Below are 72,089 nucleotides of genomic sequence, written 5' to 3'. Positions count from 1 at the left end.
CATTTTATCCATTTTTTGTGTTTTTATTATTATTTTCTACTCGTCCTTAGCACGATCGACCAACTAAATGAAAGGCCTTACATCCGATGGTCGCCTTTTTGGTATAATGGTCGGGGTCCCCACTTATCAAAGCTGCGGACGTCTTCGCAACAGTCAAGGACTTAAGCATCCCTGCCGCTTTCATCCACAACAGAAGTGGACAGCCTCTTGCACAAACCCAAGACAAGAGGACTTTAATTGACCAGCTTCAAACTGCTCAGCCTGGTCACCCGTTCTCCAGGTGAAAATCACTCTGCCCCTCCTCCCCCCAGCGGGAGAGTCCGTATTTCAGCTGAAAACGTATTTTAATTGAATTTTTTAATTGAACTGGAGCCCCCTTCCCATCGTGGTTACCACAGGTAGGAGTCGTCAGGAGAGGACTCAGATGGACCAGCCCCAATCCCTGAACAGGGACTGCGGATGCGTCAGCTTGAGTCCCTGGCCTGAGACATAGAGCGTTTGATCCTAGCAATACAGAATCCACCATTGATGACTATCTCAGAGAGGTAGAGCGCTGTCTGCTAGACTTATATAATCCCTCTGCTCAAGAAAAGTTGAGGCTTATCTGGAAAACCACGTCCAGAAGTGTCCATGTTTTCATAGAAAGCCTTCCTCCAGCTACACGTGACTGTTATTCAGCTCTTTGTCAGGCTTTAGGAGAAGAATATTCGGTGTTTACAGACCCAGCTTCTGTGACTCTTGGAGCTTTTGCAATTCAGCAAAAGATAACTGAAGCTCCAAAGGAGTACTACCGCCGTTTGTGGGCTGCTTACTTTCAGGGACGAAACGCTCCCGGCCTGGAGGAAGACCACACTGTTAAATCTTTGTTCCTCCACAACCTTCATGAAAGCGTGAGTTATGAGGTTACCATGCATTGTAGAACCAAGAGACTTACCATGCAGGAAATCAGGAAATACGCACAGGTTGCATGGGAAACACGTGTCCGGCCCAACAAAGGAGCCGACAGTGATAAAAGGGTTCTACAGATTCAGACCGAACCAGAAAAGAGTTTAGGTCTGGAGGGACAGGAGATGCCACCCTTCAAACCTAAAACTAGGTTTGGGTCCAAGAAGCAACATAGTTTTGAGCCACAACATCAGAAAGCTTCTCAGGATAGGAGAGGTCAGCATAACAGCATGGAAGGTGAGAGGTTTCAAAAGTGGCACAGGCCGGATCCAGCCCGATACAGTAAGCAAACTGACAGGTCGGAAAAGCACACATGACAACAAAGGCTGGAACCTGCGCATAGAGGAGTCAATGAGAAAGGAGATGGAGGAGACTTTTCGCAGGCTGCTAGCCGAAAAAGTGCGTCAGATCGCGCCACGGCCGTCCTCGCCACCATCCAATTCTGCCGACCCTCCTGGGAAACCAGGCCCAAATCCCCCGTCAGCATGACTAGGCATGGACCAGGCTCCCCTTGCTAACAGAGTTTATCTGATTAAGTGGGGGAATCAACCGAAAAATCACCAACAACCTTCTAAAATCCCATCAGCAGGTGATCAGAAAACCCCTTTTCTAAGGTTTTTAGGTGAGGTAAGCCATCGTGAAAACGCGCATCGCTTATACTGCTTGACAGTTATCGGAGGATGTGTAACTGCAAATGCTCTTTTAGACACAGGTTCCGAGATCAGTCTGATGTGCTCAGATTTATTTGATGAGGTGACCAGAGCTATGGTGTCTTTTGGGAAACCGTTCCAGGTGGAGACCTGTAACGTGGGCATCACCAGCTACACTCAGGACCAGTCATGCGTCACCAAACGGGCATGGTTAGACATCACTTTCCGTGACATGACCCTGGTGCACCCCATCTACATCTGTACTTTGGACACAGAACCTTTACTTGTGGGTCAGGATCTGTTGAACAGGTTAGCTCCACTCATTGACTGCCATCATGGTCATCTTTGGGCCCAAGTGGGGACCCCCAAGCCTCTTACTTCTGGAAGTGGACCGTCCATCCCTATCCACCAGGTGACCTGCTCAGAAGAGCCCAAAGAACTTTTAGCACCATTTCTGCCTTCAACAGAGCCAATTTCCAAATCCTCTGACACACCACCGCTTCTCAGCGATCAGAGAACTTCTCTCTGCAGCCATACATCTTTCCTCTGCTCACTTAAACAGTTGAACCCTATAACCCCAGAATGGCCAAAGGTGTGCACCTGGAAAGCACATTCATGCCAGACGTGCTGCTGGCTCTTTGATCGGAGAAATCTGCGATCAGCAGAGATCTGTACAGCTCTCTGTGCCACGAAAAGCCCAACCTGGCTGAAACAAAACACAGCCATTACTTGCTCTCAGCAGACTGGCCTCGCCGGCTTCTGAAAGCAACAGGGGTGTGCATACTTTATGCACAGTTTGGCACAAGACAGCTCTCTCATCCTTTCAGCATTGTGGAGAATTTACATCCTCCAGTGTTTGTTGGTGCGGATTTTCTGGTACGGCAGGGTGCACAGCTGGACACTTGTAACCAGGTCCTGTGGGCTCAGGCTCACGTGACCCAAAGTTCCTTCCTGGGCACCCCTAAAGTTATGCGATCAGGGCAACACATCCCACAGGCTTGCCAGGTGGCTAGCGAAACAAACATGCTAATACCACCACAGACTGCAGGTATACCTATCAGATTAGTCATCCTGAAAGGACAACAAATACAGAGCACACAGGTTTTCTTCCAACCACCCTCTTTCTTACAGGAATCCAACCTGGTCATCCGGGGCACACCCCTGTTTTAGCTGAACAACCGCTCAGCTTACCTTTTAGTGGAGAATCCAACCCACATGCCGATCCAAATTGTGGCGAAGAAACCTCTTGGGGTGCTCATCGAAAGCTCCTTCCAGGACTTTGAGCTGAGCATCCCCGTCATCGGAGACCTGCCCTTATCCTTGACCGGCAGACAGGACTCTCCAGACACCGTGTTTACCTTTCCTTCCAACATGATCCAAATCAGGCGACATGAAGCTCGGCCTTCTGGATCCCTTTGTGGTGCAACGCTTGAAGCTGAAGGAAATCTGTTGGTGTATGCGATAGCAACCCACCCAACAGAACCAGCACCAAATCAACCAGAGAACCGAGACTCACCCACTGAGCCCCACCCTGGTTTTTTAAGCAGAAGTCATGCAACAGCTGGAAAAAGCTGATGCACTGACCACTGAAACGGAGGAAACAGCACTTAAGGAGCTGTTTTATGAGTTTCAGCCCATTCAGCCCAAAGATTCAAACGAACTTGGGATCACACTGACACACATCCATGACTCACCAGTAGGAGGACACAGAAGCTGCACAGCTAATCTGAAAACTCTCCAACAGGTGGCGCACCGGCCTTCAATGGCTCAGGACACCCAGGAGTATGTACAAGGCTGCTTAACCTGCAGCCAGTTACAACCCACACAACCGCTAGACCGAGCCCTGCTTCAGCAAAGGGGGGGTTACATTTCTGTGGTCACATTTGCAGACTGACTGGATCGGTCCAGTCCCCAAATCGCCAAGAGGTAACAAATATCTTTTGACAATAACATGCAGCTTCACAGAATGGGTCAAATGTTTGCCGGCACCGAATGACACCGCTGTCACCACAGCAGTCCTGCTGCCAAATCACGTTTTCAGCCAGCGGGGCCTTCCCCTGTCCACCAACTTGGACAGAGGAACGCATTTCACGTCAAGCATCCCGACCACGCTTTTTGACATGTTGGGCATGGAAGTTAAATTCCACATCCCTTACTACCCACAGTCATCGGGACAGGTGGAGCGAATTCACTGCACCGTGGCCAGCATGTTAAAGGAACATGCCAGCAGCCATGGCAGGGACTGAGACATAAAGATTTCCCTGGTCCTAATCCTAATCCGCTCTACCTCACCATTCTCCACAGGGGTGACACTTTTTCAGATGATGACAGGGAGACAAATGACACTTCCCCTGAATCTCATCTACCAGCCCGAAGACGTCAGTGTGACAACCGTCTACATGGCACACCAGTGCGTCACTGATTTAAAAGACCATCCCCCGAACGACTTTCACGTGGGCTCAAAAGAACCTAGAAGCCAGCGTGCAAAGTCCAGAGTACAAATGGGTTCATGCGAACCAAATTAAACCGTCCACCAAACTCTCCTCACAGGGAACGGAGCCTAACTCCGCCCCCGCAGAAGAGAACAATGCATAGCATTAAATAGGACAGGTGCATGTTCAATCAGGACATTTTAAACATGCACTAATAAAACAAATGTCCATACATAACTTCATGTCTATAATTTCACACTGAGCAATAACACCATGCATTGCTTTGGAAACTCTCACAGAAGTGGTAAAGAATGACATGATGTATACTCAGGTTGTTAGAAAATTTAATGCAGGACCTCACTCGAGAGGTTAGTTCATTTATAAATAAACTTGCTAAAGGACGGATTCCTCTGTACCAGGTACCAGTAGATTTGGTTGAAAATGTTCTTAAATCTGCCTCTAGTGAAACCCTGCAATCACCACAAACACACCTGGCGTACAGCCTAGGTAGTGCAACTCCTATATTTGTAAATCTTGACGACTTGGAAATAGGATTTATGTTAAACCTTCCCATCATTGAAAGATCTAACGTGTATAGGCTTAAATCAGTATTGAATGTCGGTTTTTGGCTAGGTGAGACCCACGTACACCTACAAACCCCCTCAATGTTGGCCTATCATGATCCTGACCCCTAACTTTATTTAGTCCCTAATTTGGATTTGTGTACCAAAACCAAGGACATCCACTGGGTATGTCCAAGCAATCCATTTATCAGAGACGTTACCAATTACCTGTGTGGTCTAAGGAATGAATCCCCTGAACAAAACTGTTAGGCTAGAATGGCCCTCAAAGATGCAGGTGTGGAAACCAAAATTGAACGGGCAGGTAACCGCTGGCACAAGCACTCCTATCTTACGAGCAGCACGACACAGTTACTTAACTAAAACTGCCCAACCAAACCATTTTCTGTTCCCCACCTCAAGGTGCTGTAGTCCACATTGGAAATATGGTTCTGCATCACCTTGACATTGACAAATATGACTTGAAATAATAGATGTCTTTAAGGGATACAATTTCAGCATTGATGTCGGCATTAAAAGACAGTTTTTACTTGCAGGCACCCAGCTAATTAAATTCAGTCTCACTCCATCAGAGTTGAGCTCGGTCCCTCTGCTTCGCTTCCCCAGAGCTACAGAGTCGACCGACACTCACGTTATGACCATTATTGTGGTTCTCCTTGTATTTGGATGGGCCATCACTACTGCGATGGCGTATGCAGCATACAAGCAGATCAAGCAGTTGCAAACCAGGCTTGACACCCTCACCTTTGTCGCCCCCAGGTTCGTAACATCAGCTCTTCAAAGGCCACAAGCTTATTAGCAGACCTCTCAACTTTTATCAAAAGTTAGGAGTGAGATTATGCTAATTTGGGGGCGGGGCTTGTTTGGGGGCGGGGCTAACCGGACCCTGGAAGAGCCGGTGGAGTCAACTCCATCTCATTTTTATCCCACCAGACAATGAAGTAGACATGTATTACTTTTGTTAAAAAGAGAAAGAGACATATTAATACTTTATTGTTCAGTTAATGGATTAAAACATAAATAATACACAATTGTTCAAATAATACTGAATAAAATTAAGTAGATTTTAATTATTGACCGAATTATTATACTGTTACACATTCATCTATGGGTTGTTTATCATTGTAAATCTATAACCTGATTGGTGATTCAGGCTGAGTTTCATCAAGTCTTTATGGTCAACAGTTTCCTCTCAGCAGCAACACTGAAGCACACAGAGGTTCACGCTGCGTCTTTACGCACGATCCAGCTGCTGATGTCTCCCTCCTTTCAGCTCAATGCATTTCTAGACTGTTACAGTTTATAACATTCTCATCACCTTTCACAGTGACAGGTTTCTCAGTCAGTCGCCGCGCTGATCAGACAAATCTCTATTGCTCTCGTCAGTGTGCTCTGGGCGCACTGACGCCCAAAAAGCACCTGCTCCGAGGGAAAGGAGGGGAGGGAGAGGAGCAAGCGCGGAGGCACAGAAATACGGTGCGTGTAGTTAAAAAATGCAGAATTAATAAAAACTAAACTTATAAACAGACTAAGTGGCTTTTTAAACTGCATCTGGTTAGCAGAACTGTTTTATGATCCAGCGTGCAGCCATAACTGGTTCTGAATGAACCGGTCATCTCGCAGCAGCTCCACCCCCCGCCCCCTCCCCTCCTGTGTACGCGGTACAGGACCTTACCGGCTCACTTTCACCACTGTTAAGACTAAAATTATTCATAACTCTGATCACTCTTCCTGCTGCTCTGTTAACACGAACTGCAGCAGGAATTACTGATGGCCACAAGTTGTAAAAGAAGCCGAAACAGCTCAGCAGAAGGCGGAGTTTTTATCGTCCGCTACCCAGATGGGCTTTGTGATTTTTATGCGTGAGAAATTCCATGTTTGCGTGTGAAATGTCATGTGTTGCGTGTGAGCGTGTGAAGTCAGTGAAATGCGTGTGTCACACGGTCAATGCGTGAGAGTTGAGAGCTATGCTTATTAGACTACGAACCCCTGTCTCTTTCCATTCCCTTTTTCCTCTCTCCTTTCCTTGGTTCAAAGTTCAAACCCGATGACCAATGAATGTATCGACAATGGTTATGTTGAAGTTTTGCATTTACCTTTTTTATTACTTTATTGTTTGCCTTATTAGCCAGTAGAAATTACTAGCTATAGCTTAGTCCTGCCGAGGCTAGGTCACTGACCCAGGCACAATGAATGCTTTGTTTTTTCCTCCTCGTGGACGATGAACTGAACTGCATGAATCCCAAAGGACTACTAGAAAGACTATTAGGTTGTTCCACTCATGCACAATGGATTTTCGTCACGCCAGAATGGACTTGGTTGTAGCTTTAAAGACTGTGACAAGCATCCCACTCTTCAAAGCTAAAGAGGGGTATGTAATGCCAATTCAGAGACGTGACGTACTGCATTTCCCATGATGCAAGGTGGTCAAAATGGCCACTAACTCCCATCAGGCAACACGGCCAAATGGCCGCCGATCGAGATAAGGTTGCTATGGTAATGGCTATAAAACCCAGCCACAGACGGCAATCTTACTTCTTCTTGGCGTTCTGCCAGTCAGGGAAGGCACACAGCTGCTTTACTCCGTGGGTTCCCAACCCCCACGCCACGTGCTCGATAACTTTGCTGAACCGAAGATTACCGAAGCATAACGTTCCCTGTATTTTCTGATTCAGGAGGTCGACTTAAAAAGGTGCTTTTGAATTCCCTCTGAACAAAGACTGAGAGCCTTATCTCTAGGTGATCAAAAGAGGACCCCGCTTTTGTTTGGCCAAACAAAGCATCTAACGCCGAGAGAGACGAAGGAACTTCCCCTCCCGTGTCCCCCGCCGTCCGACGCACCGGTTTGCTGAGCTGGACCAGATCCGCGGACTCGGAGCGCTCCCGGACCCAGCCGGGACAACGTCAAGTAAACAGGTTTTCCCCCTTTTATTTCTTTTTCACCCACAGGGTGGTTTAGATGTGCCTGGGCAGGTGTTAGAATTTATGTTAATTGTGTTTACTCAAAGGTGGAGTGTTTTTAACTGTTGAATATCTTTCTGTTTGTATGTGCATGCATTTGAAGGTGGTTTTTGTTTGTGTTGATTTGTGGTTCATAAGGACTCCGCTTCTTCAACTCTTTTTTCATCTTCTTCCATCTTTTCCCCTCTCTCTTCGCTTCCTCCTTATCAGTTAAATCTCTTTGTTAACCTCAGTTTGCGGTCTCCTCTCGAATTTCTCATTCAGACAGCCTCTTAATCAAGGTACCATCCCACATTAGTGGAGGTGCTGATTACGTAGTTAGGACCTCCTCCTCACGCATCACGTAAGGTTGTAGGTGACGTGACGTCATAGCTGCCATCTTGGGAAGGTACGGTGCAGCTAAGCTGCAATTAGCTGTTGGAAAACACTGAAGGGTCTATCTGAAATCCCAAAGCTGTTTGGTCTGTCAATGCTGTTACGTCAGTGCAGACGTCTTAAATGTGATGTTTGAACAACTGTGAGTTGATATCAGAGTTGCATGGTTATTCAGAATTCAGAGCTACCCTCCTCTTGGAGTTAACATCTGATATTAACACAGAGACATTTTCTTTGGATTGGTTATAAGTTATAAGTTGAGTTATCAGTTGAGTTGTCACAGTGGCTGGATAAGTCTTATTGGTCAGAGTCCGATCAGATCATTTGTTCCAGCACAACTGAGTTCATAACAGCTAATTAATAAATACATTAGTAGTATAAATCATTACAATCTTCTAGCTCTGGCATCACCACCATTTGAACCATATTTGTCATAGCTAATTTTGAGTTTGAATTACTTATTATTTAAATTATAATACCAAATTCTAATTAATAATAATAATCATATTCAATCAGCTTCTGGCATAACATAAGAAACTCTAGAGCTTAGGTGGCTGGGGAGTGCTGGAGAGCTCAGCCGACGACTTCGGTGGAGTCTTCGGTGGCCAGTGGCCGGCACTGTGGCGTGCAAACCACCCACACAGTCAGGAACGGGACCCGGGGCGTCAGCCAGACCCTCGACGCCAGGCACAGAAGCAGGCCAGCTGGGGAACATGTCCTCTCTGTCCCTGTAGAAAAAGACCCAGAGCTAAGACTCATGGGTCCAGGCACAGAAACATGGAATTAGGACCAGGTTAGGAGGATACTCAGACGAAAGTGTTTGTCAGTCTAGTACCACGCTGGAAGCGCTAATGAACTGATGCCCTCCTCCTGGTTTCTGCTCCTTAAGAAGGGCTCTAATTAGCGGTGATGTGAAGCACCTGCCCGTCACGCCCTGCAGAGAAGGAGAGAGAGAACCCAGACCTGCACCTAGACCTGAGAGTATGACAATCTTGTCTGGCTGCACCTGCATAACTTTCCTGTGTGAAAGAAGCTCACATGAATACAGATTTATTGTTGTGTTCCAACATCCAAGGACACAGAGAGGAGTTGAGTTAGATATGAACTGGATCGTACCATTGGCTGCACTCCTCTGAAGATTTCTCCCACTTTCTTTGATAACACAGAATGTATAAACGTTTAGTGTGTTCTTATTCTCCTCGCTCTGTGTCCTGACTGATTGTCTCTGTCCCCCAACACAAACACTTTATGTCTTTGAATTAAACTTACAAACACAAAGATGCATCTTCTGTTTTCATGAGTGGTGTGCTCACCTAATTGATAATTATTAATATCTACTGCAATTTGGCGTTGTCGGCAGGATCTGATGTCCCAGGAGGACTGTGTGGTGAGAGATGAGGACGCTTGGCCACCCTGAAGACTTATTATCTTCAGCCTTCATTAAATATTTCTTATCCCACTTGTGGGAAATGTGAACTTTGAGGCTTCTTATTCCCACCCATTGCCATGGCGAATCACTTTATCTGTAGTCCATTGATGAGGGCTTCTTTCATAATGCTTGTGGGTTCAATTGAACACTGAGTTTAGTTACCTGGTTGATATCACCTGCTCTTAAAACTTAAAACACTGAGTATGACAGAGTAGCAGCTTTCTACTCAGGGTAGATCGGCCAATGGCGCTGAAATCGATAATTTCAGGGTTTGTATGAAGGGCCATGAAATGAGAGCCTGGACCAGACATCATGGGGACCCACCATCTCCCTCGAGCCCCTCGGAGAAGCCCTGATTAGCTAAATGCTAGGGCAGGGGTCTGCAACCTGTGGCTTTGGCTCTTAAAAACTTGGACCAGAAATGTGGTAATTTAAAGGTATTTTAAAATTGCTAGCTTTTGGATTTATTTAGTTCTGCAAAATATGCATAACATTTCCAGAAAGAAAGAAATTAATGGTGTATATAATATTTTACTATAGATAAATTAAGTATCTTTTTGTCAGTGTCAGGACTCAGCTAGCAGGGCTGTGCAGCTTGCTGCCAGTTCTGCTACCTCTGCTTCTCCACAGGTGTTCGTGGTTGGTCGGTGGGCGGAGTGCGCACACCTGTGGCTCATTCAGCAGCACCTGAGCTCCCTTCAAGAACAGCGCTCGAACAGCGAGAGGACGCCAGAGTGTTTTCGTTGCGGTATGCTTGACAGCCACGACCTCTAGCCAGCCCTTTTTCCACAACGTTAATTCTACGTTTTTTGTGTCTCTCAAGGTTCCCTTGTGTCCCAGCGAACCCCCTGTGACTCTCGAGCCCTCCTGGTTCCGTCAGACATACCTTCATTCTGATCGCAAGGCTCATCCAACTCTCTCTCCGGTTCCTCTCGCTGTTCTGGATCCCTGGGTTTCTCGGTGCTGCTCGGACCCCTTCGCCCCGCTCCCCGGCGGCCCGAACACCTGCTCAAGACAACCAAGCTGAGTCCTCCTCACCGCCTTCCCCGTTCGGTTATCCAATCCTCGTGGTAAGCTTACGTTCATAGCTTATTCTTTTACTTATTTCCATAACTAATCACGTCCCCTTACCCCCTTAGACTGATCCGGTCCCCTGGCCCTGGGGTAGTTCGAGCCATCGTCGTCCTCCTTCCCGCAGACTAGCGCTGCGGCCCCGTGTTTACCCGTGCTCAATAAATCCTTTAAGTCTGACCTGTGTTACCGAGTGTGTTTTCTGCATGTGGGCCCGACACCTCAAGGCAAACATGACAGTCAGTAGGTTGCAAACGTCTTGCTTTTTCATCATTTTGATGCCATTTGCTAGAAAAATCAAATTGATTTGTCCAATTGTCCAATTGAAGAAAATGCATTAAAACTAAATTAGGGCTGGGCAACGATTAAAATATTTAATCACGATTAATCGCATAATTTGCCTGATTAATCGTGATTAATCGCATTGTATTTACAAACTCCAAGAATGAATTGAAAAGTAGTGTAAAGAACACTTTTATTTTAATGTTCTGCTGCCATATGAACAAAAGTGTTGTAACATTTGTAGCACTTATCAGTAACACATATTTGTTACTAAAGTGTAAAGCTCAACTTAAACATGTAAAACAAAAAATAGCAATAATAATAAATTAAAGCTTATTGCCACTGACAGGGAATTCTCTTTATGAGTGTGACGGCCCTGCTGCGCGGTCCGGTGTGCTATGACTGTCGATTAATTCTATCAATTAAGGTCCTCTAAGTGGGAGGCGCTTCCATTATGCGGCCACCTGGATTGTACTTAAGGAGCGCCGTTCCATTCAGGAGGGGAGTCCCCTGGTCGAAGCAAGCGCGCTGCAGACAGCCATCCAGTCCAGACCAGGTTGGGGTCTGGGCTTCCTGGTGTGGAGGGACCAGGCGTGATCGCCCCATTCGAGCTGCCGTCTGATTCCGACGTCTAGACCAGTTTTTTGATTCTTTTAAATAAATGCCTTTTATAGGCTGAAAGCACTGCCTGTTTCCGTGTCCCCCAGTTTTTTTGTTGCGACCAGTCGAGCCGGGTCGTAACAAATGGGGGCTCGTCAAAAAACAAAAAAAACAAACAAACAAACAAAAAAAAAACTAAATTTATACAGTTTAGAGATTTGTTCGTTTGACTGCATGATGTTTTATTCATCTTGTTTCTATTTGTAGAAGCGAGCAGTGACATCACTGTTGTGGGTGTGGCACGGCTTTGTTAACTAGTTTGTTGTGGGCAGCTGTGGCAGGTTGGTGGAGTGATCCAATATACAGGTGAGTGAAGTGTTTTTTGGGGCTTGTGCATCAATGTGGGTTCTGTTTTAGTGATTGTGTCTCCTGCTAGGCTAAGTGGTGCTGTCGCTTTAGACTTCACCTGTTTGTTGTTTTGGTAGTGTCGTGGTGGTTTGCGGTTGGCGTTCACTGTGTAGGCAGTGATCTCGGGGGCAATCCGTGAGATTAATTTCTTACTGGTTTGGTGCTTAATAAACCCGCCGCCAATCCACGTGAAGAGCCAGGAATTAGTTAGGCAGGTGAGTCGTGACAGGCAGGTAAAGTATAGTGGGGACATGGTTGCTTTGGGCCCGTTGTGCACTTGTTTCAATTTACTTTCACTTTACACTGTTTTTGCCGTTTAACTTGGGTGTTTTTTCCTGTGACGCGTGATTACAGTTTTGCTTTAAAATGGAATTTGATCTGGATGGTTTTGTAGCTGAACCTTCTTTGGAGAAGTTTAGTGGTGCTACTAAAAACGATCTCATAGCTATTGCTGCTCAGTTTGAAGTACCTGTGGTTAAACAGGAGAGGAAGGAGATTATTAAAAGGCGACTGCATGCCGCATTAGTTGAGCAAAACATTTTACCACCTCCAGAACCAACCACCCAGGGTGAAGTTGGGACGTTTCACGCTGATGTGCGTAAAATGGAGTTGGAATTGGAGATGCGTCGTTTGGAGCTTCGAGAGAAAGAGCTGCAGCATCAAGTTGAGATGCGCAAATTGGAATTGGAGGCAGCTGCCAGACGCGACTCTGCTCGCGTTTCTGTTGATCAGGCCGGCAGTGCTACTGGGGCAGAATTTGACATAAACAAATGTATTCGCTTGATTCCACCGTTTAGTGAGTTGGATGTGGACAAATATTTCATCCTGTTTGAACGTGTGGCAAAGACGCTGAAGTGGCCTAAGGAGGTTTGGTCGCTGCTTCTGCAGTGCGTATTTACCGGTAAAGCGCAGGAAGCCTATGCCTCGCTGTCACCTGGTGACAGCTTAAATTATGATAAAGTAAAGAGTGCAGTGGAAAAAGCTTATGAACTCGTGCCTGAGGCATATAGACAAAAGTTTCGCCACTATAAAAAAGCCGACTATCAAAGTTACACTGAATTGGGCCGTGTTAAAACTGCTTTATTTGATCGGTGGTGCGCTGCACAAGATGTTAAAAACTTTGATCAGCTCCGCGACCTCATTTTGTTGGAGGAATTTAAAAATGGCTTACCGGAAAATATTGCAACCTACATTAATGAGCAGAAAGCTAAGAACGTGTCAGAGGCGGCAGTGTTGGCGGACGAGTACGTGCTGACTCATAAGGATTATTCGGGTCCTGTGGGTTTTAAACAGCGTTTTGGTCAAAATGTGAGCCGCAGTGATCGGGTTGGTGTCGCTAATCAACTGGAGGCAATACAATTTAAAAATCTGCTGGTTCGGGATGATGAGCGGGTTTGTCATTTCTGTCACAGACGCGGACATATTAAAGCAAATTGTCATCGGCTGAAAGTTGAAACGAAAAAGTTTCAAACTGCCCCGAAAGGAGTAGGTTTGGCTGCGCCGGTGCGGAGTTCTTTGGAGGACACGAAGGAAAATCGGTCTTCTGAAGTGGGTGTCTCATATCTGCCTTTCATTCGTGAGGGTTTTGTGTCATTGCCAAGTGGCGAGGAAAAGGTTCGAGTTAAGATCCTGAGAGATACGGGAGCGTTTGACTCTTTCATTAGAGCTGACGTGTTGCCGTTCTCGGCTGAGTCTGAGACAGGTGCCTGTGTCCCGATTCGGGGAATGGGATTAAATGTAATGTTTGTTCCGTTACATAAAGTGTCTCTAGAGTGCGAACTATTTACTGGAATCACACAATTAGCTGTGCGCCCTGCTTTGCCAATTGACGGCGTATCTGTGATTTTAGGAAACGGTTTAGCTGGAACGCATTTGTGGGCGGACACTGTGCCGTTAGGTGGGCTGGTTACATCGGACCCCATTCAGCGAGTCATTTCTCAGACTGAGAATAATGGAGAATTCGCAAATGTATTTACCGCATGCGCGGTTACCAGGGCCATGGTGCGCGCTCAGAGCGAGAAAGAGGACAAAGGTGCAAGGAAAATTAAATTGCCTTTGTCTAATTTTCCATTCTCTCTATCTCGCAGTGAGTTCGTCGCGGAGCAGCAAGCCGATGTTTCTTTGAAGAATCTTTTCGATCAGGTTCGCCCACTCAGTGAAATAACAGACTGTGCATGTGGATACTTCCTGCAGGACTCGTTGTTGGTGAGAAAATGGTTACCACATGTTGACATTGTGGGGGAACCGGTGTTTCAGATAGTGGTTCCCATTAAACTTCGCTCCGCAGTGTTAAAAGTTGCTCATGACGAGTCTGGCCATTCTGGTGTACGTAAGACGTATGACCGAGTTCTAAGACATTTTTTCTGGCCTCGTCTGAAAAAGGACGTTTCATCTTATGTTAAGGTGTGTCATGTCTGTCAGGTCATTTCCAAGCCCAATCAGGTTTTGAAACCGTTCCCTTTGAGCCCAATTATTGCCGCATCTGAGCCATTTGAGCATTTGATAATCGACTGCGTGGGTCCGTTACCCCGCTCAAAGGCTGGGTCATCATATCTGCTCACTGTGATGTGTCAAAGTACACGTTACCCAGCAGCTTATCCGTTACGTACAATAACAGCTAGGTCGGTGGTACGTGCACTCACTCAGTTTTTTTCGGTGTTTGGTATCCCTAAATTAATACAGTCTGACCAAGGCACTAATTTTTCATCACATTTGTTCAGTCAGGTTCTAAAACAGCTACGGGTGCGACACAATAAAGCAACAGCGTATCATCCGGAGAGTCAGGGGGCGTTAGAGCGTTTCCACCAGACTCTGAAGTCTCTCCTGCGCGCTTACTGTACAGAACTGGCGGGTGACTGGGAGGAAGGATTGCCTTGGCTGATGCTGGCTGCCAGGGAGGTAACCCAGGAAAGTACCGGGTTTAGCCCAAATGAACTAGTTTTTGCACACACTGTGAAGGGTCCGTTGGCTGTGGTGGCGGACGGGCTGAAAGAGCCTGTTCCACCGAAAAACTTGGTGGATTATGTTAATGGTTTTAGAAGGCGCTTGTATCGGGCAAGGGAACTTGTTAAAGAGAAGTTGACTGTGGCGCAGGAAAAAATGAAAAGTTTGTTTGATCGGCGTGCAGAGGTGCGTACATTTCTGCCGGGAGATCAAGTGTTGGCTTTGTGTCCAATTATGACTTCTCCTTTTCAGGCAAAATTCACTGGTCCATTTACAGTTCTGGAGCGGGTTTCCGATCAGAATTATTTAATCTCTATGCCAGAGCGGAGAAAGAAAACCCAGTTGTGTCATGTCAACATATTAAAACCATATTATGCTTGTGATGATTTATTTCAGTCACAGTGTAATGATGCCATGCCTGCATGTGCCGTAAACAACCTTGCTGGAAGGAGCGAGACTTTCGGCACCACGGACAGCGCACTGTCACTTGTGGGGGATGACAGTGACGTGGATGGGTTGGACAGCTCTCTGATTCATGGGCGTTTTAAGAACTCTGAAACTTTGGGCAAGTTGGACACGTTGTTGGCTCACTTACCTGCAGGTCGTGCTAAACAGTTAGCGGAATTGATACAGGATTTTCCATGTCTATTTTCAGACACACCTGGTCGCACACATTTGATCAAACACGATGTGGATGTGGGTGATGCTAAACCAATAAAGCAGCGGTTTTACAGGGTGAATCTGGAGAAGCGTAAGCACTTGGATGCAGAAGTAGATTACATGCTTCAAAATGGGATAGCAGAACCAAGTATGTCCAGTTGGGCATCGCCATGTATTCTAGTCCCCAAGTCTGATAACACTCTACGTTTCTGCTCAGACTTTCGCAAGCTTAACGCTGTTACAAAACCAGATTGTTTCCCTTTGCCGAGAATGGATGATTGCGTTGACCAGGTGGGTTCTGCTAACTTTGTCAGTAAATTTGACCTTTTAAAGGGTTACTGGCAGGTGCCATTGACAAAGCGCGCACGTGAAGTGTCAGCGTTTGTTACACCTACAGGCTTGTATTCCTACACGGTAATGCCGTTCGGTCTGAGAAATGCGCCGGCGACATTTCAAAGACTAATGAACAGAGTGGTTGGTGACATGACTGGTTGTGCGGTTTACTTGGACGACGTGGTGGTGTACTCTGACACGTGGGAAGAGCACGTGGAGCGCATCCGAGAGCTTTTCACTCGTTTGGCGGGGGCGAGGTTAACGGTCAACCTGGCCAAGTGCGAGTTTGGAAGGGCGACTGTTACCTATTTAGGTCGTGTGGTTGGCCAAGGTGAGGTCCGCCCTGTTGAAGCAAAGGTTCAGGCGGTAGAGCAGTTTCCTGTTCCAGCTACAAAGAAGGAGCTAATGCGTTTTCTTGGGCTGGTGGGATACTACAGATGTTTTTGTCGAAACTTCTCATCTGTGGTGGTGCCTCTGACAAATTTGCTGCGCAAAGATGTAAAGTTTGAGTGGTCCACCCTTTGTCAACAGGCTTTTGAGCAGGTGAAAAGGCTCCTCTGTGCTGCTCCTGTATTGGCTGCACCACGTCTTAAACATCCTTTCCAACTTTACGTGGATGCCAGTCATGTGGGTGCTGGAGCTGTCCTTACACAGACTGATGATCTGGGTATTGGTAGGCCGGTGAGTTACTTTTCGAAAAAATTCGATAAGCATCAGTTGAATTACTCAGTGATCGAGAAGGAGACGTTTGCTTTGATCTTAGCCTTAAAACATTTCGATGTTTATTTAAGTGGTGGCGCTAACATCATGGTTTTTACAGATCATAATCCGCTGACGTTCTTGTCTTCCCTTAAATGTCCAAATCAGCGTTTGATTCGCTGGTCATTGTTCCTGCAGTCTTACAATCTGGATATCCATTACATTAAAGGAAAAGACAACAGTCATAGCTGATGCGTTATCTCGCGCTCCACTTTTGTAGCACGTTTGGTTGTTTTTGTGCTTGTTTTTGTCCCTGTTTCCTTTCTATGTGCCTTAAAGAAGCTTCTGAGTGCACCAGTTGCTGGTCTAGAGAGTGAGCAGAGGAGGAAATCGGTACATTAAACCAATCCAGCTGAGTATAACGTGGGTAAGAGCAATATGTTAAAGGGTGGCTGTGTTTACTTTACACGTTTGAGTTTGGAGCAGGGTTCCATATAGAACCTGCTTTTTTATGGGCGGGGGTGTGACGGCCCTGCTGCGCGGTCCGGTGTGCTATGACTGTCGATTAATTCTATCAATTAAGGTCCTCTAAGTGGGAGGCGCTTCCATTATGCGGCCACCTGGATTGTACTTAAGGAGCGCCGTTCCATTCAGGAGGGGAGTCCCCTGGTCGAAGCAAGCGCGCTGCAGACAGCCATCCAGTCCAGACCAGGTTGGGGTCTGGGCTTCCTGGTGTGGAGGGACCAGGCGTGATCGCCCCATTCGAGCTGCCGTCTGATTCCGACGTCTAGACCAGTTTTTTGATTCTTTTAAATAAATGCCTTTTATAGGCTGAAAGCACTGCCTGTTTCCGTGTCCCCCAGTTTTTTTGTTGCGACCAGTCGAGCCGGGTCGTAACAATGAGGAAAAAATCTACCAAAAACAGGCAATTTCTGAGGTAACAGCAGGGAGCAGCATTACCATTTTATGTTCAATACCAAAGTTTAACTTGGCAGTGGTTACAACTAACTTGTTTCTGTCATATTCAATGCTGGAAGAACTTTAAACTGAAATGCTTGCTAACTCGATATGCTTGCGTTGCTTGCGTTTATTTGATGTTAACACGCGGGTTTTTGTTGTTGCTTTCTCGCGTGCATATAGTGAATGGCAGGGAAAAACAGGCAAAAACACATGGATACTTTGAAGCGAGAAGCGACTTCACCGACGGCGTCGATGCAGACCCCCCCCCCCCCGCTCCGCTCCGCACAAAACTTGTTCCGTTCGCCAACTCACCGCCTCGCCTAAGCAAATTCCTGCGGGAAACACCGCCTTCCGCATGTCGGCTTTGTTTTTTTCCGGCCAGCACCTTTCTTCCTCTTTGACTCCGAGGTTTGGCTGACAGCGAGGTTATTGGCGCATTATCACCACCTACTGTTCTGATTCAAACCCCTACACCGCAGCAACAGACCTTCACAAAATAAAAGCATGTGAGCAACATGCGTTAACGCGCGTTAAAGAAAATATCGCCGTTAATAGTCTAATGAGTTAACGCGAAATTAACGCGTTAACTTGCCCAGCCCTAACCTAAATATAAAAATAATGTTGGTTAAATAATAAAAACATGATCTTTAATTTAAAAAAACAAAAACAAATCTCCTGTAGTATACTATAAAAACAAGTTCTTGTTTCAAAGAGATGGTTAACTTTTGTGGCTCTAAACAAAATATGTTTAGCTGGACCGAGGGCAAAAACAGCTCTGCGGGTTGTAAAGGTTGCTGACCCCTGTGCTAGGGTATTATTCATTATAGAGTTACTGAGAAAACAGCAAAAATATTTATAATGTGAGACATTTTTAACCAGATATATAGTACAAAATAAAAATTACTAAACTAGAAATGGGCATTTGTATAAATTTTGATTAATTTATATATCAATGCATTCATTTTAAGGAATTTTTATTTTTTGCTGTAAAAAATCATGTCAAATTAAATATATTAAACACAGACATAAATCAAGCAGAAAAACACGAACCATAATGGATCGTGTATTTATACATCTTTGTTCTGCATGTAATCATAAATTAATTAATTTCTGATTGCTTGAGAAGTTTCCAGTATTGCATGCATTGCTGTAGATTTTAAAACAGTTTATCTGAAATCACCTGAAACCAACCAGAACAGGGTGTGTCACAGGTTACATTGTTGAAAGGACTTGCTGTGAAGAATTGTAGCAGGATCTCACTTTTTAGTTTTAGTTTTGCTTTTCCCCTTTCTTGTTTAGAACAGGTTTTACAGCAGGAAGAGGATAACAGGGATTTTTTGTCTTTATTACTTTTACATCTCTCACGATCTTCAACCATCTTTAGGGGGAGCAGTCAAACTCAAAAACTTCCTGGATTTCCTGTATTTCTAGTTCAGTTGAAGTTTGACATTCTCCCCATGTGAACATTCCACTTCCTCCTAGCCTGTACAGGATTTTTTTTTCAGATTGTTTTCTTGCATTGGTTAGTTTTATCTATAATCAATTGTAGCTCATTTAAGGCAGGTTTGGGACTCGCATAAAGTTCTTCCCAGAAATCAGACCGCAGCTTTCATGGATTTCACTGTAATGCTGTAAAACTTTGAAAGGTATTGTGGGAAATAATAACTGATTCTTCAGTTACTTATTGAATAAAAAGAAACTGTGATTTCATCAAGCTCCAGCACTTTTTTGAGAACCATAACAGAGACAAAGTAATCACGCCCCTGGCTAGGCCACAGCAGCCCTTCTGCCTGCTCTCAGCCTTGGTCTCCTCTGAATCTGTGTCTACCTCCTCCTCACACTCTGCTATATCGGCTGACCAGGGCAGATGTAGCAAAACATCTCAAATCTGTAATGAATTATGAGGAGATGAACCTGGTATTCAGCCAGACACTAAAATAATACTTGATGGGATTTATTAAGGAGATGATGGGTCGGGAAGGCAGACAAAAAAACAATCCAAAAAGGTGTACAGAGCAAACATCCAGGTGACAACAAAAACTGGGACAGACTCAAAAAACAGAGGAACTGGTCAGGTAATCAGAATACATACAAATGCTGAAGGGCTCTTACCAATGAAACGTGTGTGAGAAGTTCCAGCCACAAACAGAAAACTGAGGAGGGTTTAAATAGACAGGTGGACAGGTGAAACCAAGTGACTTCTAATTAACTAGGAACAGGTGAGAGTGATCAAGGAAGGGGAAGTGACAGAGAGGCTGATGGGACAGAAACTAAGATGAACAACTACAGAGCAAAAATAACCATAAAGAGAAAACCCAAGATAGAAAACAAGGCTAAGACTGAACAGAACACAAGCTTTAATCAAATCTAATAAAGAAAACCAGATAACTAAAACAGTTAAGGCTAAACATGAATCCAATACAAAACTAGAAACAGAAATAAAACCCAAGGCAGGAAAGTTAACTTAACCAAAACAACAACATGAACCAGAACAGAACATTACAAAATCCAAACATTGATAGTTTCAACCGGGGGAGAGTAAAGCCGTCTTCTCCCTGAGTGCAGCAGCTTAGATGTTTCTGAAGGAGATAGGTCTGGCATGATTTTAGGACCTCAAGCTTTAATGTTTCCTTTCACAATGGGCCATTAGAAATCCTTCAGCTGACTCGTCACTTACAATATTGGTGTGTATGGCCTTGATGCCACGCATCTGGGGTCCGTTCTTCGTACGTTGCTTAAAACATCCAAGATCAAATGACACATCCAAGATGACTTCATCCGGCTAATCCTGATCCGGCTAAGTGGGTTCTTCGAACACACCTGTTGTTTATGATTAGTATGGCTGGATTGAGTTATCTGAGACAACTGCGCGTTCATGCGTTTGTTTAAAAGGGGAAATGTGTCGATAGTAGAAACATTGATCAGCAACGCTGCTATTGGCTGTTCAGCATGGCCAAAGAACACCCACAGTTTTTCTCCCAAACAGAACAAGAGCTTGGAAGGTTATGCCGAATTTGAGTCATTAATTAAAACACCTCAAAATCTGTTAAAGCCAGGAGAGAGAGCTGGCAAAAAGCAGCAGACAAATTAATGCGTAAATACTGTCCATGGTAGATGTTTCTATCACATTCTACAGCATGAATTTTTGCATTTTAATAATTTGATATTATTTGTTCTTTTATATCGGAGCCTCCACGGGACCCACTAGAACACGGGGACAAGTAAAAGTGAAATACAAGAATATTCTACAAAATGGTAGCCTTTAATTATTACACTTTATTTTAAAAAGCCACTTGTTATGTCAAGAGATCCAAATTTCAGTGTCATTCCTTAGACACGGGAAGTAAAGGACACGTGCAAACTGGGAATTTTAACAAAAAAAAAATCTTTATCCATAAAAAATGAAAATCTTCCTTTTCCAAGTCATCCACAGTTTACATATAAAACTGTATTGCTCCGTGTCTAGATAATCCATCCATAGTTTTTTCTAATACAATATACGGCTCGACAGGAAGCAAACCTTTCAAAGTAAAACTAAACTTCACTATAAAATGGCCCGAACAACTCTTCTTACTGAATATGATAAAAATAAAAAGCAAACTATCATACAACTTAAATATTTTAGATTTATGGCTCTAACATCACGTTTTCCTCTTTAAAAGCCACTGGTAAATGATGTGTTTGTCTGTTTATAACAGCCACCAAGAAAAATCTCTCTACAATTACACTGTCGCGCTGCGCTAAAGGATCCTGTCTATTGCGCAATACGCGATTAATTCGAAAAACTCTGCAAATTATTCTTGCACCTTCCGCAACAGGTTGCTGTTGTAAAAATGGACATAGCTACGGCAGACTTCCCTATCTCCTCCGCTTATACAGCCGTGATCTAATCTTGTTTACATGAAATAAGCCTGCTCTCGAGCAGGTTTAAGCTGGCGCACATGTTGCTATGACAACAAGTGCAGGATGTCTTTCGAAGAACCAAACGATCCAAGATTATGCCAAATCGTCAACAATGAAATCCTGCTAACTGAGTTAGCGACGTACGAAGAACGGACCCCAGAAACCAATCCACCATATCTTGAGTCATACTTTTTTCCTCATTTGGGCTGCATCCAAATGCGTCTTTTAGGTCAGGACTTTTCAGCCAAAGCAGAAGTGATCAGAGCTGTCTGAATAGTGCAGTCAGTGAGGAAGGAGCCAGGAGAAGGAGCCTGTATGCTTCCTCTTGTACCTACTTTACCCTAGGAACCTCATGTGGTGGTTGCTTAGTGGTTGAAAACGTGGTCAGTAATGATCATCACACCAAGAATCAGGATCTGCTGAGTTTTATTCCTAGAATATTTCCTTGCTTATTTGACAAAAGTCAGGGTTTCCGCAGGTTTGGAGAGAATCTCTGATGTGTTTCTGTTCCTTGTTTCTCCCTTCTGTCCTAGTGGGGACATGTTTAGCTCAATGGTGTCAGGTTCACAACACCAGAGAACAAAAGAAAGGTAAAAAGCAAAATTCCAAAAATTATAACAGAAACTAACAATTGCACAAGATACTAGTATACAACAGGAGGAGGCCACCAACACCAATGTTGAAGACAAGTGGAATAAAAACCTCTCTGCCATGTCGCTGACGTTGCCAGAGATGGATGTACTGGGTAAAGGTCTGAATTTTGTCATTTCTCCACACGAAATACCCACTGTGGAACTCATAACTGCCACTGAATCCGTATTTGGGAACAACGATCTGAAGGAAACCGAGACAGAACAACTCCGGATGAAAATAACAGCTACCCTCTCCAACGCCAAACCACCTCCTTCTAACCTAAGACCAAAGGAAAGCCATAACATCTCTTAGCCAGGACCAAAGTATCACCATCTTAGCAGCTGATAAAGGAACATACACCATGGTCCTCAACACTTCTGATTACCAGGACAAAATGCACAAGGAAGGAACACCAGTCAGACCCATCGTCAGCAGCATTTACTCAATGACTTACAACATTGCTCAACATCTGGCTGGTATCTCAGCCCCTCTGGTGGGAAACACTTTACATCACATAGAGAACTCCACAGATTGTGCAAACAAAGTCAAACATCTAAAGTTGGCGCCAGGAGAAACGCTTGCATCTTTTGATGTCCCCTCACTTTTCGCATGCATACCCTCATCAGATGTGATAGAAACAGTCAGGAAACATCTTTAACAAGATGATAACCTGAACAACAGGACTAATTTTACTCCGGACCAGATCTGTACCTTACTGGAGCATCGTCTTTCCACAACCTACTACAAGTTCGGTGATCACTTTTACAGCCAGAAGCACGTTGTGCTGTGGGATCTCCAGTGTCACAGATTGTGACCAATCTTTACATGGAGGAAATGGAAAAGAGAGACTTGGACTCTTTCAGAGGAACACCACCAGGCCACTGGTTCAAATATGTGAACAACACTTGGGTCAAAGTCCAGGCAAAAGAAGTTGAAGCTTTCACCAGGTCCATCAACTGAGCGGACAACATCAGGTTTACCAGAGAGGATGTCAACAACAACAAGCTGCATTTTCTGAACTGCTTAGTGGTTAGTGTCTGGGTGACGGTGGAACAGAGGTTAAGGAGTTCATCCTGCAATTGGTGGGTTGCTGGCTTGATCCCCCACTCTGGCTGTCTCTGTTGTTTTGTCCTTGGGCAAGACACTTCAGCCTCATTGTCTGCTGGTCAGAGGGCCTGGTGGCGCCGGTTTATGGCAGATTCACTTCTGTCAGTCTCCTCTGAGGCAGCTGTAGCTACTAACATAGCTCACCACCGTCAGGGTGTGAATGGGTGAATGACTAAAATGTAGTTTGAAGAGCTTCGGAGGTCATCAAGACTAGTTAAAGACTAGTGGTAGGAAAATCAAACAATAACTGACTTCCCAGACTTATTGAATAAGGAAACGGTTAAGTGGTCAAGTTCCAGCACTTAATTGAAAAACAGAGCAGCGATTACATAGATGGAATTGCTGTCTCTGACTCTCTCCTCACTAATACCTGACCGCAGCCTTGCCGTGAGATAAAACAAAGACAGTCATATCCTATTCATTATCCCGCACAGTTGTTGATTCAAGATCAGGACTTGTTCTTAGGGCCCCCAAGAGGCTCGGGCCAGCACTGCTGACCACTGCTGACCAGATGAGAGTCCTGAACTCTCATCTGAACAGCCAAGCTGTTGAGGATAGATTCTTGGAAACTTACAATTTCTGGTCCTCATTTTCACCAACAGAGAGTTTCAATTCAAAAACATTTTTGAATTTTGTTTTATTTCTATAGCACCAATTTACTACACACAAGTCATCTCAAGGCTCCATCCTGAATAAATCTCCATACTTGTCTTCTTTTCCTTTCTTCTTTCTCTTCTGAAAAAACTGCACAAGCAAACCTGACTTGCAAATATGTTGCTCATCAGGAAAGCTTGATACTGTCAGTAGAACTCAACAAAACACTTTACCTGTTGAAAAGCTGCCGGTGGTTGTTGGGAGTGTCCAAATAAGGCGTTTAAAAATGTAATGTATGTGGAAAAAATGAAACCTTGCTTCTCAAACACTGTAAGTGCATCAATTTGTATTGTTAAGGGCCTTCCAGACGGGACGTGGTGTAGTGCTACTCTTGCTCAGGGCTTCAGCACCAAAGTTGAACATAGTTGAACTTTGTTTGGTGTTCGCAAAGCCGTGTGCTGCTCTGCTCTTGTGCCTTTCCACCGTTGTGCATGCCATTGAAAATAATGGGTTTCAGGGAAGGTCCATTCCCAGAACCGTGCATCCATCTACTCCCCTTTTTCTGTTTTTGGAGTCCTGCACACTTATTTCCTTCTTCCTGAAACCTCCCTTTTATCAGTGAGATTATTGGAAAAGCTGTGTTTCAACAATTAAACACCTTCTTATCAATGACCAGCCACTTTGATATTTTCCCGTCAGGCTTCCGTGCTCACCACAGTACAGAGAACGTCCTTTGCAATGTGTTCCTTAATTTCCTACAAATACCTGTGTGTTTATAGTTGTGCCAAATGTTGAACAAACTGCAGTTTCACTCGAGGGGTGTTTTGCCAACTGGGGGGAACTACTTGAATCTGCAAGAAAAATAAAGATTGTATCCAGGAAAAGATTCTTATTTATATAAATATATGGTTTCATTTCCTGATGCCTGTTGCTTATCTCAGTTAAGATCAATGTAAGCATTATAAGTAGAGGGTTTCTGTGAAATCACATAACCTGAGACATTTAGTTAAATGATTTGTCTGAAACCCAGCAGGATAAACTGGTTTTAGCAGCTTCTTCAACAGCATATAAGCGTGAAAACCATCTTCCTGCTCAACTCTACAGAGCTTCAAGAAACCAAGAGGAGGAGGTAGGAGAAATTTTATTGTCTACTGCATAATATTCAAACAGCTGGAATAAAAAAATATATATTTAAAAGAAAATAAGTGAAAATAGAAACACCCAGGCTGACAGAAGTTAAATTCAATTTTACTTATATAGCACCGAGTCATGATACGTATCATCACAAGGTACTTTCCAAAGTCAAATTCAATCAGATTATACAGATCAGTCAAAATGTTTCTTAAGTGACACCGTCAACAAAAGCCTCAATTTATGAATAGGAAGAAAAAACATTGCTGCTATATGCTAGTTAGATTGATAAAATTGTATTCTATATTTAAGAAAGGCGGAGAGGATATTTAAACTAATACATTTTACCAACTGAATATTTTTATTGGGGCTGTTTATTATCAGAGCTGAATATTTGATACTAACCTGTAGAGTTAAACTTTTTCTGTATACTTAATATTAGTGTGTACAAGAGTCGTTTACATTTTAAAAGTTTGTAAATTTAGTTCAAGTAAACTTTAGCATGCCATATGTCAGCTTTATTAATATTAAACACAATTTCCAACAACTAAATTGTGGTTATTCAAAAATCTGAGTGGCTAGTAACTTTGGCAAACCACTAGTCACAGTGGCTGGTAAGCAACAAAGTTCATATCAAGGCCTTAGAAATGGGATCAGATGTAAATATTGATATTTGGTACCCAGATTTTCTGAAGCTTATTCTAGAAACTAAAAGTTCTTCATCTAACAGAAACATGTAAAATCGATTTAGTAAAAACTTAATTAAAAATCCACATCTAAAACTAGTGTAGAATAATCAAATATTTGGTTGCATTTGAAGTTTGAATTTGAGTAAGTAGACGTTTTAGGAATAATTGATCTTGTAAGTGTCTTTGGTTCCAAGTGATTCATAGTTTCTAAAGTTTTTTTTTCCTGGTGATCACAGATATCTAATTCTGGCACAATCATGGCACCGTGAGTATATCTGGACCAAAGCAAATTATTAAGTGATCCTAAAGTGTTGTTCATTGATTCTGTATATCTGTCAGAACATTATCGATCATTTCTAACCTGTTTGTTGTGGCAAAAACGAGGATGAAATACCAAAAAAAAATCAAGTGATATTTAAGCCTTTTATTCATCCTGTATCTATGGAGAGAACACACACAGAAAGTTTTGACTCCTTTAAGCTTGCTCACACATATATCCATACAAGGTCACAAAATAGAAGATGGGCTTCTTTTCCCTAAAGTCGCTTTTAAATATCAAGAGTCGCAGGTTGCGTTTCTTTTGGTCTTAGAATAGAATATAACTATATTGTCATTGCACTGTCACAAGTACAAAGCAACAAAATGTGTTCTCTGCTTTTAACCCATCCCCTTGGGGAGCAGTGGGCTGCCAATGTGCGGCGCCCGGGGAGCAATGTGGGGTTAAGGGTCTTGTTCAGGGACCCAGAGTGCAGGCGCTGGGGATTGAACCGGGTATTTGCATCCTTCTCTGAGTGCAAGCACACTGCTCTAACCACTCAGCCACGACTCCCAAGACTCTTGTTTCTGAAAGTGAATTGCTTATTTGTGCTCTAAAATAAGCAACGATGAGCAGGAGTTATAGAGAGCCCTGCTTATGCTACAGACACTTTAAGTATAGCCAGCTAAAATATCCCCCCGCCTTATTACGCTGCAGCACATCCTCCTCTAGACTGACATAGGAACATAAAGGCAGAGAGAGCAACTATGTCTGTATTTTCTGCAGTTTATGGCTGCAATGACCGGTGAAAACTGCTGAAAGTAGATTAGGCGGCGCAGATCACTATTTTAAGCAGAGATTGGTTCTGAAGATGAGTTTTTACACGCTGATAACATTCCAAAAACCAACCCATAAACCTTACTTTGCTTATACTAATGCTTATTAAATTGTTGTCTCTGTATTTGACAAACTAAGGCTAAATCACATATGAAAGTACCCTGGTTACACAAATATATTTATATATTAATTAGTATAATTTATTGCATATTAAAATACCAAATAGGCTTTTACATTTTCAGAAGTAAAAGATAAAATATGCGATTAATTTGTGATTGATCTCGAGTCAAACATCATGTGATTAATCACAATAAAAAATGTCATTGTTTGACAGCCTAACTATTAACTAAATCACAATAAACGCAATTGTTATCAACAGTTAATCTAAAGAGAATTGATCGAGCACTAGCCTTTGCAAATCACTTCCATATAAAATAAACATAAATTTGTCTATTCATCTATGTGAAAGTTTATTAAACCAAATAACTTCCTGATATAACTAAACTACGCAAGCCAACAAATTTTTCAGCAAACTAGACCATACCTAACTAATAAAGAAAACGTTAATGATAAAAGGCAAATACAAATTAAATCATTTAACTAAGGAACAACTAAAAAATGATCAATTTTAATCAATTTTAGAAAATGAAGGAAACGATCAAAGCTTTGGATCAGTTCCATCATGGCGACATTTGAATAGTAATAATGTATGAATCACGGACAGCAGTTTGTGTAGATTTTCAAAAGATTTAGATAAATTTCAAGCGTAGGAAGCATGAAAAGAATATTCACATAATAATTATGCAGTAGATGTTAGAACCAGCAGTCGTTAGCATGCAGCGGGGGAGTCATAGCAACAAATGCAGGCTTGGTTCCTGGCTAACTGTTTGAATGGTCATAAAACTACCACATGTTAAACAGCAGGGGGGAAATTGCGAAACAAAGGAAGGATCATAAATTAGCAGGCTCGAGATTCAACTGCCGGATAATTTCAAATTAACTGTTGTCTCTGCATTTGGGGCCAGTGTGGCCAGATGTCGCTGTGGATGTCGCATGCCCACTACGCTCTCAGTAGACATAGTGGGGCACAAATCGTAGATGAAGGTAACTCACTAAAGACAATGGGGATACTAACAGATTACTTTCCAAACATGTGGGAACAGCTTGACTGTTAAAGAGCAAACAAAATGTGCTATGTCCTCATGGATATTTATATAAACTAAATGTAATGTAAAACTACAAGTAAAGACTCATATTGTTAATTTATTAAACAGAAAAGATTCACAAAAATCCTTTAATAATCTAGCAAGGCCAAGCAACACTAGATCATTATTTGCTTTTATTTTCCATTATTATGTTAAATTTTGTTAAAATTTTCACACATTTTATTCCAATTATTTTCCAATGTTTTAATCACGTAAAGCACTTTGCATTGACTTGTACTGAAATGTGCTGCACAGATAAATTAGCCTAGCCTAGATTGAAGCAGAACGTAAAGATAACGTGTGTATATCCAGTATTCTAATTGGACAGTCTGAGCTTGACCATAGGCCCCACAGCTGTCTAATCAAAGCGTGTTGGGCATGCTCACTGCGATCTCAGATGTTCATTATTTAAACAAATGTTGTGGGGCTGTATAGCTCCATAGTGATCTGGTGGAGCCGGGCCCCACTGGCCGCAATTGCACAGACGCCACAGACTCCATTGAGGAATTTTGGGGCAACAACAGAGAAAGTGTTTTTACCTCCTTGCACTCTTTGTTTTTTGAATTGTAACGTACGGGAATAAGGACCCAATATGCACACAAACAGGTATGAGCCTTTAAGTGTTTTTATTTACTCGAGCTCTGAGCGTGTCGAGGAAAACGCGCAGGCAGCGCGGCACAGGGAGCGCACAGAAGGCAGCTCAGGTTGTAACTACAGGTTAGTGATCGGAAAAAAAGGAAAAAAAACTGGCAAGGAGAGAGAAGGAAGATCACTAACCTGGTAGAGGGATTCAGAGTTCGGGACCGGTTCAGGTCCGGGGCGGAGGTCCGACGGCGGACAGTGATTGTGAGGCCATTAAGCGGCAGGCAAACAGGGGCAATCCAGCAGGGAAATCCAGGTCCGTTCCAAGGTCTGTTAACTGGTGGGCAGAGATGCAAAAGGGGTCAGGCAGATTCGAAGACTTAATCAGAGCGGGGGTCCGGTACACAAGCAGGCTATCCAGGGCAGAGACAGAATCGGCGGTCAGAAGGCTGATCAGGTCGGGCACACAGGCGGGCGAACAGGAACAATTCAGGGGTCTGGCGGGCTCGGTAAACGGTGGCGGGCTCAGATCGAATAACAGCAAGACTGGCAGGTTTCAGGAAGGCTGGAAAGTAACAAGGGTTGGCTTGAGACGATCTGGCACTGGGGGCTGATCTGGACTGGGTATATATAGAGGTGAGACAGGTGGGACCAGTGAGGACTAATTGCAGAAATGAGGAGTGGAGCAGGTGTGCTGAATTGTGTATCAGCTCCAGTGCCAGGATCGTTACATGAATGACTAAAAACTGATCTGTAGACCTGAGCAAACGAGGGAGCGTGCAGATAAAGCAGGTCTGACACGTACAGAAAAGCAAGACCATGAAGATATTTAAAAACAAATTAAAGAATTTTAAAATCAAGCCGAATGTGAACCAGTAGCCAATAAACTGCTGCTAAAACTGGAGAAATGTCTCATTCTCTGGTAGCAGTTAAAAGTAGTGCAGCAGCATTTGGACCAGCTGCAGTCAAGCCTCTACAGTTTTGTTAAGCCCAAAGTAAAGTGGAGTGCAGTAATCTAGGCACGTTGTAATTAAAGCATACATACAAATATTTATTCAGCTGTCTCAGTATGAAAAAGCTGGACAGGACCACAGATTTTAACTGAGCATCAGACTTAAGATTGTAAGATAAAGTCTTACACTCAGGTCAGTAGCTGTCAGTGTCAGATCCTGACTTTAAGAACCAGGTTAACACTGATGTTAGAGGCAAGGCAAATTTATTTCTATAGCACAGTTTAGTACAGAGACAATGCAAAGTGCTTTTCATGATTAAAATTAAGGAAAATAAAACAGAATAAAAGCAAGTAGGAATAAAATGTAGAAACAAAATAGAACATTAAAATCAATTGGACTAAAAAGAACAACAAAAAAAGTTGAACTAATAATGTTTGAGTAAAACAGTTTAACTAGAACAGTCGAAGGCAATCCTGAATAAATGTGTTTTTAATCTCTATTTAAAGGAACTCAGACTTTCAGCACCTGTACAGTTTTCTGGGAGTTTGTTCCAGATCAGTGGAGCATAGGAACTAAATGCTGCTTCTTCATGTCTGGTTCTGGTTCTGCAGAGCAGGCTGGAGCCAGAAGACCTGAGTGGTCTGGAGGGTTGATGCCCTGATAACAAGTCTGTGATGTATTTAGGTGCTAATTCAGGGATTTATAGACTAACAGAAGGATTTTAAAGTCTATTCTCTGAGATCCAGGGAACCATGGAAGGACTTCAGAACCAGGTCCATGTTCTCTACGTTCTTAGTCTTAGTGGAAGGACTTCAGAACCGGGTCCATGTTCTCTACGTTCTTAGTCTTAGTGGAAAGACTTCAGAGCCGGGTCCATGTTCTCTACGTTCTTCAGAACCGGGTCCATGTTCGCTACGTTCTTAGTCTTAGTGGAAGGACTTCAGAACCGGGTCCATGTTCTCTACGTTCTTAGTCTTAGTGGAAAGACTTCAGAACCGGGTCCACGTTCTCTACGTTCTTAGTCTCAGTGGAAGGACTTCAGAACCGAGTCCATGTTCTCTACGTTCTTAGTCTTAGTGAGGACTTCAGAACCGGGTCCATGTTCTCTACGTTCTTAGTCTTAGTGAGGACTTCAGAACCCAGTTCATGTTCTCTACGTTCTTAGTCTTAGTGAGGACTTCAGAACCGGGTCCATGTTCTCTACGTTCTTAGTCTTAGTGGAAGGACTTCAGAACCGGGTCCATGTTCTCTACATTCCTAGTCTTAGTGGAAGGACTTCAGAACTGGGTCCATGTTCTCTACTATATACTAAGAACATGGTTAGGTGATAAACCAGGCTTAGTTAACCTACAGGAAGTGGTAAACCTGCTAATAGATACACCTGCAGGTAGGGGCGATGTGGCACAGAGGTTAGGGAGTTTGTCTTGCAATTGGCGGGTTGCCGGTTTGATCCCCTGCTCTGACTGTCTCTGCCGTTGTGTCCTTGGGCAAGACACCTGCATTGCCTGCTGATGGTGGTCGGAGGTCCCGTTGGCACCAATGTATGGCAGCCTCGCATCTGTCAGTCTGCCCCAGGGCACCTGTAGCTACTAACATAGCTCACCACTGTCAGGGTGTGAATTGGTGAATGACTGACTGTAGTGTAAAGCGCTTTGGAGGTCGTTAAGACTAGTTAAAAGCGCTGTACAAGTACAAGCCATTTACCATGTTTTAGTTAAGAAAATTAGGACTCCCGGCTCTACTATTAGATGCTCTACCTGTACCACAAGGTTATTAGGCACCTGCCATAGCATTTGCAATGAGGAGGCAGTGCTGTGCCTCCTCATTGCAATGCATGGAGGCAGTGCATGTAGGCACCTATTACTATTCACCTCTAAACGGATTATTTGTTGTTCTTAATTTTTCTTCTGTCACGATTAATGCGGTCCGAACCGTAGCGTGCACCCCCACAATATAGGTATCAAAACGGCGGCTCGATTACGAGATGTGTGCTACTACTTTTATTGGGGTTTCGAGTTACCATGGCAACGCAATTAGCACCCCAAAAAACCCATGGGAATGAATGGAGTCGGGTAGAAAGAAAGCCCAAAAAAAGCCTCCAAATGACCATTTTCAACGCTGTACTGTGTCGTCATGCTTTCACCTACGAACACCGTTTAACTTCCAGTTTGTAGATATATCTGTGAACTACTCAGAAGTGAAAACGGGATGTGGATATCTTTTATCGTCTCTTCACAGTTACTCCTCAAAGTTCATGTCCAAAAATCAGCGAAATCATCGTTTATAATGAAAGTCAATGACGGAATTCTTCAACTGCCAGAATGGCCCACTGTAGCTTTTTTAAAGATTTCAAAACTCTGAAAAACTTGAGCTTACTCGCTCAATTTTCACTCTACGTAGACAAATTATCCATCAAAACGTAGGTATTTTTGTCAGGATTGGGGAAATGTAACCTTCATTGGTGTGGCATTTATAGATTTTTCGCAAATCACCTGAGACCGACATTCATTTCCTATGGAACGGTTTTGAAAAATGACGTCTGAAAGTCCAAAACATCACATGTTTTTGCATCGTCGCTACTCCTAAACCCTTTTATGTACAGGCATGAGACTTTCACACATGAATGTCCCGACCCTTCTGGCACTCACAAAAAAGGAATTTTGTGGATAACTGTTACGTTTTTTCCGCAGGAACAATTTGTTTGGGAGTAGCAAATGTGCAAAATTCTAAAAGCGCTTTGGAGCTGCATTTTCCCACATCATCCACTTTTTTACATCGTTGCTGTGCCTACACCAATTCTTGTACAAACATAAAAATGAGCACCATAGTCCTCAAAAGCATGCTGATACTCACGGTGAAAGAATTATTTTGATATCTCTTATACCTTTTGAGCTACAGCGATTTGTTCGGGACCGTTTTAAGAGGATTTCTGAAATTCCATAAAAATCCCCTTTATATCATAATTTTTTACGCCTTTATTAAACTTTTTCCAGCAAAAAACGATAGCTTGTCTTCTTTCCCTATCCGTTACGAACTAAACTCAGAAGAAATTACGTCTCTACCATTTACGGATAAGGAGATATGGAGCGTTGTTCGAGGCAAAGTTCTCCATTATAATCCAATAGGCAGACTCGGACACAAAGTGTCTGCACTTCGGTAGACTGGCCGCTGCAGCTGTGTCAGTGAGTTTCCATGACGACGGAACTCTGAGGGCCAGAGGGAGAGGCTCCATTGAGATAGAATGGCAACTTTCGACGCTCACTGCAGTTGCTGTGATTAATGTAGAAATCTGAAATTCGCACAGTCACTTCCTCTTAACATTTTAAAATTTTCAAGTGACTTTCAGTCATGTGTGACTTTTCTGGCCCATTTTGGATTTCACATGCTTTCCTCTTGGGCCTTTGCTTCCAACAGGACCTGGCATGATGCCCAGACACGACCCAATTGGCCAATACAGCACCACCCACCTGTGGGAAATGGCGTTACTGACCATTTTGGTCAAATGTTGAGTTCTGGGCACAGATGTGGTGAGGCTGAGTTGCTAAAGGAGGCCAATCTGACTCATGAACTTTGGTCACGTTTGGTGACATTATGTATTGGCACCCCTTTTTGAGGCACTTCCCAGTACAGGATTTGGACCAAACTGACAGAGTATAATCACCCGGTGATACTGAACACAACCATGCTAGCGGCTAATGGTTAGCATGTTGCTAACCGGAAGTAACTCTAGGAAGCCCATTGACTTAACATGGCACCTTTCAAAGGCCGCTGCGAGGGCTGTGGAGACCATAGGAACCTGAAATTTGCAGTGTTACTTCCTGTTAGTATTTTTGATGGTACGGTAAGCCCCAAGAGGCAGGCGCCTTGCTAAATTTCTTCCGAAATTTTTCTACTTTTAACCTGCTTTACTACTGAACCAGCTTCTTATCCTGTTGGTGGTGATCAGGGGCAATTCTAGGATCTGACCTTTAGGGGTGCTCAGCCCCCAGTGTTGACTGTGATTCATAGCATGAACAACAGGCTTTCCGTTTTTAGTCCAGATGTAAGATTCTTGGAGTTGACACACTTTTGAGCTAAAGCTCGTCAAACAAGCAACAATATGGGCTCATCCAAAAGCAGTGACAAACAGATTGAAATGTTTTCACTCGATAAAACCTTGTGCATTTGTAAAACCTACATGAAGGCAATAGTTAGTTTAGCTATATTGATAAAAGTGAGGAATCATTTCCCTAAAGACACAAAAGTAGGGTTATGGAACTATATATATATATATATATATATATATATATATATATATATATATATATATATATATATATATATACATATATATATATGGGCAAGTTAACGCGTTAATTTCACTTTAATTCATTAGACTATTAACGGTGATATTTAACAGTATAAATCACCTATAACAGTAGGTGGCGATAATGCGGCAATAACCTCGCTGACAGCCCAGCCTCGGATTCAAAGAGGAAGAAAGGTGCTGGCCGGAAAAAAACAAAGCTGACATGCGGAAGGCGGTGTTTCCCGCAGGAATTTGCTTAGGCGAGGCGGTGAGTTGGCGAACGGAACAAGTTTGGTGCGGAGCGGAGCGGGGTCTGCATCGACGCTGTCAGTGAAGTTGCTTCTCATTTCAAAGTATCCATGTGTTTTTGCCTGTTTTTCCCCTGCCATTAACTATATGCACGCGAGAAAGCAACAACAAAAAACCGCATGTTAACGTCAAATAAACATGCACGCATATCGAGTTAGCAAGCATTTCAGTTTAAAGTTCTTCCAGCAACGAATATGACAGAAACAAGTTAGTTGTAACCACTGCCAAGTTAAACTTCGGTATTGAACATAAAATGGTAATGCTGCTCCCTGCTGTTACCTCAGAAATTGCCTGTTTTTGGTAGATTTTTTTCCCATAAAGAGAATTCCCTGTCAGTGGCAATAACCTTTAATTTATTATTATTGCTATTTTTTGTTTTACATGTTTAAGTTGAGCTTTACACTAAATATGTGTTACTGATAAGTGCTACAAATGTTACAACACTTTTGTTCATATGGCAGCAGAACATTAAAATAAAAGTGCTCTTTACACTACTTTTGAATTCATTCTTGGAGTTTGTAAATACAATGCGATTAATCATGATTAATCAGGCAAAATATGCGATTAATCGCGATTAAATATTTTAATCATTGCCCAGCCCTAATATATATATATATATATATACATATATATATATATATATATATATATATATATATATATATATATATATATATATATATATATATATATATATGCCATTAGATATGCAGTCTGACATAAGACGTAAGCCTGCCATATATTATGGTGGTCTCATGACCAGTCCATGTCTTCTGTCAAGCAAATTGCTAATAAGTTAATCAATCCCTACACATTTTCTTTATGAATTTGCTTACTGAACAGCCTCCCTACTGAAGCTGCTACCCCTGCGACCCGACCTCAAATAAGCGAAGACAATGGACGGACGGAAAGTTCAGATTTAACTTTTCAGACAGGCATTCTGAATCCACGACTGCATCTACTGAGCTCATGTTTAGAAACAATTCATTAGAACAGCTGAAGCTCTTCTGACACAGATGCCACATGTGCAGAAAAGAATATAGCTGCAGATGTGAAATGTTCCAATAGAAATAGATCCAAATGGCAAGAATAGCTTGTTTTAGAAACTAAAAATATCTGTGGTCCCATCATGGTCTGATTGTGAAACAAAGATGCAAGGGCGTAGGTTTGATTTGAACTTTGGTAGGGACACCTACAAACAAACCTTCCCTGGTCTGACGTCATTGGTCCTACGCAATATGCATGATCCTATTTTTTTGTTCTTGATTTGAGCGTCAGGACACGTTTCGTCTGTCTAAAGAGAAAATCAGCATTTCCTGAATGTTGAATTTGGACTTTTTTCCATTTGAACTACCAGCAACAGAAACAGACGGTAAATGTGGGCCTATTAAACCAAATATAGTCAAAATATGTCTGTTGTCTAGATTTATCCTGTATTTTCTTTTGAAGATATAGAAATGTACAGAGATAAACCCCACCCTTATTCTATTTATCTAAGATATTCTGTCTGCATCATAAAACACAGCAAAATCATACATTGAAGGGACTGCAAATAAATGTATTGTATTTACTCTGCACTGGAAGTAGAACTCTAACTGACACTGACACCATTTCAAATATTAAATTCAAACTTCAACAAATGTACTACTGGGTTGTAGTTGCTCTGTGTAGCCCATTTTATGTAATTTACCTTAGCATTCCAAACACATTTCTTACATCATATACCTGAAGTGTAGATAACAGCTTCTCCTTACCTACATCTTCTTAGACAACTAATTATTTCCCTAACAATAGTGAGTTATCAATGTTTAAATGTGCAGTAAACCTTTATACATAAGCAGCATGGAGGACCCAATACTGTACTTTGAGTAAGATGGGTGACACCAAAACTAAATTGTAACCTGAGTGGTTGTCCATTTCATCATTCAAATGAGATTATATTAATGTACTATTGGTATATACTAGTATGACTATTAAAGAATAGCAGATTAAACTTTAAGATATGTAAAGGCCTATATTAAATCAATTTTGTGATCACATCAACAGAAATAAATAATTTCTTACTATTTGGTGTACCAAGTAACCCTCGTAATGATGAAATATGTTGTGAATAAATCCCTGGTGATGAGAATGTCTAGCTCTGCCCCTGGTTTGTACTAATTTACTAATGGACAGTGTGGAAATCTATGTATAATAAAACCAATGTAAATAGTGTTCCTCTGTTTTATTTGTCTTTATCCTAATTCTAGAAGTAGAAATAGTCAAATAAATTGCAGTATTATGTTGTGGAACCCTAATCATACTATTATAACTAAGCAAAAGTCTAAACAAAAAATAGCAGTTGTTTAGTCAGCATCTAGTGTTCTTATACTGTATATTACTCGAGGGATAACGTTTCACAAGTAAGATGAAAATATATAAGAGAGATCCGCGACCAGGAAGGTCGCGGGGGCGGGGCGCCCCAGGGCCCATGGCCGGGACCACTTCAGCGGGGCTAGCTGCCGGCGGAGCCCACGGGCTCGTCCCCGCGGCTCTTGGGGGCATCGGCATTACGGTGGCTGGGGGATTTCCTCGGGGTCGTCTCTACTCTTTCCTTGGGGGGGGGTTGCAGATATCCTGTGTCGGCCCCTCCTGGGCGCCCTGCTTTAGGGACCCCTTTGGGAGTCCGGGATTATGGGTCCCCTGACTCCTGCCTCTGTGCTCAGGGAAGGCGGGCCTTTGGTTCTCCACAACCACTATCAAGCTATTTCCTTCTGGATAATTTTCACCTAAACTAGTGCACTCTCACATCTCCCACAGGTGCTGGGTCCCAGGTATTAAATGTTCACTTATATACAGTAAGCTTATAATTTATTTATTTATTTATGTTCTTTCACTTTCTTTTTTTCAGGTATCACATTACACATGTCAGCTTACATAATAATATATATGATTTAGCAATGGCATCTAGGTGTTATTCGATTGTATCTGTTGCTTTATGTCTGTTGGTTGTGCTGTTCTTTTTGCATCTCTCTTTCCAGGTGATGGAGCAGACGGAGAAGGTTTTATCATTCTCTCCCTTTTATCTCTTCTTTCTTTCACCTCTACTCTTTTTTTTCTCTCTCTCGCTTCTTGTTCTTCCTTTACTCTCCCATTGTAATGTCCATATAATTTGAAATTCTCCTTGCAGGAATCATAATAAAGCTATTTACAAGCATAAATCAAGTGGAAAAAAAAAATAAATAAAATAAAAAAAAAATATATATATATATATATATATATATATAATTAATATTTTTGATTAGAATGTGATTTTTCTAATATTAGGTAGAGAGATTCAGGTCTACACATCCAAGTCTTTGTGACTTAGACTCTCCAAAATTGCATCTGCTCCGTGAAGGAATCAGAGCTTTGTTAGACAGTAGTGAATAAACAGCATATATACTGTGTATGTATATATATTAGTGCTGTCAGTTAAACGCGTTATTAACGTTGTTAACGCAAACTTATTTTAACGCGACAATTTTTTTGTCGCCGTTAATCGCGCGTCGCGTCAAAACACACACACCGTTCCCTAATGTTTTTCACCCCGCCACGCTCTCCGGACTGTGTTTCTTTTACCCTCGGCGCTTTCCGTAGTTTCAAGAGTGCTAGAAAACTGTAGCAGAACAGACCCGCGCTGCGCTCACTGTTGCCAACAGTGAGCGCGAAGTTTCTTTTACCCTCGGACACATGCGACTTTGGGCTTCTTTTTTCTAAAAGTGCTTCTAAATTTTATGAGTCACGGGTTGCGTTTTTTTTTTTGGGGCACGTTTCTGAAAGTAAAATTGTTTATTTGGGCTCTAAAATAAGTGACGAAACAGCGGTTATTATGAGACCTGCCTGCACTGCCCACACTTTGTATCCAGCTGAAATATCCCTCCGCCATAGGAGCCGACGGTAGTAAAGGCAGACAGAGCAACTCTGCACGTATTTTCTGCAGTTTACGGAGCAATAACCGGTGATAACTGCTGAAAGTAGATTACATGGTGCAGATCACCATTTTATCAGACATTGGTTCTGAAGATGAGCTTTTACACGTTGTTAAAATTGCAGAAACCCAACCCATAAACCGTACTTTAATGCTTATTAATTTGTTGTCTCTGTATTTGACAAACTAAGGCTGAATTACGTTGCCAAACGAAGGACCTGGAGTTACTAAACAGTTGCTAAACAGTCTCTTTCAGGGTACTAAGCTCCTGCCCAGTTGCAAGCAAAGTGTAAGACTGGAATGACCTGGAAATTTAAAATCTTTTTCCAGGCTTAAACTCTATGAATATGGATATAAACAGCAAGCAAAAATATTGTTGTTGGTGTGAAAGCTCAGAATTAGATGTGTGAGAGAGAGAGAGTGAAGAAATGAACAAAACTTATGACTTTATTGAAATGTACAATTTTTATTAATTTATATGTTTATGCATAATACCATGTCTAGCTTTGTTTAAGAGGCAAAAAAATATATCGGCATGAAAACAGGTATTTATTTACACATTTGTTTACACACTGTATAAACATCAGGGCGTCATGATTAGTCATTTAGCCATTATAGTCCAGAGTTTAACATTTGGCACCAGGATGTTTTCATTCCAATTCTGAAAAGTGCTTGAAAAATAACATAAAAATATGTTTTGTACAAGCATGTATTTTATTAGTGTCATTTATTGCAAAATTGCACATTAAAATGCCCAAACAGGCTATTACACTTTCAGAAATAAATGGATAAAAAATGCGATTAATCTCGAGTTAACTATCGACATTATGCGATTAATCGCGATTAAAATTTTTAATCGTTTGACAGCACTAATATATATATATATATATATATATATATATATATATATATATATATATAGAGAGAGAGAGAGAGAGAGAGAGAGAGAGAGAGAGAGAGAGAGAGAGAGAGAGAGAGAGAACCTATACCGCGGTTCACCTTTCACTGTCTCCCTGCTTCACGGATTTGCATTGATGAGCCGTTCATTACAGTTCTCAAACGTAATCCATGGTGGGATGTCGGTTTTTAAGAATCTTTTTGCCCAGAAGAAAAAAAGAGCGACAACAACCACTGACAACTATGTTCTTCTCCAGCAAAAAAACACACATGCACCGCGGGCTTCAGAAGAAAAAATACTACAAAGCGGAGTCAGGATGCAGCGGGTCAGTCAGAAGAGCAGTGACATACACGTGAGTCACTATTTGTTCTACTGCACTGTGTATTTCTTTCATAATCATTTTTAATTTTTTCCCATTCTAATCCAGACTCGGGTCGCTGATCTCCACAATTTGAAGCCTTTAGTTCATATTGATGATTAAAATCATTATTTTACAGCACAGTAGTTGTTTGTAAAAAAAACACAACAACAAAAAAAATATTTATTTGTTATTAGTTAAACAAATGCTTGGGCCTGTAAAAAGTTCTGTTTTCACAGAAGTTTTGTTCTTTGGTTTCAATGTAATACAGTACATGTACAAATGTGTTTGTTTATGTAGTAATAGAAAAACTTATAAAAATGTATCAGTGGCTGTGAAACATACATATATCCTGTCAGAATATTCTATTACTATTAACCCCACTGAGATTATTTAAACACACTGGAGCATTTGTTATAGTAGCTACAGTTTTAAGCAAAAAAAAAAACCTGTGAAAATTGATTTGATATTCAACGCGTTATAGTTGTTAAAATTTATTCGGCACCTGGTCAACACATTACACTGAGCTGAGCTGTCAACCTCCCCAAGATGGCGGCCCTAAATCCCGTCAGCGGCCATAGACGAAAGCAGTCAATGCGGGGTCTACTCTTATATTATGTCTATGGTGTCCACCTTGTCAATCAAAGGCCAGGCGCGTTAGTGATTGGCTGCGAGGAGCGCCAGGCCACACCCCGCTTGCACACAGCAGCATTGAAATGACACCATTGGAACGCTAAGCGCTTGAAATGGAGGCGCTCCAGGACAAACCTTTGCATGTACGCACGTCTGGCAGAGCCAAAAACCGACACGCAGGAATACTCTGAATTAATAATTTTTCAGGGGTGAATCAGTAGGTGAGGTCAAAACACTTGCGTGCGTGAGTGTCTCTCTCGCTCTCTTTCTCTCTCTCTCTCTCTCTCTCTCTCTCTCTCTCTCTCTCGCTTGCTTTTTTTGTAAGGAGTAATTAAAGCAAACATTGAAAATGTATCGGAGTAAAAGTATGCAATTAAGTTTGGAAGTATAGTGAAGTAAAAGTAAAAGTTATCAAAAAAATGTATACTCGAGAAAAGTATAAAGTACTACAAAATATACTTAAGTACAGTAGTGAAGTATTTTTACTCCGTTACTATACAACACTGCTCTCGACTGTGGCAAATAAGGCACGAGCATTATTAATGTTCTTGTTGATGATGTCAGAGAAGAAAGACTCTTGCATTTTTCAGTTCTAAGTTATAATAATAATACAAAATAATTAAACTTTATTGATCTCACAATGGAGAAATTCACTTCTGCATCTTATCCCATCCCCTAGGGGAGCAGTGGGCTGCCACTGTGCGGTGCAATCAGGGGTTAAGGGTCTTGCTCAGGGACCCAGAAAGGCAGCTTGTGGGAGTTGAACTCAGAACCTCTGGGACCGAAGCTCTATGCTCTAACCACTAGGCCACCACTCCCCTTTATATCTGTAAAGTCTCTCTTTATAGATGTCGTAGTGAACCTGCAGTCTGTTCTTTCTCCACCTGCGTTCAGCTTTCCGACATTCCCTTTTTTCACTTCTAGCTGATGGAGCATTTCTCCAAGGAGATTTTTTTCTTCCCGGAAACAACTTTCACTTTAACTGGAGCAATGCTGTCAATGATGTCTGAGACTTTAGAATGAAAGTTATCTACTAGCTCATCTACTGAGTTGCAGCCCAAGGTTGAAGTAGCAGAGTAAGCTTGAATAAAAGTTTCTGTGGCATTGTCCTTAAAGGTGCGTTTTCTTACGATGTCCCTTTGGCTAAATGAGTCACTGGTAATGATGCATTCAAAGGTAACGGAGAAGTGATCAGATAAGGCAACATCCGTTACATTGACCTGTGAAATGTTTAGACCTTTAGTGATGATCAGGTCTAAAATATGTCTCTGTTTGTGTGTTGGCTGTTTAACATGTTGAGTTAAACCATAGTTTCTAAGTGTGTCACACAGTTCTTTGCTCTCTGTCTTCAGGGTTGTCAACGTGAAAGTTGAAGTCTCCAACAATAATTAAAAAGTCATAATCAACACATATCACAGACAGCAGGTCACTAAAATCATTAAAAAAGTTTGATGTGGACTTAGGAGGCCTGTAAACATTCAGAAACTTAGTTCTTACCGGGCTCTTTACCTGGAGAGCCAAATGTTCAAAAGAGTCGAATTTTCCCAAAAACACCTTTTTACACTTTAGTGAATCATTAAACAATGTTGCTACTCCTCCACCTTTCCTTTGCTGTCTGCTCTCACAAAGGAAATTGTAGTTTGGAGGAATCGACTCCATCAGTATAGCTGCTTCACTAAATTCATGTAGCCATGTTTCTGTTAAAAACATTATATCAAGATTATTATCAATAATGAAGTCATTAATTAAAAGGTATTTTCCTGACAGAGATCTGATGTTTAGTAAACCGAGTTTATATGACTTAGTGGTTGATGATTTCTCTGTGACAGGTTTCATCTGACATTTTATGACTTTGAAGTTTTTGTTCCTGTTTGTTATCCTTTTCTTTTTTTATTAATTATGCCACGTATCATCACAGATATTCCATATTCAAGCGGATGCTGGAAACTGTCATCAATGTGGCCAAACATTACCTCAGTCTCTTTTTTGTTCTGTAAGTTTGTACACATCCATGACTTCTGAAATGCATTTGAGAGGTTAATTTGCAGAACAACTTTTCCTTTTTAGTGTCATAATAGTCAGACTGTCTTCTGATGATCCAGAAGATTCTCAGCCGTGCTTGTGGCTGTAAGTGATATTATATAGAGAAAAGGTTGATCCATATTTCGTCGTTGTTTAAATTTAAAGAGTTTCACATGAATAGAGAAGGTACTTTCTCCTTCCCCTTTGCCTGTATCTTTTTCATATTGATTAAGTCAAATTCCACCTTTCGGTAAGATAGAAAATAGGCGCAAATATTTCCAACTGTAGTGAGCCACATGGCGTGTTGAATAAATAGTGCAACAACATTATTGTGTAGGCTTAAAACTTAAATTAATGTTTTTAGTCCTTTTTTATAAGTCTCAACTGTCTGTGTTTCTCTCAGATAGTCAGGGAGGGCATTCAAAGTCTGTGGAGCGGCTGATCAAAAGGCAGATCACCCATGGTGTTCAGCTTTGTTCTGAAAGGAGGTTTGGGTTTTCTTTGAGGACAGATCATGGTGTAGTGAGGGGGGAGCAGTTCTCTTAGGTAGGGTGGACCGTTTCCATAGATGCATTGGTGGGTGAGAATGGAGACTTGTGTTCAATCCTAGCAGAAACAGGAAGCCAGTGTAGTCAATGGAGAATGGGAGTGATATGGTCGTAGTTTCTCATCAGGATCCGTGCTGCACTGTTCTAAACATATTAAGTATATCTACCTGTGGTCAAAACATTCCTGACCACAGATAGATATACTGGTTATGGAGGATGATAGGACTGGATGTTTCATCAATAGAGCACCACCTAGTAGCTTTCACAACACAAACATGTAATAAACTGCATTTTATGTAACATTTTACTTGAATAAATAATATTTTATTCCATTATTCTATTATGTAAAATTGTAAAGTAGTTTGATTTTATTTAATGAATAAAAGTTTGTTATTTTCTACAGGAGGGGAGGTAACTCATCTAATTTTAAAGCCTTGATGTCAGACAACAGTCCGATCCATCAAGGACCTCCTGCAGTCTACCAGCTGAAGCCAAAGAAAGAGATGATAGGAACTCTGACCAGAGTGACGGTTGGTGAAAAAGATCAAACGAAGCTGAATAAAACCATCTTACTGGTTGGTGAAACAGGGACAGGAAAGTCCACTCTGACCAATGCTCTGTTCAACTACGCTGTGGGAGTGAAGTTTAAGGATGAAGTCTGGTTTCAGATTGTAGAAGATGAGAAAAGAAGTGAGACAGAAAGTCAGACATCAGATGTGATCGTGTACGAGATCTTTGGGTTTGAAGATCAAACTCTGCCGTTCTCTCTGACCATCATCGACACACCTGGATATGGAGACACCAGAGGTAAAGAAAAAGATGAGGTGGTCAGTCAAAGATTGCGTCAATTGTTTCAATCAGAAGATGGAGTTCATGAACTTCATGCAGTCGGTCTGGTGATGAAAGCGACTGATAACCGTCTGAGTGACCGTCTGAAGTATATCTATGATTCAGTGATGTCTCTGTTTGGAAAAGACCTGGAGAGAAACATTGTCGCTCTGGTCACACACTCTGATGGAGGAACACCTGAAAATGTTCTTCAGGCTCTGAATGCAGCAGATATTAAATGTTCCAAAGATGAGAATGATCAGCCTGTTCACTTCCTGTTTAATAACCAACAGAAAAAACAGAGAAACACGTCAAAGCGAGATCAGCTCGCTCTGAAGTTGTCCTGGGACTTTACAAATGAAGAAATGGATCGTTTGAGAGACATCCTGAAAAAGATGAAACCTCAGCCACTGAAGGAAACTGTGAAGGTTATGAAAAAACGGGAACAACTAATCGCCTGCATCGAGAACGTGCAGGAAAAAATCAAGGAGACTGAGCTGAAAAAGAAAAAACTTACAGAGTTTACAAAACAGTATGAGGAAAATGAAGAAAAGATGAAGAATAACGAGAATTTCTCCTATTATGAAACTGTGACCTACAAAGACAAAAAAAAAGTCAAGAGTGGATGGCATGGGATCTATAACGAAGGAACCGTCATCTGTAATAACTGTGAGGAGAACTGTCATGTTGGATGCACAAACGCCTGGACTGTAGCAGATTGTAAGGTCTTCCAATGGTGTTCCTGCACAGTTTGTACCAACAAGTGCACTTTATCTGCTCATTCTAAAGTAGACTGGAAATATGTGACAAAGACCAAAATGGTTCTGAAGACCAAGGAGGACATGAAGGCAAGATATAATATGTATAAAGAACAGTGTGAGGAAAAATCAGGTCCTTTGGATGTCCTTAAATCTGAAATGACCAGACTGACAACAGAGCTGTCGATGCTACTGGATGAGGCCTGGGGTTTCATTGTCGAACTGGAGCAGATCGCCTTGAAAGCTGACTCAATGATCCCTATTGACGACCTGAGCCTCCTGATTGAGAAGATGAATGAAAAGGGTGATAAAGAAAAGGTCAAAACCCTGGAGAGGCTCAATATCAGAAGAAAATTAGAGACGACGACAATAGCAGAAAGTCAGGAAAATGTTTATGGAATGTTAAAGGAAAAAGGTGTTTGATTCAAATCTGTTCATCTGAGTGAAGCATGATATTTGGTTCATAACCAGTTAGCACTCAGAGTGCTAACTGGTTATGAAAGTGAGATGATGATACTGAGAATACTTTTAAGCAATATATTCTGTCATTATTGATTTATTGCTAAACTAAAAGACAGAAAGGGAAAGTTTTTCAAAACCTTTTTCTCTTTTTTCACGTTTTAATACCAAAGGCAGTTGTAATCTAGGACTCAACACCTCCACCCAGTGACCAAATTACGCTCCTGTAGTGTATATAAAGGCTCCATCTGAATAATCTTATAGAGCAAGGACTCTTTATATAGTGCACATTGACATGGGATGGGGGAAGGTGGAATCGAACCCACAATCTTCCAATTTAAAGACAACTACTCAAGCCATTGTGTTAAATAGTGCTAGAAGAGCCTCTCATTGACAATTTTAACCAATTTTACAAAGTCAAATTTAAAATTTGTGCTATGTATATGGCTTAATCTGATAGTTCAGTGCTTCCAACCATGCCAGATGCCATTCATAAAACAAGCTTGGACCCATTTGGACCATGGCTCTTCTAGAACTTGGAAGTCAAACTATCCTAAAAACAGTCGGTTGGTAACAACATGGAGATAAAAGGTAATAAAGGCTCATTTATATAAAACTTTGACTTCTTTTATATTTACTTTCTTTTTATTGGGAACCAACAAACTTATATTTAGCTTTGACTTAATGTAACTTTAAGATTTACTAACATACAGGAAAATAACTGCTTTTCTTATATTTGAGATTTTAAAACATATTTCCAATACATTATTTTAATGAATCCTTTACATAGATTTTGTTTGTAGTACATTTTTCTGAATTTAGACACAATTTGAAATCTTCTGTGAATTTAACACTTTTTCACAACCAGCGTTTTTAAAAATGTCCCAAAATAAAAAAAATTGGTAACCAAGTTAACATCAATCATGGATCATTGAATCATGAATTCTGTATGTTTGTTTAAAATATTTGAGGAGCTGGAAATGCTTGGACCATTTTTTGTTATTTAATGTTTCAAATTTCATTACATAGGATCATTTTAACAATGTTTAATATATATCAATGAACAAAGGGAAGTACTCAGAGTTGTTTTTTTACCCTATTTTGGATTAAAGTACTCACAGAAAAAGGTTTATATTTTTCTTATATTTTCCTTAATATATTAATTCTTTTGTTTATATTTACCAGTGTAAACATTTTATTTTTATAAAATCAGTGGGAAGCAGAGTTTGGGGCTGAATGATTAGTTGGTGAAAATCTGATTTAATTGCAGACAAATCTTCTTGTGATTTTATGTATTTTTTTCTCAATTCTAAAATCAAAGTGGTGATCTCTAAAACTATCCCAACAGTTATTTTTAATATAATAATCATGATTAATGCTAATTTTGAAGATGTTTTTAATTATCGCAAAACAATTGAGTCAATGCAGTAAAGTGCCTTGAGATGACATGTTCTGAAGTGGTACAACATAAATAAAGTTAATTCAATCCAAATATTGTGTTGATGATTTTGATGCTGGGGGACCTGACAACTAGAAATGGCTGAGCTGACAAAATATATAGGAGGGGAGACAGGAGGAGGTAAAGCAAGTTACACAGGGGATGTGGGGCGACTGTGGCTTGATGTGTTGAGTAGTCGTCTGGCAATCAAAGGGTTGTGTGTTTGATTCCAGCAAGGCACTTAACCCCAAATTGCCTACTGGTGCATGGGTCTCGGTGTATGGGGAGTGTTGGCCTAGTGGTTAGAGCAGGGCGCTTGCAGTCAGAGAAGGATGCAAGTACCTGGTTTGATCCCCAGCGCCTGCACTCTGGGTCCCTGAGCAAGACCCTTAACCACAGACTGCTCCCCAAGGGTGATGGGTTAAAAGCAGAGAACAAATTTTGCTGTATGTTTCGATGACAATAAAGATGATATTACTACTATTACTATTAGAAGCAGCATTTAGTTCCTATGCTCCACTTATTCAATTCAATTTTATTTATATAGCGCCAGTTCATGAAACATGTCTTCTCAAGGCACTTTACAAAGTCAAAATCAATCAGATTTTAGAGACTGGGTGATAGAATTATTCTTACTATGTCTACATATTTTATGTTATTTACTATTTTCATTGCATTTATCATATATATTTACTCTTTACTACTAAGAAGTTTTAAGGTTTAGATCTCTCTCTTATGGTTGCAGAAGGCCTGCAGAAAGCAGAGAAATATGTTGTGACTATGATAAGTGTTTTTATCAACTCTATTCAGCCATCTGGAGTGCTGCACTGTGTGAACTGCTTGGTTTTATCTCGAAGGTCACAGTTATTTTGCTTATCCCTACCCCTTAGCTTGACAATGGAACCAGGGATTCCTTTTCCTAATAAATAGAGAGGAGGCGACGGATTTGCTTCAGATCGGATTTGGAGATCTGTATTAAGCATCTCCGTTTGATCTCCTTGCAAGATTATTTGAAAACCAACTTCATTGTTGTCTCTCCTTCTTGTGTTGTTAATCAATGTTTTAGGTGTTTGAACCTGACACTGGGTCAGATTATACATATTGGTCAAAGATTTCCAATATAAGAGAACCAGTTGATTGCATCAAAGTCTTGATAAGATAAGATAGTCTTTGTTGATCTAACATTGGAGAAATTCACTTGTCACATTGGCTCAATAGTCAGTCAATAGTCAGGAGTGGGAAAGGGTGCATCAATTATATACAGTGAATCAAAAAGAAAATGAGAAAAACATAAGAATATAAAAATAAATACAAAAGAAGTCGATGTCGGAGTAAGCAGATGATGTCATGTGTACTTTCTGGTTACATACACATATATATATATATATATATGTACACACATACACAATATATAAATATATATATAAATATATATATATATATATATATATATATATATATATATATATATATATATATACACATACACACACACACACACACATATACATATATACACACACACATATTCATATATACACACATACACACACACATATACATATATACCTACATACATACATATTTACGTATATATACATACATGCACACATACATATGCCTACATACACATGTACTGACATATATTCACTTGGTGATAGTAGCAGAAGTTCTTCCGGATCATTGCAAAGGTTATAGCACAGTGTATTAAATAGATTAATTGCACATTAGTTATTGCCCGAAGTTGTAACAGTTGTGGTTACAGTTATTGATAGCAGCAGAAGTCACTTCTTTCAGGATTATTGCATGGGTTATCACACAGTGAATTAGATAGATTATTGCACATTGGTTACAGTTACAATGCAGCATTGTATAATCTGATATCAGCAGGAATGAATGACCTGTGGTAACGCTCCTTTTTACAGACAGGGTGTCTAAGCGTAGAGCCACAGGGAGAGTCGTCTGCATTGTCCATGGCTTTGCAGCAATCCCTGATACTGAGCAAGCATGAAGCGACAGTGGGAAGAAAAACTCCCCATTAACGGGAAAGAAAGACCTCCAGCAGAACCAGGCTCAGTATGAACGCTCATCTGACTCGACCGACTGGGGGTTACAGAAGACAGAGCAGAGACACAACAAGAGAGACAAACAAGCACAGAAGCACACATTGATCCAGTAATCTTTGATCCAGTTTTACATTAGATGGTAATAGCGGGTGAGCCGTCTTCTCTGGATGATGTCACAGTTAACAGAACGCCAGACCAGTTGTACCTACTATGAAGAAAAAAAAGAGAGAGAACAAAAAGTTATAAGCAGAAATGATGACAAGCAATGCATAATTGAAGAACAGTAGAACTCGATAGAGTGAGAAAAATAGACCCTGATGTCCTCCAGTAGCCTAAGCCCATAGAAACCCATCCCCATAGGTGGCTCGGGGCAACATAAGCCACTCTAGTTATAAGCTTTGTCACAAAGTTTTAAGATTAGTCTTAAAAGTAGACTGGGTGTTATGCCAGAAGCTGTGTGAATATGCTTATTATTATTATTAATTATAATTTGGTATTATAATTTAAATAATAAATCATTCAACTCAAAATTCCGCTATAACAAAATATAGTTCAAATGGTGGTGATGTTAGCTATAAGCTTGTAAGTATTTATACCACTAATGCATTAGTTAATTTGCTGTTATGAACTCATTTATACTGGAATAAATGATCTGGTCGGACTTTTAACTGACGAGGTTTATCCGGCAGGCTGTGAGAACCCCAATGTAACTGCAATTAGAGTTTAATTCCTTATTCCTTATCACAATCCAATGATATTGTCTCTGTATTAATGTCAGATGTTAACTCCAAAGGAGGTTAGCTCTGATTTCTGAATAACCATACAATTGTGAATTAGATTGGACACAAAACAATGTCTATTCCGCAGTCGTTGGTTTTATTGAACCAAAAGCAATTCCCTGTTACAGTAATTCTCTGATTCTTTGACTTTGGAAATCTTTGGAAATCTTACTCATTGCTAAAACTACACATGCAAAATATAGGTGGAAATAAAAGAACAAAACAAAAATAAACAATGGATTAAAATTGAGCGGTTAGCAGATCTTAACTCAACTCACAGTTGTTTAACACCGCCCTCAAAACACCGGCATTTGACGTATCAGCATTGACAGACAGAACAGCTTCGGGAATCTCACTGGACGCTTTGATGTCTTACAAAAGCTCCCTACAGTTCAGACGTGTGTCACCCTCCCAAGATGGCTGCTACGATGACGTATGGTCTACCAATTTACGTGATGCGTGAGGGGAGGTCCTAATGACGTAACCACGCTTACGCTGATGGGGTAATGCCTCGCTTCGAGAGGGCGCGGCTAACTGGGAGTTTAAGCAAGGACCGCGAATTGAGCTCGGACGAACAGATTGCACTGATAAGGAGAAGCGAAAAGAGAGGGGGGAAAAGCATAGAAGAAGATGGAAAAGAACTGAAACAGTGACCCACGGCGGGGTTATTGATGGATCACAAATCAACACAGCAAAATCAATTGTAAAATGCATGCACATACAAAGAAAACATTCAGCAAAATAATTCCAACTTCGTCGTGGAATAAAAGCATTAACCTGCACCTACAAAGTTCTAACGTCTGCCCAGGCACTTCTGAACATCCTATGGATGAAAAAGAAATAAAAGGGGAGAACCCCGTTATTTTGAGGTGGTCCTGAATGAAGTCCCGGCTTGGATCCGTGAGCGCTCGGAATAACGCGGCGTCCTGAACGCACCAGAGCGGGCAGCAGCAGGAACAGGCGAGGAGGCTCTTTCGTCTCTTCCTCCGGGCTCACGACCGCTTGGCTCGGCCCAGCAAAGCGTAGTCCTCTTTCGATCACTGGGAGATAAGGCGGCTTCCAGTATTTGATCAGAGGGAATTAAAAGTACCTTTTAGAGTCGACCTCCTGCTAAGCAAAGCAGGGAATAACGTTTGCGTCGAAAAATCTCGGTCCAGCGAGAAACTCGAGCACGTGGCGTGTGAGTAATTAATCCACGGAGTACAGCTGTATGTCTTCTCAGGTTGGCGGTGTGCCAGAGAAAGAAGGCAGATTGTCCTGCGTGGCCGAGTTTTATCAACTTTTGCCTAGCAACGTTATCTCTCCGCTCCGTTGTTAGGGCGGCGGCCATTTTGGGCTGCGTTGCATGATGGGAGTTGGTGGCCATTTTGACCACATTGCATCATGGGTAATGCGGTCCGTCACGTCCCGAATTAATGCCGTTTTTTGTCACGTCCCGTAATGGCATAACACTGGGTGTCTCTCACGGACCAAAACTGGGAGTTGGTTCCACAGGAGAGGAGCCTGATAGCTAAAGGATCTGCCTCCCATTCTACTTTTAGAGACTCTAGGAACCACCAGCAGACCTGCAGTCTGAGAGCGAAGTGCTCTGTAAGGAACATACGGGGTAATCAGAGCTCTGATCTATGATGGAGCTTGATTATTAAGGGCTTTAAACAGAAGGAGAATTTTAAATTTGATTCTTGATTTAACAGGAATCCAACGAAGGGAAGCTAAAATTTGTGAAATATGATCCCTCTGGTTGATTTTCATCAGAACTCTTGCTGCAGCATTTTGGATCAGCTGAAGACTTTGAACTGCGTTTTGTGGACTTCCTGATAGCAAATAATTACAATAATCCAGCTTTGAAGTAACAAATGCATTTACTACTTTTTTAGCATCGCTCCTGGACAGAATGTTTTTAATTTTGGCAATATTCTGGAAGTGAAAAAATGAACTCTGGAAACCTGTTTAATATGGGATTTAAATGACATGTCTTGGTCAAAAAAGACACAAAGGTTTTTCCTTTATTACCAGAGGCCTAATTAATGGCATCCAGATTAAATGATTGATTAAGAAGTTTATTTTTGAGGATGCTGGTCCAAAGATTAAAGCTTCTGTCTTGTCAGGATTTCAATTTCAATTCAATTCAATTTTATTTATATAGCGCCAAATCATGAAACATGTCATCTCAAGGCACTTTACAAAGTCAAGTTCAATCATATTATACAGATTGGTCAAAAATGTCCTATATAAGGAAACCAGTTGATTGCATCAAAGTCCCGACAAGCAGCATTCACTCCTGGGGAACCGTAGAGCCACAGGAAGAGTCATCTGCATTGTACATGGCTTTGCTGCAATCCCTCATACTGAGCAAGCATGTAGCGACAGTGGGAAGAAAAACCACCCATTAACGGGAAAAAAAAACCTCCGGCAGAACCGGGCTCAGTATGAACGGTCATCTGCCTCGACCGACTGGGGGTTACAGAAGACAGAACAGAGACACAACAAGAGAAACAAAAAGCACAGAAGCACACATTGATCTAGTAATCTGTTCTACATTAGATGGTAGTAGCGGGTGAGCCGTCTTCTCTGGATGATGTCACAGTTAACAGAACGCCAGACCAGGTGTACCTACTATGAAGAGAAAAGAGAGAGAACAGAAAGTTAAAGCAGAAATGACAACACATAATGCATAATTGAAGAACAGTAGAACTCAATATAGTGAGAAAATTAGATCCTGATATACTCCAGTAACCTAAGCCTATAGCAGTAAAACTATAAAGGTAGCTGAGAGTAACATGAGTCACTAGTTATAATTTTTGTCAAAAAGAAAAGTTTTAAGCCTAGTCTTAAAAGTAGACAGGGTGTCTGCCTCACGGACCAAAACTGGGAGTTGGTTCCACAGGAGAGGAGCCTGATAGCTAAAGGATCTGCCTCCCATTCTACTTTTAGAGACTCTAGGAACCACCAGCAGACCTGCGGTCTGAGAGCGAAGTGCTCTGTTAGGAACATACGGGGTAATCAGAGCTCTGATATATGATGGAGTTTGATTATGAAGGGCTTTATAAGTTAGAAGAAGAATTTTAAATTCTATTCTTGATTTAACAGGAAGCCAATGAAGGGAAGCTAAAATTGGAGAAATATGATCCCTCTTGTTGATTTTCATCAGAACTCTTGCTGCAGCATTTTGGATCAGCTGAAGGCTTTGAACTGCATTTTGTGGAATTCCTGATAGTAAAGAATTACAATAGTCCAGCCTTGAAGTAACAAATGCATGGACCAGTTTTTCAGCATCACTCCTGGACAGAATGTTTCTAATTTTGGCGATATTCCGGAGGTGAAAAAAGGAAACTCTGGAAACCTGTTTAATATGGGATTTAAATGACATGTCTTGGTCAAAAATAACACCAAGATTTTTTACTTTATTACCAGAGGCCAGGTTAATGCCACCCAGATTAAGTGATTGGTTAAGAAGTTTATTTTTTGAGGACTCTGGCCCAAAGATTAAAACTTCGGTCTTGTCAGAATTTAGATGCAGGAAATTTAAAGTCATCCAGCTTTTGATGTCATCAAGACATGACTGCAGTCGAAGTAATTGATTGGATTCATCAGGATTTATGGATAAATATAGCTGAGTATCATCAGCATAACAGTGGAAATTAATCCCATGCTGTCTGATAATTTTGCCTATCGGAAGCATATATATAGTAAAGAGAATTGGTCCAAGGACTGAACCCTGTGGTACTCCACAGGTGACCCTAGAGTTTGAGGAAGATTTATTATTAACATGAACAAATTGGAATCTGTCTGACAGATAAGATTTAAACCAGCCTAATGCTTTCCCCTTAATCCCTACAGTATGTTGAAGTCTTTGTAGGAGAATATTGTGATCAACTGTATCAAACGCAGCACTGAGATCTAACAGGACAAGTATAGACACAAGTCCATTATCTGAGGCCATGAGAATATCATTAGTGACCTTCACCAGAGCTGTTTCAGTGCTATGATGAGCTCTGAAGCCTGACTGAAACTCCTCAAGTAGGTCATTACTTTGTAAATGTTCACAAAGTTGATTAGCAACTACTTTCTCAAGAATTTTAGATAAGAAAAGAAGATTAGATATAGGTCTGTAATTTACGAACTCATCTTGATCAAGAGAAGGTTTCTTAAGTAAAGGTTTAATAACAGCTACTTTCAAAACCTGTGGTACATATCCATTTACTAAGGATAGATTAATCATGTCTAAAATAGTGCCACTGATAAAAGGGAATATGTCCTTAAACAACTTGGTTGGGATTGGGTCTAACATACAGGTAGAAGGTTTAGATGAAGCTAAAATTTTAGATAGCTCAGAAAGCTCTACTGCTTCTAAACAGTTCAAACACTGCGCAGATTCTAAAGATTCCTCCAATGCTGCCTCACTTACTGAGGACGAGGTAATCATGTTTGGGAGGATGCCAATTATTTTATTTTTAATGGCATCAATTTTATTTATGAAGAATCCCATAAAATCATTACTACTAAGAGCTAAGGGAATGGATGGATCAACAGAGCTGTGGCTCTGGGTAAGTTTGGCAACTGTACTAAAGAGAAATCTAGGATTATTTTTATTCTCTTCAATTAATGATGAAAAATATGCTACTCTAACTCTGCGGAGGGTCTTGTTATACAACAATAGTCTGTCCTTCCAGATTAAGTAGGATTCCTCTTGGTGTGTAGAGCGCCATTTTCTCTCCAATTTCCTAACATTGTGCTTCAAGGAACGCAGCTCTGAATTAAACCAAGGAGCCAGCTTCCTGTGAATAATCACCTTCTTTTTCAAGGGAGCTACATTGTCTAATGCAGAACGCAATGAGGAAGTCACATTGTTAGCAAAGGTATCGATTTGTGAATGGGAAGAAACAGCAATGCTGCCATCTACAGGGCATTTCTGCAATACTGAGGATATTAAGAAGGGGACAGACTCTTTAAGTTTTGATACAGCATTATCCGATAAAAATCTACTATAATGGAACCCTCTTTTGGGGGTGGAGAATTCAGTTAGATTAAACTCAAATGTTATTAAAAAATGATCAGACAGGACAGGGTTGTGAGAGAATACTGTTAATTCTTCACAATCAATGCCATATGTCAGAACAAGGTCTAAAGTATGGAGCCGAGAGTGCGTCGGTTTATGCACATTTTGAACAAAACCAATTGAATCTAGGATAGTTTTAAAGGCTACACTAAGGTTATCACATTCTGTGTCAACATGGATGTTAAAATCACCCACTATAATAACCTTATCAGTATTTAACACCAAATCAGATAAGAAATCTGACAACTCATCCAAAAACTGAGTGTAAGGGCCTGGTGGACGATACAAAACAACAAACAGAAGAGGTTTTATTGCTTTGCAGTTTGGATGAGGGAAACTGAGGGTTAAATGTTCAAAAGAACTGTAATTATTAGTTGGCCTGGGACTAATTAATAAATCAGACTGAAAGATAGTTGCCACTCCTCCTCCTCTTCCCACAGATCTGGGAATGTGGAAATTTGAATAACTGGAGGGGGTTGACTCATTTATACTAACGTAGTCCTCTTGTAGCCAGGTTTCTGTGAGACAAAACAAATCAATCTGATTATCAGAAATCAATTCATTAACTAACAAAGTCTTTGGAGGGAGAGACCTTATATTTAATAGACCACATTTTATTGTTTTATTTTTAGGTTCAAGGTGAACCATATTGATTTTTATTAGGTTTTTATGATTTGTTCCTTTTAGATCAGTTTTTGATCTGTTAAGTTTTGGCCGTGGGAAAGACACCGTCTCAATAGGATAATGGGTGGGTAACAGTACAGAAGCTGCAGAGAGGTGTGTTAAACTACGGCTCTGCTTCCTGGTCTGGACCCTGGGTTGTCAGCATTTAGGAGAACTAATAAATCCGGCCAGATTCCTAGAAAGAAGAGCTGCACCATCCAAAGTAGGATGGATGCCGTCTCTCCGGATCAGACCAGGTTTTCCCCAGAAAGTTCTCCAGTTATCAATGTAGCCCACGTCGTTTTCTGGACACCACCTAGACAACCAGCGGTTGAATGATGACATGCGGCTAAACATGTCATCACTGGTCAGATCAGGCAGGGGACCAGAGAAAATTACAGAGTCCGACATAGTTTTAGCAAACTCACAAACCGAAGCAACACCAACTTTGGTGACCTCTGATCGGCGTGACCGGGTGTCATTACCGCCAGCGTGAATAACAATTTTGCGGTATTTACGCTTATCCTTAGCCAGTAGTTTTAGGTAGGATTCTATGTCGCCTGTTCTGGCCCCTGGTAGGCATTTAATTATGGTCCCTGGTTTCTTTAGTGCCACATTTCTCATTATGGAGCTGCCAATAATTAAGGTCGGCTCCTCGGCGAGATTGTCGCTCAGAGGGGAAAATTTATTAGAAACGCAGATGGGTTGGTGGTGATCTGGGGTCTGTAATCTAGAGCTATGCTTCCTACGAACTGTCACCCAGCCAGCCTGGTTACCAGGCTGCTCGGGTGCTACTGCTTTAGGTTCGCTACGTGAAGTTACTCTATGCGGCTCCGCGCTAGCAAAAGAGCGGCTATCAGCTGGTTTTTCAACAGCACGGAGCCGGGTCTCCAATTCTGACACCCTCGCCTCCAAAGCTACAAAAACACTACATTTATTACATGTACCATCATCACTAAAGGAGGCAGAGGAATAACTGAACATCTGACACAGAGAGCAGCAGATAGGAGACTTAGTCAGAGCCGGAGAAGCCATTATGAGGCTAAGGCTTGGCTAGCGCTAGGCTAACGCTAGGCTAAAGCTAGGCTAACGCCCTATTACCACGCCAAAGAACAAACCGTGTGAAACACGAGGAGTTCCCAAACGTGATGAGCAGCCACAGACAATGTTTTAAAAGTGCTTATGTTTGGAAACAGATGTTACAGCAAAGAGTTTTAAAGATAAAAAGCGAGAGAGCCTGGAGCAAAGCTCCGTCGTTCACACAGCAACAACAGGAAGTGACGCAATACGCCTTACCGCAAACAGGAAATTTATCCAGCTTTTGATGTCATCAAAAAATGACTGCAGTCGAAGTAATTGATTGGATTCATCAGCATTTATGGATAAATGTAGTTCAGTGTCATCAGCATAACAGTGGAAATTAATCTCATGTTGTCTGATAATCGGAAGCATATATATAGTAAAGAGAATTGGTCCAAGGACTGAACCCTGTGGTACTCCACAAGTGACCCTAGAGTTTGAAGAAGATTTATTATTAACATGAACAAACTGGAATCTGTCCCATAGATAAAATTTAAACCAGCCTAATGCTTTCCCCTTAATCCCTACAGTATGATCAAGTCTTTGTAGGAGAATATTGTGATCAACTGTGTCAAATGCAGCACTGAGATCTAACAGGACAAGTACAGACACAAGTCCATTATCTGAGGCCATGAGAATATCATTAGTGACCTTCACCAGAGCTGTTTCAGTGTTACGATGAGCTCTGAAGCCTGACTGAAACCCATCAAATAGGTCATTACTTTGTAAATGTTCACAAAGTTGATTAGCAACTACTTTCTCAAGAATTTTAGATAAGAAAAGAAGATTATATATAGGTCTGTAATTTACTAACTCATCTTGATCAAGAAATGGTTTCTTAAGTAAAGGTTTAATAACAGCTACTTTAAAAGCCTGTGGTACATATCCATTTACTAAGGATAGATTAAACATTTCTAAAATAGGGGCATTGATGAAAGGGAATATCTCCTTAAACAACTTGGTTGGGATTGGGTCTAACATACAGGTAGAAGGTTTAGATGAAGCTAAATTTTTAGATAGCTCAGAAAGCTCTACTGCTTTTAAACAGTTCAAACCCGGGAATATGCCAATTATTTTATTTTTAATAGAATAAATTTTTATTCATGAAGAATCCCATAAAGTCAGTACTGCTAAGAGCTAAGGAAATGGATGGATTAACAGAGCTGTGACTCTGAGTAAGTGTGGCAACTGTACTAAAGAGAAATCTAGGATTATTTTTATTCTCCTCAATTAATGATGAAAAATATGCTGCTCTAACTCTGAGAATGGTCTTGTTATACAACAGTAGACTGTCTTTCCAGATTAGATAGGATTCTTCTTGGTGTGTAGAGCTTAATTTTCTCGCCAATTTCCTAACATTGTGCTTCAAGGAACGCAGCTCTGAATTAAACCAGGGAGCCAGCTTCCAGTGAATAATCAGCTTCTTTTTCAAGGGAGCCACATTGTCTAATGCAGAACGCAATGAGGAAGTCACACCGTGTCTATTTGTGAATGGGAAGAAACAGCATTGCTGCCATCTGCAGGGCATTTCTGCAAAACTGAGGATATTAAAAGAGGGACAGACTCTTTAAAGTTTGATGCAGCATTGTCCGATAAAGATCTACTATAATGGAACCCTCTTTTGGGGGTGGAGAACTCAGTTATATTAAACTCAAGGGGTTTTAAAAATGGTCAGATAGGACAGGGTTGTGAGGAAATACTGTTAATTCTTCACAATCAATCACATATGTCAGCACAAGGTCTAAAGTGTGAAGCCAAGATTGCACCAGTTTATACACATTTTGACCAAAACCAATTGAATTTAGGATAGTTTTGAAGGCTACACTAAGGTTATCACATTCAGTGATAAAGCCGTTTTGCTTCCCCCGGGTTCGTTAATTCGTTGTGCAGGACTTTCAAATAATAACTCAGCCATGGACGCAGAATTCCATTTCACCTTTGCAAAGGGGAGAGATGATACACCTGCCGACTGCGGCCAACAACTCTCACTCTCCCCCTGTTTAGGCTTGTTTTTATTAAAGTTAGAACATAGATTATACAAGGTCACACAATGAATGACGCACACATCTTATTGCTATCTTACTCCCTAATAACTATCTTCTCTTGTTGTTTCCTCCTGCTGCATGTGAACCGGAGTTTCTGTTCTTTCCCGCTGCCTAGGAACTGACCTTGAAACCCTCTCTTGATACTTTTGCTCATACACACAATCTATTCACATTCTCTTCTTCTGATCAACAGATGCGGCCTTAAAGCAAATAAATTGCATATTAAAAGCATGTTAAACCTTCATAAATGTGTACTAAAAAACGGATTAAAGTTAATACATTCCACAATTCACCCTTTTGAACTCTTTTAAGAATTCACCCATAAACTATTGCAGTAGAAAACCCTAAATGTACTGGTATGTCATGACACCTTTGGTAAATACTTGAATATATTGCAATGGTAATAAGTAATAAAAGAATAACACATACTTTCCCAAAAAACAGTAATACTTCTTGTTAAATCTTATACATGCATCAGCTCAAACCCAGTGTCCTCGTTCTCCTCCACAGCTGCTGTGACTAACAAAGGCATCATGACTCTGGGGTTCTGTTTCTCAATGATGGAAGATATGAGGCGGACTGTCAATGAGCGAATGCATTGAATGCAATGACAACCACATGTAAACAATATTGCTACAAATACTGCAAGAAAGATAAAAAGAGATGACCAGACTTTTTCACTTGCCAAACACACCAGTCATCCACTCCTCGAACGGATTAGAGATTACGGAGTGCTCGTGCATGGTTTCTGAGAATATGCACAATCCTTCTAATGCTTTTATTGCTGCCTATGGTCACCACAATAATAGTATATTACAGATGTAGCCATTTGAATAATTTCTTAAAATGCTCTATGCTTACATCACGTATATTTACATTTTGGTGCAAAATTAATTACTTTTAGCAGTGTCCCCTATTTTTTCTCATGCATGTTGTATTTTGCAAAGCTTATTGTATCTTAAAGGTGCCTCTTTCAATCTTATTAAAACCCCTTGTGGGTTTATTAAACTTCAAAACATATCTATATAAGTATTCGATGATTTAAATAAAAACTTTGTTAGGAAAGTAAAAGAAAATCCCTCATATAGCGGCTCCTATCTCATCTTTTTTTCCGGGCCAGAACCTCTCTCCCAAATGCGTTTGACCTTCATATAGCTCACTAATAACAGCTCTGACTTAAAGCAATTAACATCCTAGGGGTTTAATAATCTTAATTGCAAGTTAAATCTTAAAGTTTCCTCCTAATCGCATCCGCCAATATTTTTCTTTCTAATGTGTGCTTTGTTTTTTAATTATGTACAGAAAACCTCAAGTGAAATGCAGAAGGGGTATCTGTCAACTCATCTGTTTTTTTTATTATCTGCTCCACTGTCCATAATTACTTTTACTACCGCATTTATAATATCACGAAGGTCGACTTGGAAGGTGGTTGTCGCCCCCTGACTGTAATTTAATTCCACTCCGCCATATTGTTTTAAGCACCAGTCATTGGATGCTGCTGTAATAGCATGTTTTTGTGGTCTTCCTAAGTGGATCAGCTGGACATGTTTAGGAATGGAAGGTTGCAAAAATACCACAATATACCTTTAACAATAACAACTGATAATAATAAACCTCCTGCAACCCAACCCTTAGGGGGTTTGGTCCCAAGTCTTCCTGCCCACATGATTTGTGCTGTTTTAGTGCCCCTGTGGAAAAACACCTATGGAGAAACACATAAACTTCAACAAGAAATGCAAAAATACAAAGGTAAAAATACAAAGGTAAAAACAATATTTTTTTCAGTTCTCTGAGCCTCTTTTGGTTTTCTTCTTTTCCTGGAATAGGAAAGCGGCTCACTGCCCTGTGGTTGATCCGTAAATGACCACTTCTTCCGCCTCTTCTTCTTTGTTCTTCTGCTCTGTCTTCTTTGCGCAATTTCTGTGAGTGAGCTTAAGCTCACTGAATCTCTCTACGGGTTTTATTATGACCCTGGTTGAGTAGAGGATTCACCGGTAGGCTCCCTTTCACGGCGTTGTGGTGTTATCCAGTAAATCCTGGCGCACCTGATGTTGAGATCGCTGAGGTTCCTCAGTGGCTGCACACTAACTCCAATGATATCAGGTGTCGTCTTTTCCTTTGAGCCTGACTGCGTGCGAAGTGCGTTCCACCATCTGGTACGGGCCGGTCCACCTTGGTTCTGACCACTTTCTTTTGATGACTTTCCGGAGTTCCCACTTTGGTTCTGGACTGGTCTTGGTGTTTCCTTTGGCACCCTGTGCTGGGACCTCACGGCTCCACACTCTGGTCAGAGCACCCTAAATCACAACCCCCCCCCTGTCCTTCGTTGACCTTAGCGCGCACTCAGCCAAGGTCTGGGGGTTGGTGGACCCTCCTTCACATTCCTTAAGAATCTTCAATATAATCTGAAACTACACGACAATCTTCAGATGTCAAATTTCGTGTGCTACCTGTGAATCCCGGGAGGTTGACGTTGCACCCCCGAAAAATTCCTTCCAGTCAGAGAATGCATCCTGTAATGAAATTAACTGAACACTCCAACAAGAAACAAACATCAAAACTTTACCCCATGTCAATTTAGTCTGTGTACAGATTTCAGCCAATTATTTTTTCAGATACTAATTAATATTTACCACCTTCCATTGTCCATCTTCATCCTGTCAGGAAACCTACGCCTAGAAATGTAATAGTTAATGAGACATTTTATCATAGTTTCTCTGTTCTCTCCTTTCACAGGCCTCTGGTCGTCCTGTAAAAGAATCCACGCACGCACACACAAACACTTTAAACCTCGGATGTCTATCACCGTGTCTGTGGAATCAAAAGTTGGTTAAGTGTGGTTTGAAATCAAAGTAAATTTTTTCCTGTAACGATGTCTGAATCTTCTTTGGATTAAAGTGAACACGCATCGCACTACTTTACACAAGACATTGCTGTAATCTCTATAACCTCAGATGTTCTACTGCGGGTGCTTCAGAAAAAGTTCCTGTTTAAGTCCTGGAGTAAACACCATCACGTCGTTTTACAGCACCCGTTCTACTCCAACGCACCACCTACACTCTTCTTGTAATCAATTCCTCTCTCAGTTCTTCTTCAATAGATGCCATGCACCCTGTTTTTCTATTTTATCTAACATTTACTGATATGTACATCCCCCTTTTGGAATCAAAACTAGTTTTGTTCCAGAAACAACAGTAAAATGTAACGTTCTGTTTTGGTCTAGGTTTATTGTTTGGTTAAGTTGGTTCTCTCCTGCCTCTGGTTTTATTTCTTTTGTAGGTTCTGTCTTGTTTTAGGTTCCCGTTTAGTCTGTGTATGGTTTTAAGTTTTCCGGTCTTTGTATTAGTCCTTATCTGTGTTCTGTGCTTTGTGTTATCCTCAGTCTGAGGTTTATTCTTCTGTCTGCATCGTTATTCCTTCCACTGTTCAATGGTTAATTATTTCCCTCTGCTCACCTGTTCACCTGTTTATTTAAGCCTCACTTCCTCCTCAGTTATTTGTTGGTCCGTCACACTCACATGCCCATGCTCCTGTTCCTCCTCATTTCCACTCTCTGTTTTGGTAAGAGCCCCGGCACCTTGATTCTGTTTTGGATTACCTGTTTCTCTTTATTCTGCCCAGTCTGTTCGCCAGTTCCCGTCCAGCTTGCTTGGATGTCTGCCTTACCTCTATTTGGATCCTGTTTATGCTCACCTGTCTTCCATTAAATCCAGTTTAAAAGAATCACTGTGTTCTGCAGAATATCGGGTTCTGCTCCACACCCATCATTACATAAGAAGCCGTCAATAAGAGTCAATTCAACTGCATAGGCTAATGTTTGGTGAAGTAGGGAAAAAAACACTTCCTCGAATCCTGAATCCAAATCCAAATCTTATTCAAGTTTATCATACCTGATATTTTCACGAGGTGCCTCAAAGTTTGCGTGAGATCAACATACCCACCATGTAGTTGTGACAGCAGCCATTTTGTCCCAAAACAATAATGTGTCTTTCACGCGCTGTAGTTTGGGTTTGTTAGAACGCTTTGCTTGTTGCTGGAGGACACATCAGTTGTTCCTGCGGAAAATAACAAAGCCCTGTAAAGACACGTTTCCTGGCAAATTGCAATTTTATCTTTACTAACCTTAAATGTAAGTGGAACACATGAAAGTATTCCCACCTCCGTGGACCTTCTGCTGCTTAATGATGATCAGTACGTTCCCGGCCATGGTAAAATTTCAAACTCATGTTTGAAATAAACTTATCAGTTACATCACAGACAATTTAAAAGGTATCAGTATATTTTAAAACAACAAACCTGCACGCTGGTAGGAGCCCAATCAGTTGCCTGAAGGGAATGTTTAACCATGCCCCTACTTCTTTCTGGTGCTCAACATGGAAAGAAAGAGAAATATGTGAAATCGTTTTATCCGACATCATATATCGTTATAAATTGTTCAGCAGTAGCAGTTGCCAAACACTTACGTGCCACATACATATTCCTAGAAATGACTGTCTGTGTTTTACCTTAAAGACTCATGATACCAGTCTGTGTGGTTCCTCTCGTAGAACAGAGTGACGTGTGGCGGGTCAGGTGGGGGGAAGAGCAGGAACCCAGACGTTACATCTTCCATAACTGGAGAGAACACCAGTTGTAGCAGGCTCTGTTCACAGTCCTCCATAGATGTCAGCAATGCTTTCTCCCCCTCAGGTCACAACAGTAGACACTGTTTCTTCTCTCAGTATCATATTCAGTGACAGTCTTAGTCCACAACCCAGAGGCCCATATGTGGCTCCAGTGTCCACCAAAAGTTCATGCAGTCTTTTCCGCTGACAGCTCGGAGTCTGCAGTGCTCATGCAGCTGGCCATGCTCAGGGGTGTGTCATCAGAAGAGTTATCCCCTTGCAGGGGTACTGACCTTGTGGAGGTGAGGTTGTGTTAGGATTTGATTGCTCCATACAAGGCTGACCTGCTGCTGGGGTGAAACAGCCCACAGTTGCTCTATGTCCAGGACAATCCCAGTTGAATGTCGATGGGTGCTTTAACATGTCCACCATATCAGCTCCAAACACTCATTTATCACGCCCTGCGTTCAATACTCGACGCCACACTGACCATCAAGCCATCTGCTTCCACCTTCAGTAACCAATAGACCTGTAAATATATAAAGAATAGAGAAAAGGAGGCACGCCTCCTCCTTGGAGTTAATCAAACTGAAGTGACACCTTTAGGGTTGAAGATCCAACTGCTGAAACCATTTTATATTCACTTTTTCTTTTACTCGCTTTCTGTTCCCTGTAATTGCAATTTAAATAACAGATCTTGTAATACCTTTTTTTCTCTTCCTCTCCCCATCCTGAGCCACATTGAAAATTATGTACCAAATGTTTTGTCCCAGCGAGCATAATCACAATCAGGCCTATAAACAATTTAGTTTCATCAGCTGTAATACTAAAGAGGATACACCTTTTAACACTATTTCTCTAATTAATTCACCACTGTTGTGGGTCCCAATCAAATTTAGGAACCACTGCTAGGGTGTTAAGGAAAATACAGTATAACTGCATCTTTCAAGTAAGAAATTACTGAAGACAATAAAGTTTTCATCTGGCATGTGGAACGTTCGAGCATCATTTTCAATATCATGTTGCAACAGAAGAGGGCAGTACAGCTGCAATACTAGGAATTTTATCCACCAGGCATATCACCTAATCAGAATCAGAATCAGAAATACTTTAATAATCCTGTTTCAGTAATGAATAAGGAACATATTTCTCTTCTTCTAAATTATTCTGTAACAAGAGCATTTGCACTAACCCACGTGTCTACACAGAATAAATGTTTTTGGGATCTGTCCTTTAAAATAATTTCCAAATCCTTTTTCATTCCTGTTGATTTCTGCCGCTCTGCAATGTTTAACTTCTGTAGTAAAACGATTTAAACCAGTAACATCCTTCATAAATTCATAAACATCAGCAACTCCATCTGAGGATAACTGTAAAAACTGATGCATGACTAGACCTAGGGCTGATAAAATCTATCAAATCAACCAGGTTGTACTTTTACCAAACATCTTTAAGCTCCCTTTTAACTTTTGGTTCTGCTAACTGGTGATTCCTAGACCTACAATTAGCAGAAGTTGTTAGTGAGCTAATTCCTGCTTTCCTTAGATCAACCAGATTTAAGTCTAGTGTATTATATTCAAACTAGGGTTTTCAAACTATTACATTTTTAATTTCAATTAATCTTGTATTCTAACTTTTCATTTGCACTTTTGCAATAAACCACACTAGTTAAATTTATGCTTATACAAAAAATATTTTTCTTTTTAGGCACTTTTCAGAATTGGAATGACAACATTCTGGTGCCATAAAATGATAAACTATAACCAATAATGAGCTAAATCATAATGCCCTGATGTTTACACAATGTATAAACAAATGTGTGAATAAATAAATATTTCATGTTGAAATATCTTTTGACTCCTAAACAAAGATATAAGTTTTATTGTTGATTTATTATTTCTCTCTCAAACACATATTCCTGAGCGGTCCCTCAGTTTGTTAAATGCGGAGACAGAAGGTCTGCCCCTGAAGGGGAGGGCTGCGCAGTGAGCAGCAGGCGGGACATACAGTATCAACTATCAGTGACCAATCTTCGGCTGTTTTCAGCTATGTTGGGGCTGTAGGTGTAGTAATAGATGGTTGGTGGGTGTTTCTAATAATGTGTTGTTCCTGGGGGTGTCACCAGGAACCGTTAACTCTCGGCCCAACACGTCCTCGTCATAAACATTCAGATGTTTACATCATGGTCAGTTTTTTTTATTATTTCTATTGTCCCATTTTAGGTTAAACTGTCCCTCTGAGTTTTGCCTCAGCTCAGTGTAAAACGTCTCCCTTACACATATCCTATCCAGTTCCACTTCTCCCATATAATCTCCCCATATGCTGTGTGCCAAGTTAATAAAGTTATAACATTACAATATAAAAAAACCCTACTCTATTATTTTTTACAGCTGTCATGAATACATTGTCAAATACAAGCTTGTGCATTATTAGTGTAACTGAATACTTTCCCCACGGCTCTGGTTACTGTACTCCATAATTAGGCACCCAAATAACACAAAAACAAAAACCTTTATCCCTAGTTTCAATCATTTTTAACAAGCCTGAGATATATTTATTTAAGTCATGTTAACATCTCCATGTTTAAATTTAATTTGGGCTGGACAAATTTTTATATTAATAAATCTTAAGTCTTTTTCTCTTACAATTCAATTCAATTCAATTCAATTTTATTTATATAGCGCCAAATCATGAAACATGTCATCTCAAGGCACTTTACAAAGTCAAGTTCAATCATATTATACAGATTGGGTCAGATTATACAGATTGGTCAAAAAAACCAACTAAACAACCGTTTAGTTAAACCTTTTCTGTTTAATGGAAGTCTCAAAAGTGCTTTTGTTTTGAATGCTGCAGTGATTCAATGCAAATAAACACTTTTTGAAACCATTGTTTTCTAGAATTTTAATCTAGAATATTCTCCAAACACGAACAGAGTTTTCACACCAATAACACACACAACAAGACAATTAGACAAACAAAACACACACACATTTTTTCCTTTTAACAGTATTTTTGACAGATCATGTTTGAAAAGTTTAGATTGCCGAAATATATTTCGCCGAAATGTCATACTTATTTGCCAAAGCGCTTCTGTCACTCCACGGTGAGGTTGAGCTGGCAAAATTGCCCCGCACTGTCGTTACCGCTCAACTTACCGGCTGTCCGATGCCTCGTCTCCGCGGAAACAAGGTTCAACATGTCGCCACTCGCCTGTCATCTTTTTATCTCATTACGTTTCACGGTAATTTTTTTGTCATTTTCCCCCACTAGCCGAGAGAAGCATCTATTCGTTCCGTCACTAAAATGTTTCCCCCGCACAACGCTGCGCCTCCGAAGTTTCCGTTCCTCTTTTGTAATTTTCCTGTACTCAAACTGGTATTTTCAGCTCTGTCATACGCACAAATCTACACACATAGACTTACACACAAAAACCCATTTGCAAACACACATACTCTCAATATCCGCGGATCCAAGCAGCCTCTCCCCCACCCACTCAAACAAGGGCATCAAGAAGCTGATAACGGAATCATGGATCCACCCTTTACTAGGCGTTGCAAGCGGGCGCTGACCCGACTGAACGAAACTGACGCAGATTCAACAAATAGGATCTTCTCAGCAACATGGCAATTAAAGACCGGGGTTACCGGCCGATTGTTTTTCCGTGCAAGTCTGAGAAAGGCTGAAGATAAAAACAACTCCGGTTATTTTTGTGCTTGACTATTATAATTCAGACTGTGGCGTGTTCAGAACCTTGTTAACTGTTATGCTATGTTACCAGCATGAAGAATATTTGATCTCAGATTGGATTCTGAACAGTAGGGAAGAGGTGACAAAAATAATTCTATCCTGCTGCAAACATAAGGAGACACAACCACAAAGGAGAGGGAGTCACCTGGGACTGCCCTTCTCTCAGCGGGATGCCTGCTATAACACCTCCCTCCCAGAGACAAAGAGCCCCTCTCTTCAGTTCTGCTGCAGAAGGTTGGTCAATATCAAATGGGTCAGACTGGGTCAGACTGCTTTAGCAGCCAGCAATGGGAGTAAAGAGAGGGAACATCTGGATGGAGAGCAATAACATTGTTTAACTGTAGTGTTCCAAAGATATGTCAAGTAGCGGAATTAATCGGTCTGTTTTTGTGCTTTGAGCTAAACGTTTACCAGAAGTACGGGTAGCAGTAGAGGGTGGGGACCTTGGCGTTCCACCAAGGTTCTCGCTCTTGGGACGTGGAATGTCACCTCTCTGGTGGGGAAGGAGCCTGAGCTTGTGCGCGAGGTTGAGAGGTTCCAACTAGAGATAGTCGGACTCACCTCAACGCACCGCTCTGGCTCCGGAACCAGTCTCCTTGAGAGGGGCCGGACATTCTTCCACTCTGGAGTTTCCCATGGTGAGAGGCGCCGAGCTGGGGTTGGCATACTTGTTGCCCCCCATCTTGGTGCCTGCACGTTGGGGTTTTCCCCGGTGAACGAGAGGGTGGCCTCCCTCCTCATTCGTGTGGGGGGACGGGTTCTGACTGTTGTTTGCGCTTATGCGCCAAACAGCAGTTCAGATTACCCACCCTTTTTGGAGTCCTTGGAAGGGGTACTGGAGAGTGCCCCTCCTGGGGACTCCCTCGTTTTGCTGGGGGACTTCAACGCTCACGTGGGCAATGACAGTGGGACCTGGAGGGGCGTGGTTGGGAGGAATGGCCCACCTGATCTGAACTCGAGTGGTGTTTTGTTGTTGGACTTCTGTGCTCGTCATTGATTGTCCATCACAAACACCATGTTCAAGCATAAGGGTGTCCATATGTGCTCTTGGCACCAGGACACCCTAGGTCGCAGTTCAATGATCGACTTTGTTGTCGTTTCATCTGATCTGCGGCCGTATGTCTTGGACACTCGGGTGAAGAGAGGGGCGGAGCTCTCCACCGACCACTACCTGGTGGTGAGTTGGCTCCGATGGCAGGGGAGGAAGCCGGTCCGACCGGGCAGGCCCAAACGCACTGTGAGGGTTTGCTGGGAACGTCTGGCAGAGTCCCCTGTGAGGCGGAGCTTTAACTCCCACCTCCGGGAGAACTTTAAACACGTCCCGAGGGAGGCGGGGGACATTGAGTCTGAATGGACCATGTTCCACGCCTCTATTGTTGGGGCGGCTAGTCGGAGCTGTGGCCGCAAGGTTGTCGGTGCATGTCGCGGCGGCAACCCTCGAACCCGCTGGTGGACACCAGCGGTGAGGGAAGCTGTCAAGCTGAAGAAGGAGTCCTACCAGGCTTTTTTGGCCTGTGGGACTCCGGAAGCAGCTGATGTGTACCGGCAGTCGAAGCGGCAGGCGGCTCTGCTGGTCGCCGAGGCAAAAACTCGGGCGTGGGAAGAGTTCGGAGAGGCCATGGAGAAAGACTTCCGTACGGCTTCGAAGCGATTCTGGTCCACTATCCGGCGTCTCAGGAGGGGGAAGCAGTGCAGTACCAACACTGTTTACAGTGGGCGTGGTGTGCTGCTGACCTCGACTCGGGACGTCGTGCGTCTGTGGGCGGAATACTTCGAAGACCTCCTTAATCCCACCAACACGTCTTCCATTGAGGAAGCAGAGCCTGAGGACTCTGGGTCGGGTCCTCCCATCTCTGGTGCTGAGGTTGCCGAGAATGTTAAAAAGCTCCTCGGTGGCAAGGCCCCGGGGGGTGGATGAGATTCGCCCTGAGTACCTTAAGGCTCTGGATGTTGTGGGGCTGTGTTGGTTAACGCGGCTCTGCAACATTGCGTGGACATCGGGGGCAGTTCCCCTGGATTGGCAGACTGGGGTGGTGGTCCCCCTATTTAAAAAGGGGGACCGGAGGGTGTGTTCCAACTACAGAGGAATCACACTCTTAAGCCTCCCTGGTAAGGTCTATTCAGGGGTTCTGGAAAGGAGGGTCTGTCGGATAGTCGAATCTCGGATTCAGGAAGAGCAGTGTGGTTTTCGTCCTGGCCATGGAACACTGGACCAGCTCTATACCCTCAGCAGGATTCTTGAGGGGGCATGGGAGTTTGCCCAACCAGTCTACAGGTGCTTTGTGGATCTGGAGAAGGCATTCGACCGTGTCCCCCGGGGGATCCTGTGGGGGGTTCTCCAAATCCGAGACCATGGTCTTGAACCGGAAAAGGGTAGAGTTCCTTCTCCGGGTTGGGGTGGATGTGCTGCCCCTAGTGGAGGAGTTCAAGTATCTTGGGGTCTTGTTCACGAATAAGGGGAAGATGGAGCGGGAGATCGACAGGCGGATTGGTGCAGCATCTGCTGTGAAGCGGGCGCTGTACCGATCCGTTGTGGTGAAGAGAGAGCTGAGCCAAAAGGCGAAGCTCTCGATTTATCGGTCGATCTACGTTCCTACCCTCATCTATGGTCACGAGCTTTGGGTCGTGACCAAAAGAACGAGATCCCGGATACAAGCGGCTGAAATGAGTTTTCTCCGTAGTGTGTCTGGGCTCTCCCTTAGAGATAGTGTGAGGAGCTCAGTAATCTGGGGAGGACTCAGAGTAGAGCCGCTGCTCCTCCACGTCGAGAGGAGCCAGTTAAGGTGGCTCGGGCATCTGGTCAGGATGCCTCCTGGACGCCTCCCTGGAGAGGTGTTCCGGGCACGTCCCACTGGGAGGAGGCCCAGGGGAAGACCCAGGACACGCTGGAGGGACTATGTCTCCCGGCTGGCCTGGGAACGCCTTGGGATTCCTCCTGAGGAGCTGGCCCAAGTGGCTGGGGAGAGGGACGTCTGGGCCTCCCTACTGAAGCTGCTACCCCCGCGACCCGACCCCGGATAAGCGGAAGAAGACGGACGGACGGACGGACGGTTTACCAGAAGTGAAGTCCAGCCTGCCAAGAAGCTGGACTTAACTAGCTTGCAATACACACCAATGGAGACACACAGTTTCTTATTGTAACGAACACATATCTGTGGCCCATAAAAAGGGCCTGTTGACTGTATTGTACCAGAACTCTCGCTTCACACCCGTTTGTACGTGCGAAGTTGAATGGAATAAATAAGTTCTCGTTCGCAAGAACAGAGAAGCGATTTCTCCCTGAGTCTTCTTTCTTTTTTAAGATTAAGTACTTAAATAATCTCCCACATTATTTGGTTTACCCCGACGTGATAGAAAAAAGGGAGATCCTTTTCCCAGGAGGCGGTGTAGGGCCCAACGGCGCAAGCTGGCCACTTTGCGCCAGGGCACGCAGATGGAGAAGGAGAGACGGGGTGAGTGAAAATGTTTTTTTACTTCTCTCTCTCTCTTTCTCTGCTTGTTAATGACAAAACTGCCACCTGTGAGGTTTGATTTGGGAAGAGTGTTTTTTGATTGTTTGACATTTGGGAGGGGTTGTTCCTCTGTCTTGTCAACTGTCGGTATTTCCCACGTGAGGAAAGAGTTGTCTTAAACATAGAAGATTGGGAATGGTATGGAATTCCTACACAATTGATTACACGCGACAACTCAAAAGGAAATGATTTGTTTACTCCCAGCCGCTTTATTCGACTTCCTGTTAAGCGCTATTGTGACGCCGAATATTGAATGGATCTGACCTTTGTGGTCGAGCTGAAGTTTGCCTAATATGTATATAACTTTTTAGAAGAAAAAAATCATTGTGAGAGGTGGATTTTAGAAACGTCCGGCTGATCGGAATCATTTAGGGTGTGGCCCTGTTAATGCAAGAGCTTTGAAGAATAGAAAATAAGGTATTTCTTGGATCATTCCGTGCGGGAGTCCAATGAAATATGTGGCCTTAAAGAGTTAACTGCAGTCTGGTTTGTTGAGTACTCAGGTTTAGGTAAACCTGATGAAAGCCTCCTATCAAATTTGAAACAGAAGGCCTGCTCTGGAGCACGTGAAATATAAACTTTTATTTTTACTTTTTTTGCATTTGCTACAGGTCCGATAAAAACTGCTTTAAATTTGTTTGTGCACACAGTAAAAATCCAAGAATATTGGGCATCTGGACCATTAGTAATAATAGTAATATCATCTTTATGGTCATTGAAACATACATTACAACGAAATTTGTTCTCTGCTTTTAACCCATCACCTTTGGGGAGCAGTGGGCTGCCATGTGCAGCACCCGGGTAGCAATCTGGGTTTAAGGGTCTTGCTCAGGAACTCAGAGTGCAGGCGCTCGGGATCAAACCGGGTACCTGCATCCTTCTCTGAGTGCAAGCGCACTGCTCTAACCACTAGGCCAACACTCCCAATTTCTCTGCATTTAACCCATCCCCATTGGGGAGCAGTGGGCTGCCACTGTAGGGCACCCGGGGAGCAGTTGGGGGTTGAGGGTCTTGCTCAAGGACCCAGAGAGCAGGCAGTTGGAATCGAACCGGGTACTTGCATCCTTCTCAGAGCACAAGCGCACTGCTCTAACCAGTAGGCCCCCACTCCCCCATTAGAATAAACCCATTAAGTTCCCGGGAGAGTGAGAGTGGAAAGTGAGAAGTGAATGATTGAGAGAAATGAGTGATTGATGTGTTGTGTGACAGATGTCTACATGTGAGTTTAAATGATGAGAGCTCTGTTGTTTGACTAAAACGCATGTATGTAACTGAGTTTGTTTGCTGTTGCTTTGTTTTTCTCTTCAAAGTCCTGTTATCAGATGTAAAGGTAAAGTGTGTCTAATTTGAGGAAGCAAAAGTGCATGGAAGCTTTTATTTTTTGTAAGGAAATCTTGCTGGACCAAGGTGTGTATGCTTATTGAAGCTGCTGTGTTGAAATGATGTGGGGGCAGATACTTAAACTTTGTGTTTGAAGGTTGGACAATAATTCAATCTTAAAAACCCACACAGAAAGAAAAGGCAATTACAAGAATTTTATTGATACAATATTTTAAGAGTTTGGCGCTCAGACCTCAGCAGGAAAAATTCACGCTGAATTATACTTCAATAAAGCTAAAGCAATGTCGGACTCCGTAATTTTCTCTGGTCCCCTGCCTGATTTGACCAGTGATGACATGTTTAGCCGCATGTCATCATTCAACCGCTGGTTGTCTAGGTGGTGTCCTGAAAACGACGTGGGCTACATTGATAACTGGAGAACTTTCTGGGGAAAACCTGGTCTGATCCGGAGAGACGGCATCCATCCTACTTTGGATGGTGCAGCTCTTCTTTCTAGAAATCTGGCCGGATTTATTAGTCCTCCTAAATGCTGACAATCCAGGGTCCAGACCAGGAAGCAGAGCCGTAGTTTAACACACCTCTCTGCAGCTTCTGTACTGTTACCCATCCATTATCCTATTGAGACGGTGTCTTTCCCACGGCCAAAACTTAACAGATCAAAAACTTATCTAAAAGGAACAAATCATAAAAACCTAATAAAAATCAATACGGTTCACCTTGAACCTAAAAATAAAACAATTAAATGTGGTCTATTAAATATAAGGTCTCTCCCTCCAAAGACTTTGTTAGTTAATGAATTGATTTCTGATAAACAGATTGATTTGTTTTGTCTCACAGAAACCTGGCTACAAGAGGACTACGTTAGTATAAATGAGTCAACTCCCTCCAATTATTCAAATTTCCACATTCCCAGATCTGTGGGAAGAGGAGGAGGAGTGGCAACTATCTTTCAGTCTGATTTATTAATTAGTCCCAGGCCAATTAATAACTACAGTTCTTTTGAACATTTAACCCTCAGTTTCCCTCATCCAAGCTGCAAAGCAATAAAACCTCTTCTGTTTGTTGTTTTGTATCGTCCACCAGGCCCTTACACTCAGTTTTTGGATGAGTTGTCAGATTTCTTATCTGATTTGGTGTTAAATACTGATAAGGCTATTATAGTGGGTGATTTTAACATCCATGTTGACACAGAATGTGATAACCTTAGTGTAGCCTTTAAAACTATCCTAGATTCAATTGGTTTTGCTCAAAATGTGCATGAACCGACGCACTCTCGGCTCCATACTTTAGACCTTGTTCTGACATATGGCATTGATTGTGAAGAATTAACAGTATTTCCTCACAACCCTGTCCTATCTGATCATTTTTTAATAACATTTGAGTTTAATCTAACTGAGTTCTCCACCCCCAAAAGAGGGTTCCATTATAGTAGATCTTTATCGGATAATGCTGTATCAAAACTTAAAGAGTCTGTCCCCTTTTT

General features: G+C 41.8%; 1 protein-coding gene across 2 annotated transcripts; it reads left to right on the top strand.

The window, feature by feature from the left end:
- Positions 1-38,924: 38,924 nt before the first annotated feature.
- LOC105922535 (septin-14) lies at positions 38,925-44,960 on the top strand. Of its 2 annotated transcripts, none has more exons than XM_036129977.1 (2): positions 38,925-39,015; positions 42,628-44,960. In XM_036129977.1, exons 1-2 carry the CDS (start codon positions 38,933-38,935, stop codon positions 44,231-44,233), a joined length of 1,689 nt encoding a protein of 562 aa, XP_035985870.1. In that variant the 5' UTR covers positions 38,925-38,932; the 3' UTR covers positions 44,234-44,960. The 2 variants fall into 2 exon arrangements, with proteins under 2 accessions (XP_035985870.1, XP_035985871.1); XM_036129978.1 differs by lacking the exon at positions 38,925-39,015 and adding an exon at positions 41,575-41,647.
- Positions 44,961-72,089: the final 27,129 nt, after the last annotated feature.

Source organism: Fundulus heteroclitus, unplaced genomic scaffold, assembly GCF_011125445.2.
Source record: "Fundulus heteroclitus isolate FHET01 unplaced genomic scaffold, MU-UCD_Fhet_4.1 scaffold_269, whole genome shotgun sequence".
In the NCBI taxonomy this organism is placed as follows: domain Eukaryota; kingdom Metazoa; phylum Chordata; class Actinopteri; order Cyprinodontiformes; family Fundulidae; genus Fundulus; species Fundulus heteroclitus.
The sequence above is the reverse complement of the archived record's forward strand: the minus strand, read 5'-3'. Positions and strand labels throughout refer to the sequence as shown.

What these genes read in the sequence shown, in the direction of transcription:
- LOC105922535 (XM_036129977.1), top strand. Translation starts at nt 38,933, where the DNA reads ATGCACCGCGGGCTTCAGAAGAAAAAATACTACAAAGCGGAGTCAGGA. An exon ending in AGAAGAGCAGTGACATACAC is followed by an intron (nt 39,016 to 42,627) that starts GTGAGTCACTAT and finishes TATTTTCTACAG; the next exon opens with GAGGGGAGGTAACTCATCTA.